The sequence below is a fragment of the Falco biarmicus genome, chromosome 5, assembly GCF_023638135.1.
Source record: "Falco biarmicus isolate bFalBia1 chromosome 5, bFalBia1.pri, whole genome shotgun sequence".
In the NCBI taxonomy this organism is placed as follows: Eukaryota; Metazoa; Chordata; class Aves; order Falconiformes; family Falconidae; genus Falco; species Falco biarmicus.
Window position 1 is genome coordinate 83389073 of NC_079292.1, and position 65227 is coordinate 83454299.

Here is a 65227-nt window from a genome sequence, read left to right on the forward strand (position 1 = left end):
TTGCTCTATCAGTCACCCTTGGACTCCCTCCCTTTGCAGCTTTCTGTGTACATGTAGTGTGTGTCCTCAGCACCTGGTCCTGAACACTACTTTCAGAAGAAGCAGTTGAAGGAGAGTGTCTGTGTGCAATTATCACTGATGGGCATGCCAGTTGCTTGTGCTGCCTGAAAGCTGCTTATCTCAAGTCAAACCTTTCCTTTAACAATAAAAATGATCCCTGTGAACTGCCAACACGGAGAAGGCCTTTGGTAACAGAAAACAGCTTAGTGCAGCCTCGACAAACACAAAACAAAATCTGGATTTGTACGGAAATTCCATTTATTCAAGACAGTTCTTGGTTACCTTTTTCTCTCAGGATCCCATAGTCAAGTTTTACAACAGTGAAAAGCCCCAAACTGTCCTACGCCTCCTATTCCACCTCCCCTCTCCAACAGCCCCTTTCCAGAAACTCAGTCCAGGAGCTTCCCACATTGCAAGTACTTTGAATTGTTGATACAATTCAATACAATTGAATAATTGCTCATTACATTCCTCTTAGTATTCCATTTGTAGCAAAATATTCCGAGTTATGACAGGTAGCAGCTTTTGAAATGCAGAGTACGAGTTCTGACTTCATTTGCACCAGTTTTCAAGGGATAACCTTAGTGCAGGTGGCTCTGGAAGCACCCGGGTGTGAAACTGGCATCAGTGGAACCTGATTCAGGATTAGCATCTCTACACACAGCACCCCAAAAAGTAATTCAGTGACACACCCTGCCACCTTCAGCACCATTATATAATGCTCTTTTTACAGGAATTTCTTACCAGGCTGCCGCATCATTCACAGCTGGACTTGAAGACCGTAAGGCCATTCCAACCTAAATGCTTCTATGATTCCATGACTAACATCATTAGCAGGCAAGATGTGAGAGGCAGAGAAACATACAACCCTCTGCTGACGTACCTTCAGTAACCAGCCAACTGAAGGCTCCAACAGAACTTCTGGCAGATGTTGCCGAGGCAAGTGAAGTTACCGCCCCCAATTATGGGCTCTACCCTTCTGCTGGAGGTTTCTGCAACACAGCACAACTGAGAGAAGATAACGTAGACTCTTCACACGCCCCCCAGGAATGCAGCAGCCGAGGGCTTGTGCTGACAATGCCTAAGAAGCTTCAGCAAAGGGACACTAGCAAATGGTAAACAGAGCAAGGTCTTAAAAAGATCGGTCAGGATGAGTTTGGTGCAATGCTCTGGGTGATGCTCTGTGTTGAGAAAGGAATGTAATTAGAAAAGGTTCCACTGATGATGTTAAAGGAATGTCCTCTGAATAATTAGAAAAGATATGGTGGGCGCCTGAAGGAGATAAGGAGACCATGAGTCAGGAAATCGTTGAACAGAGAAAGTTGAAAGGTTTACTCCACCTAGATCCCGTCTATTATGAATAGAATGATTAGATGTCACGACCAAATGAATATGTATATAAAGATGTTGTAACCTCTCACGAAAACTTTTCACTGAAAACTTTGGAGCTAGTTTGGCTTGTGCTAGTGTAGTGTAGTTAGTGTAGTGGAATGAAGCTGGGTTAATCAGCATTGATAACATACAGCTGTGGCAGGTTGGCCCATGTGGATAAGGTACAGCTGTGGCTGCTTAAGCAAAGTGGTTGAGAGCCAATGAAGAGAGAGCAGCCGGGGAAGAAGCAAGAGGAGAGAGAACACAGGCCCTGGATGAGGTGGCAGCAGAGGGACTGTATGAAGAGTATGCTGGTATGAGGTGGTGAAAGACCTTGTTGCAGCTGGATGGTTTTGAGTGCTGCAACAGGCTAGCTCCCCAATGCTGCATGAAATACATACCTCTGCTGCTCAAAGACAAAATTAGTCTCTGAGCAGTTACTCTGCCCGTTTTGGCACCAATGGTGGCGGCTCTCATGTCCCAGTCTGCTACAGCTGTCTGCTTAGAACCTTTTTTTCCTGCACTTTGTGTGTAAACACTGCAGTCTCCAGCGTCAGGAGATTTTGGGCACGTAGTGCTTGCAGGGGGTACAAAAAACCCCTGAATATGCCCTTTTCCTCAGTATTGTGCACTAGACTGGTCACAAATAACCCCGCTGCATTGGGGTGGGGGTGCTTTTGGCTTTTTTGCACAAGCTCAAATTTTAGCACGGACAAACCTGGTAAATATTAATTTGAAAGCCCCCACAAAAAAAGGCGGCATACGAAAGACTTTGTAGCCGCTTCCTTTGGTAAATATGGAACTTCTCATCATTCAGACATAGGAAGTGTTGACAGCAACGATGGCCACGGACCGGCATGGGTGCAAACTGAGGACATTAGCTTCATTAAAAGAACACAATTTCAACTGAAAGTCTTTCTATATAAGCATGCATAAGTCTATGCAGATAGTGATACAGCATAAAGTTCAGCAAAGTATAAAACACGTTTCCAGAGAATCAGAGGTGTCCTGGCTGGCTGGTGTCTCTGGCTGCTGTGTATCCCCAAGGCCACGTTCTAAGAGGAAGCAGGATACGAAAGAGATCCTTACTTATCAGAAGATTAGCAACAATCCCACTCAACCCTGAGCTTTGTCAGCCAGCACTGGTAAATATTGTAGGTGATCTGTAAACTGGACTAGCACACTCCTGTCCTAGGAAAGGCCACCTAGAAGCACGTTTTGGAAGCTCGGACAAATCCTCTTCTCTCCGATTTAGGTCTGATGGTCTGAGACAGCATAGGTGCAGCACGTGTACCATCACTAGGCTGTATCAATGGATAGTTAAGTCATCGCTTTAGGGAAGCCTGACGCAGATGAAGTACCTAGGCAAAGAGCATGCTGATGTAGAAATAACGGAGTCATACAAGTAGGCACAGTCGGAGTGATTCTGTATATGGAACCTGAAAAAAACACAGAAGAAAACAGCCAGTTTCTACTACCGAGTCAAATATTTTAGCCTGCGCTAAAACAAAAGCTCTGCTGAAGTAGTTCCCAGTTGATTTTGGTCCCTTGCAATATGGTCCCTTGCTGCAAAAAGCAAGGCGAGTGACAAGTCATGTTAGAAAAGCCTGTTTAGCTCATGCAGTGTTACATGAATCTCTGTTTCTATGAACAGTCCATAGCAGGTATCATACAATAACAGGAGGAAAGACAAAACACAGCTCATGATATATCCTGCCTAGAATTACTGAGGTCATAAACAGTCTGGTGACAAAGACAAGGGGAACTGCTGTTTGATGAGCCTGACACAGAGCTGTTGTAGTCCACACATTCTCTAACGTAAATGGGGAAATCTGGGTTGTCTACAGGTTGTGACAAACTTACTGAAGCAGACAGGATTTTTCTTACAAAGCTGCTTAACCCATCTGAAGATGATTACTCCCTCATACCTGTCACTTCATCCTCTTTCATCCCTAAAAAATGTATGCATATTTGCTAGATACTGTGTATTTCAGGAAGACAAGCACAAAGGATCACAATGGAAACCAAAAATTCTGAAGATCTGAAAAACAACTGAGAAGTCTATATTATGTACTGAAAAATATGTATAAATTAAGGTAAATAGGGATGTTCAATAACTTTATCTTGATGTGCTGAGCTACCAAAAAAAAAAACCCTTTTGAACCAGGGACCTCCCTACACTGGTGCTGTTGGGAGTCAGATCGACAATAACTGCAAAAAGTTAATTTGCAAAGTCACAGTTATAAATCACAGGAAAAAGAAAAATCCTGATAAAAATAACATTATGCTGTAAACCCTAATACTACATTTGCTTAAGTACGTATTAAACAATCACAAGGAACTTACTTGTCCATCTCCAAGGCAATACCGTTCTCCCAGTAGTATCTTTCACCTATCTTGTGCAACCCAATCCAGGCCTCTTCAAATTTCAAAAGCTTAGTGAAAGCCTGCTTTAAAAAAAAAGGCATTTTTTATTTTTGTCATCATGAAGTCTCACAATGAGAAGCAAATTCTTCCTGTGAGTTTTGAGGAGGACTAGTTCATCACTTTGTCATCTAGAACACTCCCATAAGCATTTCACTGAGAGTTAAGAGCCTAATTCTGCCTTTAAATTGACCATTACAGTATAAACTTCAGTTAAGTTACTCAGTTCTATACCCTAGAAAATTATTACTGCTCACTACATGCAAAAATACCCCCCCACCATGTATTAGTTGTCTATATATGTTTATCAACCTCTATATATGCAGCTTGGTCTAAATAGGCTGGTACGTACATGTGTTTCTTGCCTTTCAGATGGGCCTGTGGGAACGCCTCTCCTTCCCAATTAGTGTTTTAAGTAACTTACTTTTAAAGGTTTACTATCTGTGGATTTACAGATAAAGAATAAAAGACAGTTCACTGCTCCAGAAGCCTGCAACTTATATCAAACACAGCAAAGAATGATGGAGGACAACAGGAACAGCACTTGCAATGGGTTAATATTACAGAACTCCCTGCAACAAGCTATCTATCATTAGGCTCAGTGAACTTAAAAATTAGGTAAATATTAGTTGTCAGTCTGGACTCTAATGGATGTGGAAAGAGTGCACCGTTATGCGCTTCCACTCTCCTCTAGCAATTGCAATTCAATACAGTTCAGAAGAAACTGCCTCAGGAGGGTCCCAGTGCCATTTCTGTAGGTTTTGGTGTATCTTCTTCTGATACGGCTCATGCTATCCAGCGCTGGAGACCAGACAACACATACCATAGAGCACTGATCTGGCCCAGTAAGCCAATGTCAGTGTTCCTGTGCTTTTCTTTCATAAGTTGTGTTTACAGTTTGTAGCTGTAAGCTTTTTAAGCAGCAGTTTAAATAACACCAATTTCTGCCTAGCCGGTTATCAGCTGTGTATCACAGGCACTGAATTAGAAGTGAAGCTTTTAGATGTGTAAGGAAGAGAGGCATTTACAAATTTGCTAAGAGGTGATCGCTCACAGGGCAGCAATGCAGAACGGGCTTGTTGTAAGACGACAATCTGTCAAATGTGGTTGGAATTACTGTAGAAGAAAGGGGCCTCACGACGGGATAAAATGAGAGACCACGTTCAGTAAGGGACTCATACATGAAGAAAGAGCTAGGCCCTGCACCCTTCTCATTGTTGAAATTCTTATTGGTGCAAAAATATTTATTAGCTCAAGTAAAATTCAGATGCGACTTAATCTGTGTAACTTCACTAAGGTTTCCTCCATTTCCGTACCTGCTACACCACTAGTATGTACCAGCCAACCGGAAAAGTAGCCTTTTGACCTCTATTCAACAATCACAGTAACAAGAAAGCTCAAACATCAATTTATCCAAAAACTTTTTGATGAAAGTAATTTCTCATTGACAATACTCAAAAGGCAGCAGATCTCCAAAAGCACACTACAGTTTTAGTAGCATGCAGTAGCAAGATGACACTAGCACTCACAGACTCAGTGCAACTTGGTCCACAATACAGGCAAATCAAAATATTTTTTAAAACTTAACAGCATGAGAAAATGTTAAAACCAGCTTCAGAAGAGGTATATTCCCACCACTGGTATAAGCATGTGTCTCTAAGAGACATTACGGCGTATCTAAAAAAAGAAGCAAGCATATAAAGACGGGTAATTTCCACTATACTGAGAAACGGTTTTAAATGTTCAGTTTCTTATAGAAACCAAAGTATCCATTTATTTGTCTGTACTGGATGTCGGACAGACTCATACCTGCTTTGAAGGTGAAGGTCCATAGGACAGAAAAGTAAAACTAGGCAAACTCTTCATAACACAAGAGCTTTTCATAGTCGCTCAAGTCAAATGCGGGCACCAAGCAGTGCGGAGTGTTTAGGCACTGCTGCTGCACCTGCTGCAGTCAGCTAGCCACTTACAGTAACAAAGCAGTACTTCCCACTACCTGAATTCACACAGCTTACTTATTTTACAAAGACTTACAGGATAAGCATTGCCTGCCAAAAAAAAAAAGCTTTGTCAAGGAAAGAGGGAGATACAGAAGTTGTAGTCTGTATTGTTGTTGGGTTCTTGCCTCATTACCATTTCATCCGGGCTTTCAAAAACAGCTAGCGAGGATCCATGCTCAGTACAGAAGGTCTGACTAGACGTCCAGTTTTTTTGCTCCTCTGGGAAGAAATAACATTTCTCTCTGTAACCTATCCAGTCCCTGGGGCACATCCCAGGTTTTGCACCTACAAAGGCAAAGAGAGAACAAAATTTCTACCTGTTAAGATATTAGCATTCATTAGCATAATTCAACCTAAAATGTAGATTTTTCTGAAAGCAAATGCCACACTAGATGCCAGAAAAGAAGCCAAAGGAAGGGCAAGGGTCCTAAACTTCCCTGCCTTCCAGGCACTGTCTTCAGCTGAGAAACGTTAGGAGTTGGGGGATACAGCCTAATCCTAATGATTACAATCAGTAGAAAGTGTAGGGTTTGGAAAACACTCCTGAATTTCGGAGAATCAGAGGTATTGATAATTGACAATTTATACTTGACACATTTTAAAGCTGACAATAGGGTAATCAACCTCACACGGTTAATTTATTGATCAAATTAATTTTAAGAAATGAAGTTGTCTGAACATCTAAGACTGGTGAGGTATTTCATGAAGAAAAGTTGCTCAGATTTTGCATCAGACCTTAAGCATTTGACAGATCTATGTGAAGGTAAGTAAATCAGGTGTTGATATGATGCTAATGAAAATTGTCTGTTAATGAAGAGGTGAAAGTTATTACCACTTTGGAAATAATGGTTTGGAGAATGGTTCATTGGAGTTGTTCAACAGCGCATTTTGATGCCCTCTCCATCTTCTTTCTGTCACAGCTCTGTAGGGCTGACAGGATTCACTGGCATGTTTTGTTTCGGTGACGTTTAATTTCTTGCAATGAAGATAATCAATTTCCATCTACTTTGGTTTCTATTTTCCAGACAAAAATAACCTGCCCCGATTGTTACTGAATGGTTACAGTGACCTTTTCTGTGCAGCATGGTGTCTTTTATCATACACCCAGGCTCATGCAGTGTATAAAGCGTATTTCCCCGAGTCATCCTGCTGGGATTGAATTCAGACCTTCTGCACCCAAAGGGCAACTATCCACTGCTTAACCCTGGAGATGGCCAATACTGAAATGAAAGTGACTGGCTGTTACACAAGTAGAGAGGCTTACAGAAAGTGAACTGCTCTCTTCTTTTCTCATCAATTACATGTAGCAAAGAGAGTAGCTGGAGACCCCTTAGCAAATCACCTGTGAGCACTGCCCTCAACCCCTGAAAGAAAATGTGACTGATTCCATTTAAGTAAAAGCCTAAAAAAGCAAAGAAAAATCAACAGGGACAGATGTCACCATCATCCTCCACCCGCTTCCATGTATGTGCGGAGGACCTCACTACTACACCCATGTTGCAGGGGGCAGCCCACAGATATATTTAATGCAGAGATTCAAGAGCTCCCTTGCAGACGAGGCTGTGGAGGCTGCATCGAGATACTCGTGCACGCCGTGACTTGGATACCTCAGGTAGTACCGCAGGCAGCACAGCCTTTGCTCCTACAGAAGGGTTCTGCACAGGACAGCAAGTGCACATCTGGCCTCTACTGTGCCAGCGGGAGGTAGGGCTGACTTCTTAAAGCTACAGCATGTAACACAAATGAATTTTTTAAAAAGAAAGAGGCAGAACGATCCCCAAAGACTATTTCTGAAGAAGATCAGGCAACTGCTATTACCTAGTCATCTGCCAAGTGTGACAATAAAGGAGCCCTCAAGCCCACATATATGAGCAGCCCACACAATAAGCTTGGAATCTATGTCTGAAGATGTGATGTCAGCTTTAGTGCATGCACTAGCTGGTATAATCAGCTAAGTTTCTGGTGACAAGCACAGGCAAGACATGCGTACACCACGGCCAGGCAAGAAACTACACTCTTATGACCAGTAACAATGCAGGGAAAAGAAACAGTTTACCGCTGTATCATCTGGATTTTATCTGCAGGGAGAATCCTCTCTCCTTTTGTATTCTGCCTGGAGGCGTGGAGGTTATTCCATCTTATACCAACATCAAAACAACTGAAATAGTGATGGAAGTCCCAGGTTTTGTCACGCTGCAGGCACGGCAGAGTACTAGTATCAGTGTGTTTGACCGCTGTGATCCTGGACCAGTCAGCAGTCAGAGGAAATCTCTCTCATATGGAAGATGTTCCAAAAGCTTACCAGATGGAAGTCTGCATTTAGTGATGAAGGAAAGCACCAGCACCAGCACAACTAGCAGAAAAACTGGCAACAGACAGAAAAAAAGAATCATTAAAGGTTTTGTATATATGAGCATTTAGGCTCAGTCTGTATTTCAGTATTAAATGAGACAGCAGCAGGATAACCGTTCATTTAAGCTCCAAGTATGTAAATCAAAGCACTGTTAAAGTCAACCAAGGCACCCTGAATTGACATTTATGTACCGGACAGTTTGATAAAATGATCAGCTATCAACTAAGTCACTTTTTTTTTTATTTGTATACAACCTAAAGTTTTCCACAGATGTGCAGATCCCTGTACAGCAAATTTAAGTCTTCCAGTCCCAAGTTTATCACCTCCTCTATGTTCTGCAAACCATTTAGCAAGAACCTCTCAGGAGGCTGAGAACTCACAGGTCACGCTAACTCCAATCAAGCTACACCCACATTTGGAAAACAGGATTCTCACACAATTCACACATTAAAAGTTAATGTTTGTAGCATGGCTGCAGTCTTGAATCAAATGTCTTTTTTCTTTGTCACAAGCAGTCCTTCATGCACAAATTTCAGTGCAGATGTGCAAGCTCATCTGTTGCAAACTACTTTCTCTAATGAGGCTTGGCTTCACTTTCTACATCTTGTCCAGGAGTATTTCATACAGACATTACTACATGGGAAAATGTCCTTTTTGACACAAAAGGATCAAACATGAACAGTTGACACTTGGATCAAACAGAACAGTAATCTTAATTTTTGTGACCACAGCTTTGACCAGAAGTAAACTCCCAGGGACCCGAAACTAGACTTGGAACTAGACTTCAGGCTTCCTGCAGGAAGCTGTCTTACCACACACGCAATATTTGTGCTTCTTGAACCACTCTTCAAAGCATCTCCTTGTCCTCCACACGCATGAACTAGCTTCCACGCCTTGACTGGCATCTTGTTTGGCATTACTGGATTTTTGCATCCTCCAGAAATGCTTGTGTCATCTGGGCGATCTCAGTGTCCACCTACAGCTGGGAAACAAAAAAGAAGCTATGTTTAGTGAGTTCTTCCCCTGCTGTCCATAGATGAGTGGAAACAGTAGAAATCCCAAAGCTGCCTTAGTCATTGCCTGTACCTGAGGGGATGAGGGCAGGGTGGACGGAGAAATGAGAAAACAAATCGAAAATGAGGAGCTTGTGCACCACATCTGAGGCCCACCAAAAGGAGAAGGTGGGCCTCAGATACACTGTACATACCCTCCTCCCCAGGGAGGGGAGTAATGGGGAGTGAGGACTGCAACAGAACAAAGGGAAGGACAGAGCAGAGGGGAACAGGGTGACAGGGAAGGGATGGGGCATATCAAGGCAGGAGGGAAAGGCCACAAAGCACAGAGCTTTCAACTTCACCACTACCTAGCTTAAAGTAGTTTCATCTGCATGTGAAAAGCTAGGGCAACCTCCCAGGCAAGACTGAACCTGGTCTGCAGAGGGAAGGTCACTGTACCCTTTTGTGCTCGCTCCAGGGAGTGATGTTTTCCTCAGTTTTTCTGAAATCCCACTTTCAATCACATCAATTTAACAGGAAGAAGTCACCCAGAGAAGAATACGCAGCTATAAACATGACTGCATCAGTGCAAACCCATCAATTCATCTTCATGAATTAGGTTATAAAGATCATAATGATGGGGGGGCGGGGGGAACCAAAAACCTCTTTAAAGGTTGTAAACCTCAAAAGCCTCTTTGGAGGCTTCGACATCTTTACTTTCACTACTGTTATTATTTATCTTAATTAGCGTACGCCTAAGAGGTCGCTTCAACTCCATAAATTCGTAACTGTAATTTGATGCCTGATTCCTAAGAATCAGCTTCCACTTGCGCTCGGTCCGTCCTACAGGAAGAGAAAGAAACTAAGGCTTGGAATTCCATCCCCAGCCAGCTGCTCTTCCCCCAGCGCCTCTGCCGACCGCCCCGAGCACGTCCCCAGGGCGCCTCGTCCGTCTCGCTGCCCGGACGGCCCCGTCCGGCCGCGCAGGCGCGTTCGCCCTGACGCTGCAGCGGGCTGGCGCCGGGGGGGGGCTCACAGGCGGGACAACGCCCACGAGCCGCCACGGCTTTCCGCGGGGCGCAGCGAGGCGGCCGGGGGGGCGTCGGGCGAGCCACCCCCACCCCCCCCAAAACGCTGCTTGAAGGCAGAGGCTCCGCGGCCTGACGTCTGGGAGGCCGTTAAACTTAAAAACTAACGGCTGCGACTTCTCAGTGAGCCACAAAGCACCACACTGACTGTCCGCGACTAAGTTTCGCCCCCAGGCCGCGGGCACCCCGGCCCCGCCCGCCCCGCACGGGTACATCGCCCCCCCCCCTCGGCCCCACCGGCCCGAGCCGCCGCGGGAGCCGGCCCGCCCCTTCCCCGGCGCTGCGAACGGGGTCTCCGCCTGCCGGCCGCCGCCCCGTGGGCACGGAGGTGCCGCCGCAGCCCGACCCGTTGCGGCTGCCGCGCCCGCCGACCCCTTCCCCGCCGCGCGGCCCCGCCCGCCCCCTACTCACGCCGTGCCGGGACCGCCGCGCGCGCCCCGACCCTTCCTCCAGCCGGCGGGAAGCGAGGAGCCCGTTGACCCCTGCGATGACCGTGGCCGGTGAATAGCGAATGCTGTGCCGCTTATCTACAGGGTGACGCACCTGCGTTTAGTTAAAAGTCGGGAAATGTCCAGGGACCCTTACTGCCGCATGGCGGATGCGCACGCGGCCAAGTCCTTGGGTCGGTTGTCGCTAGATGGGACGTTTCGTCTCAGATTCCCGTTGCACGTGCAACGCAGCGAAGATGGAGGCTTTAAACGTGACGCCAAGGGACGGAGCCTGCGCAGAGACCACGCCCAGGGACACTGCGCAGGCGCGAGATGTGTCAATGATTTCTCAGAATTGTAACGAATATGTAAATGATTTCCCGGACAAATAACGGATAGCTATGAGTAAAGCAGGGACTGAAAAGACCCCTCGGCGTGCAAGACTTTGGTGAAGCGATCCCCCGTGCACCCAGCGCTGCCGAATAAAGACACCCTCCGCTCGCTCGGATGTTGGTGACGGATTCTTTCATCCCCCGGCGAGAGGCGCCGCTCGGCCCTACTGGCGCAGCGATGCGCTGCGGCGGCTGCGGCGCCTCCGACCCGCTGCTGCCCCGGTTGCCGCCTGGCGACGGCTGCCCCGCGGCCTGCAGCTCGGCGGGGCTGGCGGCGGCGATACGGAAGGAACAGCCGCTCGGGACAGCGGCAGCTCCCCGGCGGCAGGACTGGCCGGGTGAGCCGGGCGCGACGGGACGGCGGCTGCGAGCGTGGCCGGGAGGAGCGGGGCGGGCTGGGCGGGCTGGGCGCGGAGCCCCCCGCCTGCCCTGCTCCGGGCGGGCGCCTCGGGGGCTGCTTCTGGGGGATCCGGTAGCTTCATCCCTCTGCTGACCTGGGGGGTTTTAAGTGCTGGAGCCCAGCTGTACGCGGGGGTCTCGGGGTAACCTTAACGGACATCGTGCATCTATCTCTGCATGGGTTGTTTTTTTGACCGGACTCTTCTGTTTCTTACACGTGCTTTACTCCCTAACGTGCACTTCTTTCGCTTTTTAGATACATGCGTACCGCTCTCTTTTTGGAGAACAGTTGCAGGAACTGTCATCGTTGTTTCTGTGATTCTGCTGTGCATGAGGGTTACCTTAAGTGAGTGCGTCTATTTGTATAAAAAACAAGCCCTGGAAATAGAAATTCAGTGCTGCTCGCCGTCACTATGCGCTCATTGTTGCCGCGATCTTTCAGCGTTCCTGTCAGGGCCACTCCCGTCCGTTACGGCCCCCTAGAAAAGGAAATTGAAACTAATTGCACGACAGTTTGTTCTTGGGCAGTTGTTCCCGATAGCATTAAACTGACTTTAATTTTTCAGTTTTGCAGCAGGATTTCATTGTACTGCAGCACAGCAAAATGCTGATGCGTGACAGAGTTCAGCAGGCAGTACTGGCTTCTTGACCTGGCTCTGGCCTGTTATTTTTAGAGCTGAGTATATTGAGCTGCCCCCTGTTTAGGGTTACATTTTAGCTGCTTCAGGGTAGGTAACTAGTGTCTAGGTTTGTACTCTGTCAAAGACAGCCTTCTGCCCTGCTGTGCCCACCCCTGACGTCTCCAGTGTAGCTGGAGCTTTGCACTTGCTCCTGTCGGAGGCTGTTTGCTGGCACATGCCCAGCATGGGATCAGGGATTACTGCACCCACATAAGCTGGGTATCACTGGAGAAAACTGAAGACTGAGCACAATCCTTCAGTTGCATTATGTTCACGCACCTCCTGCTTAATTCAGTGCAAGTCACAGATATTTTTAAGCTAGAGGAAGCAGGTCTAGAATGTGTAAACTTGTATACAATTGTATTTTAAATAGGTAACGATGAGTAAATAACATTATTTTCATTTATTCGTTTGAACAGAAGGTCCACAGCTGGAGACGTGCCCTGATGACTGGCTGTACTACCAGAAGAAGTGTTACTATCATTCAGAAGCTGTAGCAAGTTGGAATTCCAGTCAGGAGTCCTGCTCTCGCTATGGCGCTTTCCTTGCAGTGATTGACAGCCACCAAGAGTTGGTAAGGTGTCCAGCATTCAGTGTTATGTCTGTTGCCCTAACAGCTTCTGTAACTCCATCACTTGTTCCCTTGCATAGCTTGAAACCCAGCATATATATGTGTGCCAGACTTCTTTGCCACCAGTCGGTACAACCTGCGGACTTTTTTCAGTGCGATGTGGTCTGTTCACTAAAATCCACTGAGAAATTCTGCTGCTACCTTAGAATGCATTGCAGAAATTTAAAAGGCAAACAATGTATAAATGTAAAGTCAAGTCTGAAAGAATATAAAAATGGAGTTGTGACTCCACATTACTAATAAAGGAGGATTTAAATTTAACTGGCAGTTTACGTGTCCATTTGAAGTCAGGCAATTTCACCTGTTCTCTCCTCTCATATCCTCTTAATGTTCATTCCTTCTCCAGGTACCCAAAAGTACAGTCAACAGCAATTTCCACACTAAATACAGCTCTAAACTAATTTTGAGCTTACAGACCACTAGTGGACATTAATGTGTTTTATCTTCTCGATAACCCTTTAAGTACACACTTCTTTAAAAAGGAGCTTTCATTAGCATAACAAATGGTTTAGTGGCCCACTAGGGAACAGAAATGTGCTGTTGGTTCAGTGCAAAGTAGCCAATCCCTCTGTTTCCACAAAAGGCGGAGACTGGCTGTAGTTATACGATGCAGGGACCCATGGTATTGAAAATACCTGCTTTGTGCAGTAGGTTCTACCTGTGGGTTTTTGTTGTTTTCAAACCATTTTTTTTACTATGTTCTTTAAGTCTTCTCTGGTGTCCTACCAATTCAGGGTGTTCTTTATGGCTGAGAAAAACAAAAGAAAATAGCACTATAGCAAATGTGTTTTCAGAGACGAATATAGGATCGTAAGGAAAGAATAGAGAAAGACTTCGTTTTATTCGTACTGCAGACAGTAAACTGTGTATGTGCCCTTGAATGCCCTGGAGTTTGGGTTTAGGTAGTCCCAACTGACATTATGGTCACAAATATAGGGAACAGGAAAACAGAATGAACTCACACACTTTAGAATACAACTAGTGTCAAGAGTGAAAGTGCGAAAATTGGGAAGTTGGGGGATTTTAAATGTGTGACTTGATTTTGATGGAGACATGACATCCAAGGAATTATGGTGACATAAGAGTCAAGGCAACCTGTGCTACATCAGGCATTGTGTCCCTGCTAAATATACGTCCTTGTACTGAAATGCCATTCTCATGGTGATACAGTGAAACCATTGTACTGGCTGGCTATTGTGTAAGTATGGTATTTCTGGTGACATATGTGGATGTTTTTAATTACAGGGTGGGGCAGGGTATAGGTGGATGGTCAGTAACACTCCGCATGACTACCAGCTAAATAGCTGGGACCTCATTGACTATTAGTAATGGATCTAGGGATTCCTTTAGTATTTCATCTCATTAAATTTAGCGGTAAAACCTCAGTGACCTGTGAAAAAAAATAGTCCACCACTGTGTATTCTGTGATGCAGTTTTTATATAAGAAGCTATATAATCATAAAAAAAAAATCTAATAGCCATGTCATTTTATTCTGTATTTTGTCTAGAACTTTATAATGTACCGACTACGCATAACAGACTTCTGGATTGGGCTGCGCAGGAAAGGAGGCAAATTCTTCTGGGAGAATGGAGAGTCATTTGATACAAAGTTGTGAGTTTTCTTTCAAATTTACTATGTGGGAGGAGAGTCAGTAGCTTTTTTGTCCAAGTAAAAAAGTTATTCTGTGTTACTATTCTACTGTCGATAAACCGGCATATCTTACCAAATGAGGGCTGTCCTATGGCTGTAAAAATGCTAATAGTATGCTATAAAACTAAGTTATGTCCCCATAGAAGTGGAGAAGGGGCATCATTGCCTGCTTTTTCTTGTGTTTGCGTAGCAGCTGTTTGGTTGTGCCTAGAGTAACTTGTTTTCGTGCAGTGGAGTGGATAACATTTGCCTTATTAGGAAGAATTACCAACATTAGATATTGTAAATTGTTTGAATTCCCTTGCCCTGTTGGTCTTGCAGGATTGATTCAACACTCAGCCAGCACAGACAGGGCTTCTTAAGACCAACTGAGGTGCTCGGGACCACGTTGCAAGGTCACTGGGCTGGGGGGTTGTGTCTCAGAAGGCATTGCTTTTGCCCACTTTGTATCCCGGAGATTGGCTCTCTTTGCAGAGACTCAGCAAAATCGGTGGGAAGTGGTGGCCGGGCCCCAGTCTGGCCTGGAGTACTGCTGCCATGGGTCCCGCAGGGATCCTCACTCTCTCCTGCTCAGGAGAATCGTGCCTTTTGTACTTACAACACATTGCAGACTGTGAAGTACAAGTACCTGTGGTGCATCTCTGTGGGGATCAAAGCAGCTTACTTTAATAGAAGCTGAATCAGAGCATCACGATGTCTTCCATGTGCACCTGAATTCTCATCCTTCCAATGAGAAGTGAGGCTCATTTTTAATAGTTCTGTGCTTCATTCTCCACCGTCTTAAAGACACCGTTTTACAAAGAATAAGAAATAAGTCTTCTAATTTTTAGACCAGAGTTCTGCTCTAATTTTTATTTTTCTCTTGGCTTTTTAGATTTCATGTCAATACAACAAATGACGGAAACTGTGTCTGTATAGATTCACCCTTCATCTCTACGAGAAGGTGCTCCTCGCTCAGGGACTCGCTTTGCACCATTGATCTGTTTAATGCCTAGACAAACTCTTAACAGGGAACAGCTGGCTGTGCAAATACAGAGCCTTTCTCTACAAGAAGTCGGAATTCAGAATATTGAAAGTTCATCATTTCAGAAAACGGACGTCTGGTTGCTGTAGGAGGTCCATGAGGGCAAGAGGTGCTGTGGCAAGGATCATACCTAAACTTCTCCAGGAGAAGCATACAGGGAGTAATAGTGACTCCATGTGAAAGAGGCAATTAGTTAAGAAGTGGCAGTACCGAGAGGAAACAAAGATACAATGGCTGTGGCAAAGAACAAAAGTTGCATCTTGGTAATACAGTTTCATTGTTGAAACTACTGAAGAACACAGCAATGTATACTTTCATTGAGAACTCTCCACTTAATAAATGATAATAATCATTATATCTAATTATCACTTAAATAATGCAAAGCCTTATTTTTTAAAGCAGCTAAAAGCATTGTTGGATGGACATGAAGGTCTTACTGAAAACACAGTTCATAGTGAACGCAGTGATGTTTTATCTGGTCCTCTGGAGCTCTGTAAATCTTTTTCTGAGAACTTCCAGTTTGTCTTTGTGGTAACTGTGTGAAATTTCATAAGGTGTTTTGACTTCCCTCCCCTTCTTTTCCCATGGGTGCGGGAGGGGGCCTGGAAATCAGGACCGTAGGTGGCAATCAGTTAGCTGAGGGGAATGTGCTCGAGCTTGTAGGTCATGAACCCTGGGAGGACAAGGAGTGTGAACAGATAACAATTAACAGGATGAGTGGGAACAGGTAACAATTAACAGGATGAGTCCTGCCGAGGGAGGATAGGGGAGTGAGAGTGAGGAAGGGATGGGCCAAGGAGAGGTAACACTTTGCTGTTAATTGATGACTGTAAACACTTACTTAAAGTGTCCTTTGTTTGTAGTTAACCACCAATCAGGGGTTGCCTAGTATGTAATGGAATCACTCTGTTTAAAGCGCGCAGCTTCTGAAAACATATAAACTCGTGGTTGTGTACGATAAATCGACATTTGCTTGCATCAAGCAGCGTCCCAGCTCTCCATCGCAGCTCATGGGGTTTTCAAATGTGATTGGTCTCATAGAATCATTGAGGTTGGAAAGAACTTTGAGATCATCAGGTCCAGCCATTAACCAAGGACTGTATGTGATATCCAAGGATATAAGCGTGAGCTTTGTAAGCCAGGAAGGCAGATAATAACTACATCTTCTAGCAAATGGCACTGGTCTTACAAGTCATATAGAGTGGAGCAGATTACACGTACTTATTCTCTATCACTCTGGCCTGATCTGGAAACATGACTGCCACTACCCAAAACTTCCCTGAATATGTGACTGTCATTTTGGGAGAGCTGAGGAAGTCAACTGCATTTAGAAGGGGAGAGACATGATACGTCGCATGGAAGGTGTTCTAGGGCACCTTAAAGTGAGGTGCTGTGGTGTTTATCTGTTTGCTTGCGCGGGGGGGAAAAAAAGGCTTTTATTGACTCCAGCACCGCTGTTTTATCGAGTGACTTGTGTGGGCAAGGATAGTTTTAACAGTCCATGGGAGGACCCTGGATTAATCTGTTTAAATTCTTGGTATGGTGTCCTGAAAATGGGTAGTGAGGGCATGAGAGGCTCACCTGGAAGATAGGTGGTTGGCTCCTGCCTGGTCACTCTCAGATTCAGCAGATACCTGCTTCCCAAAGTACGTGAATTAGAAAGGGTGGTTACTGGGTTTAAAAGTGTGAACAAGAATAAAGGCATTTTAAGCTAGGAAAACATTCTAGTCAGAAACAGGACACCATGTTAAGCTCACAGGGAAGATGAAGAGTCTGGCATACTGATCTTCAAAGAAATGGGAAGAAGAAAGCGTATTACTATAAATGCACTTGGTATTTATCCAGAAGACGTACTCCTTTGGAGGGAAAGAAATAGGCGAGAGGAGAAACTGGAACAGAGTAATCAATATATCTTTGCTTCCCATGGTCATTCTCCAAGAAAGCAAGTAAGGAATTGTGGACAGGATTCAAACTCCAGGGCAGGGGCCTACTTCCCACCACAGCTCGAAAGTTCAGTTGAAAGAGTCACATGAAGTGCCAGCCATGGTGAGAAGTCCATTTTGTGGTCTCTGTAAATTGCCTTGTAAATATGCCAGTAAATACTTCGGATAGTTACTCGGTATGATGCTTTGGGTCTCTGCTTTTTGTTGAGCTTCTTCCTCAGCTTTTGGTTTGTGGTGGTCCAAGACTGCTTTGTTTAGCTTATTATACCTGCTTCCTTACGGATGTTTAATTACTGTCTGTAGGTGGGCACAGAACATTTTTTAACAGTGAAATTCACAAACCCCGTGTAGGACCATGACAGAGTCTGTGAATTCATTATAAGCCTGACTGACTCTGAAGCGTCACCCTTCAGGTGACCCCTTCTCCCATGGTCCAGCCCAGGGGCTCAAGACCCAATTTCATCTCAACTGATACATTGCTTTCCCAGCTTGACCTTAGACTTGCCCTTGATGATCGGACACTTGGCTGAGCAAAGTTACTGACTGCACCTTCCCTGCTCCCATTAAAAAGTCTCACATGGCAGCTAAATTACAGCTAATTTCTAATAGCTAGTTGAAATAGCTTTAAGAAAATTAAAACCCATATAAACTTCCCTTCATTTTAAGCTTTTTTTGTCAAGGAAAACTTGCACAGTATGCATCGGTGTTGTGAGCTTCCCACACAAAGTTAGTTGAGGAGCAGAGTCACTTCTCAGTGATTTTGTAATTGCAATTCCAACAGGTGGATTGCTGAACAGAGTCTCCTTTTAAGCTTTCAGTCAGAGTAGCAGCCCATAAAAACAGAAGTTGAAAATAATACTTGGGTAAATATAATTGCTATGTATATTTCCTGGTAAAATTTAAATGGGGTCAATGGGTACATTATTTCTTGGTCTTCTAGGTTATAAAGTTTTTGTGTAGTAACCTCTTTGGCAGGCAGATCAGTTTTCCCTGCAGGATCTGCACAGAATCCAACATATTGTCTGTGATCACTTAATACAATCATAATTAGATTTGTTATAACAATTAAATTACATGTCTTTTCAGAAGTAGTTTCCTCATTCACCAAATAACATTTTCCATCTCCCAAAGTATGAAATTCCCCTGTGATTCCCCTGCGCTTCCTTACCACACTTGGACATGCTGTGAAGGTTGTCAATTCCCAATGGATTCATGCTATCCCTAATTCTGTAACCGATGGAAAAGTGATGATTTTCATTCAAAAGAACTGACTGGTACAGACAAACAAACCCAACTGGTAAGAAATAATCAGCAGCTGGAAGTTTTGCACAATGCTGAACTCCAGGAGAAGAGCAGGAGTCTGTGGGAACTTTTGCTCGTGTTTTTCTAAATATCACAGGAAATATATCTGTCTAGGCCAGCATTAGCAAAGGAAGGAAATTACAGGGAGTGAACGGTAGGAGCACTTGTCTTTCTCAGCAGTTTCACTTTTGCTTGCTGGTATTTATGGAATACCTATCATTCTTAAGTGCTTTCTTCTAAGCTATTGAAGCCATTCAGGCTTTGATTGAAATAAATGGACAGCAATCCCTGAAACAATAGGGGGGTTTATTCATTTTAGAATTACAAATTTTATCTTTTTTAATTCCTTAATATGCAAATAATACTTGTCCAAAACTATACAGTAAAAAATAAGTTATCCAAGCTTGCAAATGATACTTTAAGTGAGCAGAGCAGGGGACAGATCAGAATTCAACAGTATTCCTTTTTAAGCCCATATCCAAACTAAGACAGCATGTAATAAGAACAAGAGTAAGAATAAGAATAAACTGCTATGATGTTTCCTGCAAGAATAACACAGCAGTATTAGAGCTTTCAGTTTGTCTATTCAAAATTTCATCAACATATTTTCCTAGGAATTTTATCTGAAATACCACTGCTTCTAGTGGGATTTCACAACAGTTCTGAGTTTTTTTAATGCATCATAAAACCTTTAAAATCAAGGCTTTTATAAACACTGTGCATAAAATACTGTGTCACATTTTGGCAGAAGGCAGCTGATTATTAATTCAACCCAGTGTCACGTCCTTGTTATTAGTGCTGTTCATGATATGCACTGTGCAATACATGCAAAGTACTCTACTCACTTAGGAAGATTTTTAGACGTTTGAAAAGGTTGTCACAGGATATCTTGCCTGAAGCTTTCTCCCGATAACTACAGAAGGAAACAGTACCGTGTCTCTAGTCTCCCAAGCAGAGTGGGCATCCACTCAAAACACACTCTCCACACCTGGGCTGTTGTTATCCTTACTAAAAATCAACAGGAGCTGATGAGGCAGTAAAGAGTGAAAGGTCCATGCATGAACACTTCTCTTGCCTCTGATTATTGAAATCAAAACTGAACTGAAAACAATAACTTTTACCTGAATGTGTTGCAGTACAGCATCATACTTGGTCTTAGTCTTTTCACTGAGTATGTGTGTGAGGCAAAAATCAAGTTGCAGACAGCCTAAAAAACTTTCCAGTACTTTTCAATGCATTCTTAAGAGATATATTGGTCAGAATCAGTAACAGAAGTATTTTCCTGTTCTCCTTCTAGGAAAACATGTAATTCTTAAGGGAAATTATGGCTAATTATCAGATGGCAGGGCCTGCAACTTCCTGAAAATATAGGATTTATTTCCCAGGCATACTAAGTTTGCATCTGCCACCTCACACAGACTGCTTAAAAGAAAAAAAGGGGGGGAAAAATTACTATTTTAAATCTTTCTCAGTGGCTGTTGTTTTGCTTGTTCAGCTCTAGTCAGCTCTCCAGTTTATGCTCAAAAGTTGAAAACTTAAAGTCATACTGTGGCTTATATCCGTGGAGATGTATATACATAAGCTATGTACTTGTTTTGGATGTAAATGATAGGAATTTATTCTCCATGGCAAAGATTCAAAACCATAGGAAAAAAAAAATCTAAAAAACTATGTAAAGGTTAAGAAAGTTTTTCCATAGATTATCCAGTTCCTACTCTGCCCCACAGCAGGAACATCCTGCTGTTACCTGTTTTGGGGGGGGGGGGGGGGGGGGCGGGGATGGGGGAAAGCTGTTTCTTTTAGCCTAAGCCAGGGGATTTACTTTAACTATGAGTTATAGCAGAGCTTTAGGTCCTAGGAAAGAGCAGGCTTATACTCAGAAACCCAAGAAATTAAACAGCTCAGTCTGGTCTGGATGGATGGTTGCTGCCCCTGGGAGAGCTGCCTGGCTCTACATGTCTCTTCCCTCTGAATTTTCCCAGCACACTGCTTGCTGTGCACCACTGAAGTCATATCACGCGACACCACCTCATGGTTAGTTTAGCCAGAGATCTTGAGATAACTACTTTGGACTTTAACACCCTCCTACAACTTTGCCACCATCATCGCTAATCATAGGCAGTGGCTCTTGCACATCTGCCCACAATACTGACTCCCCATTTCCCCCCGCCACTCCTGTGCACCCCATCAGGGTTGGTTTAAACTGCTTGAGCTTATAGCTCAGTTAGAGGGGTGCAGTTATATGCCAGGATCTCCACGAGACTTTACTGTGTTGGTCTCGGTTAGGAAAAACTTACTAAGTTCTCTGGGCTTTGTGAATTTGTAGCCAATACCCGGCTTATTCACTCCTTTTTTATCTCCCAGGCTTCTTCTTCACGCTCTAGCTATCTCTGACAAGTTATTGTATGCAACTCATACTTTTTCTTTAAAAAAAAAAAAAGGCTATATAAGCATATAAAATTTTCTTCAGTTTCCATGGAATATACGGTCTGATATATTTTATGGTGCAGTAGAGACATCTAGTGACTATTTTGTGCTATTAAGATGCAAAGGGTTAATGTAGGAGGGCAAACGACCTCTTCCAAACCTTGAAATACCCTTCTAGTGACAGGTACATCCTTAAATGCTCTCCCCAAATCCACTGACAAAATAATTTTATCAGTTCTGTGCAACTAGTAGTACACAGGATGGAACGCAGTGATCAAACATCACCGGCCTCTCTGCCTCCAGAGCCTCCTCTCCTTTCCCCACGTGTCTTCAAAAGCCTTGGATGCTACAATAAATAAATTTAGTCTAGCTTTACATCGCTGTCACCGAGGGCACAGTTTAGTGCCTAAGTGCCAGTATAAATCCCTTCCTCATGTTATTTTGATGAAGCTAACATGCCTCAGAATATCTTGCCTACAAAGTCACAGAGCAAATGTCTTTTTCAACTGAATAGTCACCTGGCTGCTAAGAGAAGGGGAGGGTGTTGGAACTAGGAGGGGAAGGATGGTGGGGCTCGACAGGGCTTGGAAATAGATGATCATTAAGGTCCCTTCCTACCCAAACCATTCTATTATTCTATGTTCCTTAGGACAGAAATGCTTTCATCCTGAGATCTTCTGCTCACTTGTTTAGGTGCCTAAGGGTATGTGTCTAAATCTAAGCTGTTCACTTACTTTTACTTCCCAGTTAGAGAAATCAGTACCTACACAGTATTATCTTCTCATGAAAGGTCAGAGGAATTGGCCCTGAATGTCTCCCAACAGGACAGACTAGGTGAAGGAGGCACCAGAGGGAGGTATGTCCTCCTATCCTGAGCTGCTGCTGAAGGACCTGGCTCCAGGCTAGGTGCTTTGAGTGTGACCGCTCCACCACTTGTTTTCCCAGGTATGTAAAATAATGCAGGTCAATGAAACTGAAAAATAATGCTGGTGGTGCTTGTCTCCCTTTCCAGAAACCTCCTCTCTACGGGGGAAGATTGTCCTGAATCATTAATATGAACTAGGCTGCTCATGATGGGTCAGAGCTGCTAAAAATGCCCTTAGCAAGCAACTTCTTCCATTCCCTACAGACTGCTCAAGGATGGCACAATGTCAAATGCAAACTCACCTGCGATCATCCTATTGCGTGAATCCCATGTTGCAACAGTGCTAGGCTATTACATAGCAGAGGTCACGTATTTGCTGTGAGCGCTGAGCAGAGCTTGGGGTCTCGTGCAGTGCGTAGCACCCCGATAAGGAGCATGGTGGCACAGCGGTGTTTGTGCATGGCACGGGTGAGTTGGTAGTGCCGGAGTTGCTTGTGGGCTGCAGTTATACCAAGATACAGCGTGCATACACACGGGTATGCCTCCGGAGTGGTTGTGCTTGGATGGTGAAGGCCTGCCTACAGTGCCAGCAGGCAGTTGGAGGCTTGGCCTGGGGGTGAGGGCTCCTTCTCCACCACTATTAATAAAGATGTCAAAAAGGTACTCTGTGTTACCATGGCATTAAACAGGAATATGTGTTTAATTTACACATATATTAAATGCATATATATCTACTAAGGCACATGTACAACAGTTTCCTAAAGATCCTTCAAACAAAAAGTAGTTTCATTATGTCCCAGTGCTGTTGTTATGCTGGCCCCATAACATACGTACATCTCATGTAGGGATGTTCAGTTCCTTCTTTTTTTTTCTGAAATGGCTGCTTTTCTGCCTTTTTTTCTTTCTTGCTTTCTCTCTTTCTGGGAAATCATCTCTAGAGTTATTGTTGTTTTTCTGGTTTGAGTTTGACAGTTTTCAGCAAGTATTTCGGTATGGGTGAGTAGTTTATACATACTCCAAGTCACTGCAGTAGAAGAAAAAGATCAATATGCTTTGCCTTAACTTTTCCTCTTTTCTGTTCAAATTATATGGTTTGCCAGGCTGCATAAAGAGCTTGGCCTTAGCAGCTAAGACACCAAAAGAACACCAAGCCTCAACTCAAACCTTTCCCTGGAAGAAGAGGGCATTATACAGAGCCTTTCAGTTAGGATTGTGGCAGCCCATTCTTGAAAGTTTAATGATTTAAGCTGAAAAAGACAAAGTGGTGTTCATCCCTTCTCCATGGCTGGTCCCAAGAGGGCAAAATATTGTACTTCTTGAATCACCACCATAATGACTCCATTGACTTCATCTTGAACTAACACCCCTACTATATGGAAAAAAATGAACCATGTTGTCTACCTTTAATAAGAATATTTGATGACCAACATGCAGAGCAGTAACAGGTCAGACTGTTTAATTCTGAGTTTAATAATGCCTCTGGGATATAAGGATTAGGGTGTGGTCTAGAGCTGGCTGAAGGGCAGAAATTCCTCTGAGAGAAGAATTCAAAGTTTTGGCATCATTTTGAGGTACCATTAAACAACAACAACAAAAATTTTAAAATTTCTGTCTAGGAAAATCTGAAGAAGAAAGAGTTAGACTAATAGCAACATTTTGTTTCAAATCTAACTTTAAAAATTAATTTTATTCAGTGTGAAATAAATTAAAAAATAATAAATAATACAGAAAAAATCTCTCAAAAGTCTTGAAATCAGGTGTTTCAGCACTGCCAGATGTTTCCTCTGTTCCTCCCCTCACCATTGCTTTCTGGTTTCAACTATGAATTAATGAAGTTTAAGAGGAAGTGATCTGATAATCACAAACCAAAGCAATCTAGTTTTCTGTTGAAATACTTTTTAATGTCCAGTTGGTTTGAGGTGGATATGTACATACGCAGCATGTTACCAGCTTGGGTTCAAAATGAAAATTATGTGTGGTCACAGTTCATGAGAAAGTTGATAAAAATAGCAGCTATACAATTTCTAAAAGAACATACACCTCCAGAAGGGGCTAAGAATTCAGAAGTGTTTATGAAAAGCTACAAGGTGAGAATTTACATTTCAAAACTCAAAAAAAAGTATCTAGTTTCCTTCCGTTTTACAGACATCTAAATAACCCTTTTGATTTAATGTGGTACGACGGGAGGCGGGAGGTCAGAGAGGATGTAGTATGGGGTACTCCTTCTTCAATGAGTCCATTTTGGTTGCAGATCTGAGAGCATCTTTTCAAAATGGCAAGTGAGGTTGTTTATGCAGAGGTATCAGCCAAGGAAAGAGTGCATTTCACTTCTCAAACTTCAGATACAGGTAAAAAATGGTCATTTTAATATTACTTACCTTTCCTTTGCTCAGTAACACATTCTGAAAACTTCCATTCTTTCTTAAATTGAAGTAATCATAAGAAGGTGAAGTCATGTTCAAAGCATTTTTATAACTATTAATATCCACCTCTGTTCATTATATATCTATTTGCTTGGCAAATTTATGTTTATTAATAGAAGGAATATTGAATTCTAGCAAAAGTAAAGAACTACCTGTAAAATCTCATTCTGGATTTCAGTAATACGGCTGAGATGTGCTGTTTCTGAAACACATTAATGATCAGACATCGAGAGTATTAATAAATATTACTGGAAACTCATTGGCAGGTACAGCACTGATGACACTGAATGGACTTCTCTCTCCCACAGTACATTTAAATTTTATATTTTATTTTCATTCATTTTCTTAGACACCAGAAGTTTTTTTAAATTGTAAAATTACAGGTCTGTTTATCTTTTCTTTCTCTCTTGCTCTCTTTCTCTTTTCTTGCTTTCTCTTTCTTTCTCTCTCATTCTTTCTCTTCTAAAACTTCTATGTTGAGAAAAATACAAGTAAAGCACCATTACAGGTTTTTATAATTTTGAGAAGTGTTAGTCCTACAATTTGTGTATGATCCACTGATGTCTTCAACTATAAAACTGCATCACTTTAAAAATTTGTTTTCAAGAAATGAAGCACAAAAAATAGCCATTAATGGCTGTAAGTAGGAAGTAATGCATGTTTTTAAAACAAAAGTATCAAGTTTTATTTTTTAGGTTCTGATCAAAAGACAGATCTGTGTTCTTCATTAGACAATTAAGCATGGAAAATTTATTTTAAATCATAATGTTGAGAGGTCAGAGTATGAAAGAAAAATGTGTCCTGAATACGCTAGCAAAGCAACTTTATTCTATAAAAGTAAGTTTTGTAGATTCGCTCCTTGGGACACTGCTAAAAACATCTGTATAGATATGATGTCTTTGTCTTTCATGTATTAACTCAGTTCACGCCTTAGATTGTGTGATCAGGTCACAGTAGAAGAGCTGTATTGCCAGGACAATCTTTGGTACCCCAGCGTAGAACTACCCCATAAGTATTTATTGGAGATGCACACATGTGGCCAGTACAACCATCTGTACAAAATGTTTCAAACTTTGAGAGCATAGAAGTCTGTTCCATCTAATTTTTTTTCTTTCCTCACCTGAGACTATCCTTTAAATTTCCCGTTGTATTTTAGAATTTTAAATGCTTTCACACAGCTTTTAATACACTTCAGTGAGTTATGCTTAGAAATTGCTGTTGTAAGTTATCCTGAGAGCCCTCTAACCCAGTAACATACTGCTGAAATTGCCAGTATGAGGTGCTTGGAAAGAGAGTATCTAAAAAATGTTCATGGCCAATTATGAGGCTAATTAAGTAATCAAATTTCAGGCAAAATATTTTTCACATGCTTTGGAGTATGACAGCATAGTGTTCACCCTTTCAATAATCTTTTTGAAAAGCCTCTTCAGTTGCAGTTCTCATATTCTTGTCACTTCTGTAAATCCTGCTTCTCTTTTGGTGTCCTAATAAATGCTTTAACAACATCCTAAAACAATGAGTTCTACAGACCAATTGCAATATTTATCATGAAGAAATACTTTAAATCAGTCTTGAATTTGCCACCTGTTAATAGTGTCAGTGTGTCCTAATGAGATTTAGTGAGAAAGCCACCTATCTATATAATTTTTTTCGTGTTCTTATATATATAAATTTGTGCTATATATTCTTATAATCTCTATCTTTGATTGCTGTATGTGCTCCATTGCTTTCATAGTTAAGAGCAGGAGTGCAGGAAACGGTAGTCCTCATCTGCCAAATGCTGTTAACTGCCCTGACTCTGGCTGCTGCATGAGAAAGATGCTGCATTCAACACGACAGGCATTTAATAATGCTTGGTTCTAAAAATGGTTTAAATTTGATGTTTTTTGTAAGTCTAAGGCAGATCTCAGCAGCTCTGGCACCCTTAGAAGATTGCTTTTCTTCAGGCAAAAGCTTGGTATTTGCCACGCTACAGTGAGTTCAGAGCAGTTGACTATCACCCACCTGCCTGAAAAAGCTCAAAGCAAGCAGTTGCTGTTGCTCCATGCATGTTTTCCATTAGATCATTGATACAGCAAGATTTGGAAAGGGTAAAGTTGCTCCTGTGAGACAGGAATAGCCTAGGCTAGCAAAGAAAAGCTGTTTCATACTGCCCTGCCTCTAAGCATTTATTTGAGCTACAGACATTTTGTGCTGTCTAATCTGATTACACAGCTCTAAGTTTGGTCTGCTTCCCCATGGCCACTATGCCTGTCCCCTGGCTCGTCTGTACCCCACTTCTCCTCTCCCTTCGGCCCCTTCTGCTTCCTTGAGTTTTTGCATGTGGTGGATAGAGCTTTTAATCTCCACATTGCTGGACTTGTCCTACATTTTGCACTGCTGAAGTTTGCATTTACTTGTCTTCCCCATGGCACTTCAGAGAAAAAACTGGTTTCTCTCCTAAGAAAAAACCCACCCTATTTCATACGCTACCAGTGAGCAAGTTTGCTGTAAGTAGCTCCTGGGAAATGAGGCAAAACATGCAAAGCAGGCAACCTACAAGGCGGTGTGTTACAGATGATCTAAAAATACTTCTTCCTTTCTTCCTTCTGCTGCCACACCTACTGAAAACTGTTGGGGTCAGTCAGGTATGTCCCATCACTCACTTTCCCTCTCCCTCCTTCTCTGACAGTTCATTTATGAATTTAATATCACAAGATGGAGGATTAACTGCGTCATAGAGTAGTTCACCACCTCACTAAACCTGCAGTCAGCTTCCTACTAATACTTCTTCCCCTGAGCTTTTCTGATTGTACAATAATGATGATTTGGCCCATAGTCCTGTAGACACCCTTTGGGTAGTGAGACGTTTTCTGAGTGTACCTTTCTTTAAGTGTATGAATTCGAAAGCATTGCCTAAGTCATGCAGCTCAACTGCATAATAGAGGTCAGGTACCTGAACATCATCTTTGCCCTCCTTGACCTTTACCTCTAGCCACTGAACTAAACAGCCAAAATACGTGCTGCTTTTACAGTGTTAGCAAAACAGTTCTCTTCTGTCATGCAGATGGCCAGTGTAAGCATCCATGCATAATAACAGACAAGTGCAGACAAGGCCTCCAAAGATAAGGGGAGCAGTACTTAGCTCTTGGTGTTAAAGCAAGGCAATCTCAGCAAACCACCCACTTTCTTGGGAAAATGAATGGTTGCTATTAAATACCCTGTTGCCAGTTCCTTTCCCAGCCCAGGCTGCATTATGGTGATCAAGCACTCCTGATAGTCCAGCAGACTGGGAGTTCTTCTCCATTGAGGCGGGGAAGGCAGGGAGCATGCAGTTTGCCAGGCAATCCCACACCTTTGGGGATACCCACCTTGGCAACATTTTTTACGCTCTCCATTAGTTGTAAAAACCTTGTAACAAGCAATGAAAACTATTTTATTAATGGTTGCAACTATGACTGTCATAACCATGCTGGTGGCTACCAGGGCATATGAGAGTTTTCTGCTCACTGACCACCAGAGATGGAATGGAGAGACCTCCAGCAGCCCCCGGTCTCTTCCATGTCACATTTGAAAGCCTAATGTGAGACAGTGCTATAGAAGGTACTGGTGTGCTTGCCACGGGCTCCATGCATAGCAAGAGGCAATCCTTTTGCACTTGGAAGGCAAGTAGTTTTCAGAGGGAACAGGTGCATGTTCTGAGGCAGAAGCATCTGATGAAGATTTCTTCCTTATGTGTGTAAAGGCAGTCAGATCAAGTGTAAGGATAGAGGAGCCTTTTTTGCAAAATAAAACCTAAAAACAGGTATCTGAGAACAAGGATGGCCTAGGAAGATCTTTATCCTGATGAACAGCTGACAAATGGGGAAAAAAGTCAGGAAGGAGCACAATCAGTAACACTTGGAAGAAACAGACAAGAAAGCAATGACTGGAGTAAGATCAGTTGTTCCCTGTGGTTTCTAGACCTCATTACAACAGTGTAAATGTTCACAGTGAGAAAAAGACCTGCTCCATTGCCTTGGTTTGTGATATGGGGATTTCTGAGCCCAGAGGAGTGGGTGCCTGGACTCAGTGGAGATGAAGGCTGCTGCAGTTTGAGCGGTCGTGCCAGCTCTGCATTGAATATGGAAAGCTTCACTTGCAAATGATTCTTAGTCATGGAAAGCATGTGTCCAGGGCACTGATGTAAGAGAGGAGAGCACCTAGTCTGCTGGCAAGTGAAAATGGCCATAAATTAGCAAGGCGATAATATAGATTCAAATAAATCTTGTCTTCAGTTCAGTGTTCTCTCCCCAGGTCTCTGTCTCCTGTGACTAACGGTGGGGTGGACACCCAAAAACCTGCTTTTCGATTATTCTGGTTGAGAATTAACTACAGACATGCTTCCCTTTCCCCTTTCTGTAGAGAAAGTTAATTTCATCGTTTGTACTGAAAATCTGTGCTGTCTGTAGTGGTGCTTACCAACCATTAATTAAAACTTCATTTAAATACTTGGAAGAATGAACTTGAGGAAGAAAAATCTGTGGATGAAATTAAAATAGTATGTTTACATTTTGTGTAATGTTTTACTTTTGGTGGTTTACTCTGAGTTGTTAAAAATTATGTTTAATTCATAAGTGACTGAAAAATAGCTTGTCTCTGCTTTATGCTCATGCATAGCTTTGTTCCGATAGGGACTGTGCTCCTCTTTGTGAAAGAAGAAACAGCAGAAAACGGGCATGGTTTGTACCCAAGTATAAGATCTGAATTCACTAGGAGGAAAAAAATTATTGAGAAGTAAATAGAAATAAATTAATTTAGCCAAAAAAAGTTGCCATTGATTAACTTCTACTTAAAGATTGACAGACTGTATACATGTGTGTAGAAGATATGGAATAATAAGAAGAAAATAGAATTAATAATAAAATAGTTCACTGTGTGATAACCTACCAAAAAAATCCTAGAGAGTTTTTTCCAAATTTTCTAAAATTGAATAACTGCCTAACATTTTTTATATTTATTTGGAACACTGCACAGCAGGACAATTATTTACATGAACTCTTCTAGTAATTTCTTTTTGGCACATGCATTCAGCGACATGCAGGTCTTATCAGAAAACCAAAAATGAAAACAACCTCTCTTGCATGTTGTTGCTCTTCCCATTTTCTGAGACAGTCTGATGCTGCAGGGTACTGGACCCAATAAGAATGGCAAGGGTCGGCCTTGGGCAGGTTCTCTAATTGTAGCGCTTTTTGTAATTACAGGTGATCCAACCATATACACAGAGCTGAAGGTGAATCGGCAATCTGACAGACCTGACAGCACACCCAAGACTACACATACAGGTAGTATCTTACCTACTGTAAGTACTACTTACCTACTTAAAAGTATGCAATATTGCAGGATACTTTGCATTTTCCTATTATATTTTATCTTCTATTGTGGAAGAGTTGCTTAGAACTAGGTGCCCAAAGAGATGTTGATACGATCTAAGCAAATTAAAAGACCTTCAAAATCTTTCCCTGGTGCTGGTTTTCCCTGGGGGTGCCTGAAGGCTGCTGGTGATGGTGTTTTTAAGGTCAGCAGGTAAAGTCACAGGCCCCCAGCTCTGCATTAGGCTGAACTTCTTGTGTCTCAGCCTCAGTTAGGCCTCTGAGGATTCACAGTGTCAGTGTCCCTGCCTCTGGGGCTCAGCCTAGTGAGCCTTTGGCATGTGTTTGTGCTACCAGTACAGCTTGCACCTGGGATAAAGGGTAGCCCCAGGGCCCACTGGTGTGGACACAGCATTTGTGTCCACCCTCCCCAGAGCAAGCTACGCTGGAGCAAACCAGCTGCTTCTGTACAGAGTAACCCTGGCCGCTTACCTCCCGTTTGGTTGTGGAGTTCTGGTTCAGAAATGCTTGAATTTAAAGGCTGTGTTGCATGTTTCCAGAGTGCCTTTTGTTTTTTAAAGTATGGCATAGGAAACATTGCAATACGCTTCTGGGAACACAGCAGGGGGTCTCACATAGATCATGGGAATGTCCACTGGGGCTGCACCTGGAGATCAGTTCTAGGCCGAGGAAGTAAAATTTGGCACTGTCCATACCTGCACCATGGGAAAGGAATGATTCTCTGAAATACAACCAGCTTTCTTCTGAGAAGGGACCAGATAGTTCGTCCCAGAAGGATCACAGAAGAAAATGAACACACACCATGCAGGCAGTGTGGTCCATTGGAGGACCAGGACAAACCGCCATTCCGTGCCTCTAGTGAGTTAGACCTACACAAAACACAGCAACTTCCCACTGTTCAGCAGCCAAATAGCACACTTTTCCAGGGTATGAGACAGTATCACGTTCTGTCTTTGCTGCAGGTGATTTCAGTACATTTCTCCCTGCTGCCCACTCCAGAGGGATGCTCAGAACGTGGTTAAAATTCATTTTGCAGTGGAGGCACTTGCAAACTCTTCCATTCTTTTTAGCAACAATTTCCATGTATTGTTTTTCATTTCTAAATGCATTTAGGGTGAATGAATGACAATAGTCAGCAATAGCATTTCAGGCACAGAAACTAAGTTACTTTTAGAAAGTGATAGCTAGAAAGTAAAGATTATGTTTTGAATAGCTTTTTGACAAGTTCAGATAAATGGTGTCTGTCTTTTCTTAAGTGAAAATTTCAAGAAACATTAAACTGTTTTCTCAAACTGTGTAACCAACCCTGAAAGTAAATTTTGTTCTGCAAAGTGAAATAATATATTGGATATGAGTTTTAACTTTCCTGTGTGAGAAGGAAAGCAAATGTTGCATTCATGTGATACGTAAGAACTAAGATATTTTTATATATACATATATTTAACATAAGAATTAAGATATTTATAGAAAGAATGCTAGTTGCAGAAAATGCTAGTGAGAACAAATGTTTCCACTGGTGGGTTACTTTGGCTTTACCACCACAAGGAAAAAGAAACTGAAAGCTTCAGACAGTCCTTCTGATTAAAAGTGGCAGTCAGGCAGACAAGAGGCTAAGTGGAGATCTTGGTCCTGCTATTGAAAAGGTAAAACCAATTTACTGGCTTCATTTAAATACCCTCTGACTTTATGCCAGTGAAACTGGGATTGGACCAGATCATGAAAAGTATTGTCAGTAATGCAGTTTTGATATATCACCATTTGCCTACCTGTTTGTTGGCTGCCTTTTTATACCCCAGTCCTCACTTGCTCCATTCCTTTCTCTGATTCTCCTACACTGTCCATATGTCCAGATTTTCAGAATTTTATTCAAGGAATATCAAAATCTATATACGCTATACATACGGATAAATGCTCTAGGTGAGTTCTTTCCCTTCACATTTTTCACTGAAACCTCTTTAAAAACACAGAAGTTGGCATTTTTTCTAATTCTGGTTTAGCTGGGGTATGTGTGGTGGTGTTTACCATACAGATCAGCCTGGAAAGTATTAAGAAATAGGGGATCAAAAGAACACAATGATCCTAGACAGGATTACAGTTGTAGCAGAAAATGATGGAGGCAGGGATTTAACAAATAATTAACCATGTTTCTTTGTTATGCTTAAAAAGGATGATAATCTGGAAAAAAGAGTGTCTACTCTAGCATATAAACATACAAAACCTTTTTTTAAAGCCTGAATGTGAACTTCAAGATTACCTTAGGGGTCTTCAGTTGTGTAACCTCAGAAAAATAACCCATGATAGCACGACGATTGCAAGCCATTCTCCAAGGGAAAAGCAGGGTATATTCCAGAGCAAGAAGCACTGGCAGCACTGTGCGGGCACCACAGGCAAACTGCATGGCGGAGTGTTGACACAGCAGTGTTGGTAAAAGTTGTGCACTGCCATAGGAGCTGAGAGGTCACATTTTCAGGCATCTTCTCAACAGCTATGATGATAAAAACTAGGACTGGTCAGGGAAAGGGCTCTTCTGACCCTGAAAATGTGATTTTATATGAAAACATACATAGATACAGGTTTATACACATATAAACCTATATACAAATATAAATCTATACTTTTTTTTTTCACTTAATAAGTAAAATTCTAGGACCCACAGTTTTCCAGTTTTCAGGCATTTGGGTTTTAGTTAAGAAAAGAATTTCCAAAGCAAGATGTAGCTTCTACAGGTACATTTAGCTGAAAAAACTTCAAAAAGCTTTTGGTTCCAAATGCAGCACACAGTGTTAACAGATTCCTGCTGAAGGCCTAGCTACAATGATTTTGCATATTCTTGTTACTTGGAACAAAAGTTGACTTGTTTCTGCCTGTGGTGAGACCCCTATCCCTTGTCCCTTTGGCAGTGACCTGCTTGCAGAACCCACACTGGTGTTACATTGCTGCCACCCTGTACTTCACTGCACTGATTCTGCTTATCACTGTCATCATCTTGGCGACGAAATGTCAATACCTCTGAGGGAGACCCTGCTGTCGTGCTGATTTACAGGGTAAGCCATTTTTAGCTGTGTTTGTGTTTTTGTACAATACATTTGCATTTATCAGAGGACCTGCAAGGAAGCATCCCAAAGCAAATGCTAAAGTCGCCATCACAAATTCAACCAGTCAGCAGTTCACAGTCACAAGAGATAACATCCAGCTCCCTGCCACCAATGCATGCTGCACTTAATGGAGCATGTTTGGCTTAATGGAGCATACAGCAGCTTTGGCAGAACCACCTGCCAGAGCAGATATTGGTTCTGCTGCTTTTATTCCAAGAAAATGTCTCCCATCTGTGGAGTGAAATAACGCCACAAGCCTGCCATGACATGGAACAAGGACATGTCTGGGTGCAGCTAGAGGTGATTCCCATAACCACTATCCAGGCCAGGACTGACAGTGACCTGGTGAAGTGACAGGAGACAGGCCAGCTGTGGTGTTCAGTCTAGGATTTAAAGGAAACCAAAAGAGTTGTCCGATTTGGACTAGGAACCTCCAGAGAAAATCTTCCCATCCACACCCAATGCTTCTTGTAGAGCTACAGATTGTGTTTAATCACTCTTCCAGGTTGCTCTCCCTGGAAGCTGTCACTGACCCTGCTAAAGACACCATGTCCCATCCTGTGCCAGAAACAGTGCCCCTATCACTAAGTGGTTCCCTAATCATATCTGCATGACCATGCCTCCATCCTGCGGCACATCACATCTTGCCATGGTCCTCATGGCATATGGGAGCCTTCTCTTTACTCATAGGACACTCACAGCAGGTTGAACTTCAGTGAGATACTCCTGTTAGCTTTTATCTCTTTTATTTCCAGATAACTCAGCACAGGAAGGCTCTGCTTCTTCAACAAAACAAGACATAATGCTTATTTACTTTTGCATTATTTTTTTCTGAAGAAACTTTTATGAAAGAAAAGATACCATCAGTCTGACCACCCTTCAGTTCTGTCTTTCAGGATCTCCATTAAACCTTTAACCTCTCCATATGTGGACAAAACATATTTTATTACTTTTATTTGGAATTTGCTTAATCCTATAATACCAGCAACCATGCAATTATATCAGTGTATGCACCAAGGCATGGGCTTAAGCTGCTGCATCAAAAGTTGGAACTGGATCTTGTCCAGACAACACATCACCAGGTGGCTCAGTTTGAGACATTACTTTTAATTCACACCTGACTTGATTTTGCAATAATTTGCAGCATAGGTAGGCTTTTAGATTCCATATGTGCAAGTGCAAAAAATTGTGGGTAAAACAGAGAATGTGAAAGGTTGCACTGAACTTTTTTTGAAGCCCACGGTTGGATGTGATTTTTCTTCTGACAGCCTTCAGTGGGATTTGTATGAAACGAGTATTGAAGGTGAAAGAAACTACTTGTTTAGTAGAAAAGTCTCAGCCCCATCACCTGCATTGGCTTGAATAAAATTATTCTGTTCTACTTGTCCAGAAGAGCATCTCACAGAGATACAATATGTTTCTTCTGTCTCAGGTCATATTTGTATTTGTTTTGTTTTTTCCCAAAATGCTGTAGCTTCATTTAAATCAGAGTCCTCCACTGGAACTGAGCCACCTCAGGTTCAAATGCATTTGTCCGTAATTACTATTTTGCTGTCTGTTTTTATATTATTTTCAGTTCCCATCAGTTATAATTTCTTTGGAACAGGCTGATATCAATGATTTATAGACCCTGAGTAACAAGGGTCTGTATAGCAAATATTTCTAGAATTGTTCCCTGTACCTAAGCATATCTGTACTTAAGCCATGTTGCTGCTGTTGATAATATACCACATTTTTATAGTGTATGCACCAGAAATCAATAAAGAGATTTAGTAAAGCACTTGACATGCTGGTGTTTGTTCTTATGTCAGTCAGACTAGAAGGAAAAATAACATGTATTGTATTAGCTGTTGTCACAAAGCATGATGCTGCTCTGGTAAGTACCGTCTGAAGACAGAATCCCTGCCCCACAGAGTCAGGTACCAAATGAATAGTAGACAAAAATGGTTATGTTTTTCTTGAGATCATCCTTTTGTTTGCCAGGTGCTCTGGTATAAATCCAGGTATTCAAATGCCATGGAGAAAGAAATGTTTCAAAACCAGAGATAATAAAAAAAGAGGTGGCAGGTGACATTTTGACCTGAAATGGACCTGCATGTTGTTGTCATTCACTAACCTGACCTGATTTTAGCTGCAAGATTCTTAAGACAGCTGTCTCTCACATCAGACTCTCAGATAACCCCTACAACCAAATGAAGATGCCAGTCCAAATTAATTAGCTCCAGCTTTCTTTAGAAGCAAGAAAACCCCCAGTCTTCGAGAGCTAATGTGATGTGGGTTTGCATATATAACCTGTTCAATAATAGCAGATTGCTGAAAAGGGATGTGTAGCACCAGCACTCATTAGTTCCTGGCTTACAGGCTTTACCAAGTAGAAAGTCTTCATTTCAAAACAAGGAGCTGAAAGGAACACACAGATGCAAGCACGGCAAAGAGAAAGGCATTTCAGGACCAATTAGAAACCATCACTGATTATAAGCCCAACAGGACTCACTCAGATAACCAGGTCTCCAGTTGCTGCAGGCAGATCTCCAGGAATTTCAGTGGCAGGTCCTAGCATCTGAAAGGCAACCATCTGCATTGTGTAGACAACTGGGTAAGAAGTATGCATACTGCCTGGTAACTCGGGGGGAGGAAGGAAAGTACTCTGAAATGAGAAGCTGTTAACTAAAAATGAAGTGACTGTCCTTTCTGTGGTTACTGAGAATTTGGGGCACTGGCCTGTGGTTTTGGCAGTCCACTATAGCCTTTAAACCAAGTTTAACAAACTTCAATTTGAGCTTCATATTCCACAGGCAGAGAATGTAATTGTGTTCACTGAATTTGGGGAGTTTGTCAATGTTTATAATAATCTATTTAGCATCTCTGAAGTGGGAAATATTTCCCAGCTGATGGCTCTTGGCAGGTAGAAAGCTACGGATGGGAAGGTGTGCAGCAGCTTCGTGCAGATACCTGCTGAGCTCTAGTTACTTGGTTACTTGTTGGCTGGCGGAGTGCTGCCAGCCGGTCAGCTCTGTGCTGAGTCAGCCTGGTTGCTCTCAGGGACAGCTTGTGATGGTTTCTCATCCTAACAATACCAAGGATATGGGCAAACGAAATCACTCTCTCCTTGCACCTGTTTCATTCTCACACCCTCCTGCTCTCAAACATAAAGGCAAACTCCTTTTTAAACACAAGCTTGAGAGCAAAATGCCCTACTTGATACTGAATTCTTAAAACCAGGTTGCATGGTCATTGGTTATATATATGACATTATACATATAACACATGATATCTAAAAAATCGTATGTGACTGTAAATCCAGCACTAGGGAGTTGTCTCTCTCCTTCGTTTCTTGCCCCTTTGCTTTTCCCTGGAGCTTAGCCAATTCCTCTCCCTCTGGCTTCAGGCACATAGCTATGAGTGATACTGATTCCTGCTGTTCTGGCTTGGCCTTTCAGACATTCTTTCAGCCCTAGCTGATAAGCACCATCCCTTTTATTCACGGCTATAGTAATGCATACGTAAAGAGTGAAGGAGATAATTAAAAGAACACAAACAAACCATTAAAAGGATGGCCTTGATTAAATTGCATAGGCTAGAGAGAAAATCTCAGAACCTTGATGAAGGCAAATATAAAAATGTAAAAAGAATAACTAAGATCCTAAACTAGGTGTAGCCTCAAACCATTTTCTTTGGAAATTCAGCACACTGTTTTTGAAGGCTGCAGTGTAGTAATAGGAGGGACAGGAGCTCATCAGGACAGGAGATACAATCATTCATCTTTTCAACCCTGTACATCTTCTTTCCTAATAGCCAAATTCTGAGCTAGCAGAACACTCAATATCCAGTCTCTGCCTAGCAACTCTCACCATTGCATCAATTTCTGAGAGAAATTGTAACAAAGTTGATTTACAAGGAAAGCAACAGAAATGCTGTTGTGGCTACTGCCTGGCATCAAGTCACCAAGTGAGAAGTTCATTAGAAAAAGCTCCCTACCTACCTATGTAGAAAATCATCCCAGAGTAATGTCATCTTTACAGGCAGGAGGATTTCAAGGTGGGAGGTGTTATCTCATTTGTGTCCTGCCTCCATACGGGTAGAAGATAAGAGACAACAGTGCTTTGCCAGCAAGGGAGCCATCGTGCATCCCAGCAGGTCTTCCAGCAGAAATGCTTGGGAGACCGATGATCTGGTTAGGACCTGAGCTGTGAACATGGAGGAACTTCTGTGAGCTGTACTGGTTAATTCTGTACCTTTTCATAGGGCTGGCTTGCCTGCAACGGCGTGTTTGGTGTGCATATGCTGGAAATGTGTTGCTGTTCCTCAATAAGGCAAAGACTCCATCATTTCCTGGACTTCAAGTGCCTTGCAATGGTAAAACTCCTCCTAAATAGCTCCTCCTAAATGACAGAATATACCGTAACCCACCATCTTTGAAACAAACCACTAACCACCTACCTGCACAGCTGGACTCTCCAGTCTATACAGGCAATCTTCCTGTGAGGTAGGAGACTTGAGCAGTTCATTCTGAAATTATTTTTTGTTTTGTTACTGTAAGGTTCACTACGGAGGAGAATTTTCTTCAAACACATCCAGAGCTCTTCCTTTCTACTCTCTGCCTGCCCATGGGGGCTTCATTCGAGATAGCAGTAACAGTGGAAAAGGCGATGATACTGTTGGGTTTTGTTACAACTTCTCTGATATAAACACAAGGTAACCTTAGTGGACTTTGAAGTTCATTGATATTGCAGGGGTGAGATTCCACCTGGAACCCTTTTTACTTCAAAGCTGCCAAGAATGTCTTGTCTGCATTCCTGATCAGAGCAGCAAATTCAGTGACTACAATATGGTCATTTGTTGTTAGCATGACCAGGCTGTTGAGATACCAGATGCTCAATGATGGACAAGAATCAGAAGGCCCTAGATTCCTTACTCATCAAACAGGTTTTCTTTCTGAATGAGTTGGTAGCATTACATTATTGCAGAAGTCTCAAATGCATCTTGCTCTGCATTTCTTCTTGCTGATTCTGGTGAACCTAAGTCACCCTCTCTCTGTACTGAACACAAAACTACCTCTGGCTTCTGAGGTCTGGACTGGCCCTGAATGCAAAGGAAATTTTCTGACTTCTGTCATCACAGTGTTACAGTTCTGGTCCATTCAGATAAGCTTCCTTTGTTTTCACAGAGGATGAGCTGGGGACTGGTTCTGTAAGTGTATATGTCCCTCAACAGTCCATCTGATTACTTTTTTCTTTTTTCCTAATTCTAGTAAGTTGGTCCTACACGGAAATTCAAGATGATCCTTATTTGCAAATAAAGCATGTACTGTTACTGTGTGTCACTGTACTCCTCAAGGGTGGGGGGTGGGAAAAGGTCTCCTAGTGGTTTAATTCCAATTCTTCCAAATGTAAATTTACACAAAGGTGAGGAAAACCAACACATGCCCCTGGATTCCATGGATATGCTACAGGATGATGAAGTAAACGATAATGCCATACCATTTTGATACACTTCATTCTGTAATCCCAAATGAATTAGGCGCTGAATGGGGCATCCAAGAGAACAATGTTATAGGGGATAAATATCACCTCATTTTGTATGTTGTAGGCACTTATGCATGAATGTTTACATTCCTCTCTGTTTCTCATGGGGAATCTGGTGTCTCAGAATCTGGAAAACCAAATGGGGACCTTAGTGGAGAAGCAAGCAGGGAATCTGTTTTACAAACAAATGGTCAACTAGGCTGGCAGCCACATGGGCAACCATCTAGTAAGTGAAACCTGCTTCTTCCTATTCCTTTCTTACAGCTTTTCTCTAGTTATCTACCAAAAGGTAGACAGGGAGGACCAAAATATCCTCTGCTCAACTTTTTTTTTCTTTTTTTTTTTTTTTTTTTTTTCCCAGTAGACCCATTAGGATATTTGGAACTTAGAGAAGGACTGGGTGCTTTCCATAGCCAGCCACTCCTCAGCCATACATACCCTACCCCAGAGATTTCATGACAGTGTAAGATAAGAGCTATTCAGGAGAGAAATTGTGCTTTGGGGGAAATTCCATTATTACAGTCCTTAGTTTTGCTTCAGGGAGAATGAAGCACTGAATGATTAAATTTTATGTTACAGAGCATTTGGGGTAAAAATTCTTTAGTGTTCCTCAAAATATTTACTTTCACTACAAATTAAGATGTGCTTTTATTTTAACTTTCCTCTACTTTTTCAGTACTCCAGTAGAGAAAATAAAAGGCAAGACCACAAGGGACCCTATAAAAACCACTCAAGAGAGTCCAGCCCTCTCGTGTACTAAAGGGAGCTCTGCCTGAATGTGCATAAGCAGCTTAAGCTCCGTAGTGCTTTGCATTTTTTCTGGTAATAAGAAAATACATTTTGAAATGAAAACTTGAAATCCACTGAAGTTAAGACAGCATGATTTTCATTCTTTATGACTCAGTAATTCTTCGATATGAGTATTGGGAGGGTTTTTTTCATCAGTCAATATTTAAATACAGAAAACTGTTTAATTAGAAAATTTCTAACCAGCACAACCTAGAAAAACTCCTTACACTGGCGTTACACCTTATTAAAATAATTACATGTTTAATTGTGTAGTTACTGAGTTCAGCCTCTGCTTTTGTTCTTTGCAAATACATCCAGAATCTCTGAAGAAGATAATGAAAGTAGATCAGAGAACAATATCTGAATTATTTTCTTGGCATCCTACTTTTCTCAAAAAAAAAAATAAAAAATCAGTCTTAACCCCTGATGATTGTTCTTTATATTAAATACAGGAGCTTTAGATGGTTAATGTATTCAAGCTGAACTGTCCCTGTATGCAGCTCAGTTATTCAACATTAAATGAGACAAAAGTTAATGATTAGAGGTTTTACTTTCTTTTTTCTTTCAATTGTCTGAGTGGAGATTTCTTTGGTAAAATGAAGACCAGCTTAGATCTAGGTCCCTTTACCTCAAGTCTGGATGGGAGGTGGACCCATCTGACCTCATCCCACTACTCAATGGTATGGCAACACAGTGAACTACATCCCATGGACTGTTATTTTTCATAGCTGATATTTGTTGTCTGTCCACCCTGGAATTTGGGATACGAGGAGTCACGCCACAGATCACTGCTGGCACCAGCCATTTGCCTCTCTATCCTGCAACTTGATTCAGTGGCATAATTTATCTCCTAAACATCAAGTACTATTTGTATTGCAGTTATACATCCAATCTATTTATCAAGGTTACCTCTAAAATATATACTTAAACTTCACTGCAGAATAACATTTTTCACTCATTGTACCTTTCCTCCTTCCCTCTGTAGTGTATTACCCAAATACACCACAGTAGTAGACAGGCATTTTGCAAAAAAATCATTTATATGAAAGGAAAATTCAAGCCTCAACATGAAAAATATTTCCCCTGATGAACAGAGGTACATAAAGCATTAGCAAAAGAGCGCTGTGGAGTCTGCTCATAGCTGTGATTATTTTCTTCGCCATTTCTCATGTGAAAATGGTCATGGAGAATGAGCATATAGTAATACACCTATTTTTCAGCTTTCCTCTGTGTGTCAGAATGACACTTTAGAGTGATTAATCATCAACAGCTTTTCATCTGTGCTCACCCTACAGATTCTGCAAAGCTGCAATAGGGTGAGCTGGAGGCTACTATTTTTTGTGCATAATCTAGAGGATGGTTTACAGAATGACAGTCAACCTTGTGGTCACATCCCGATGATGGTGAAACATTCCACTGAGGGCAGAAATTTGGACAGTGGGACTTCTGTTAGTGGTGAAAACCAATGCAAGTAACAATTACTCAGCCCAGTTCTTTGGTTTTGCAGGGGAAGCAGCTGAAGCTCGTATGTTTTATTTGCAGTTTAATCTGCAGTAACTCAAGAAGCCTGGAGCTTTTCTGTAGTGTGGAAGGACTATCAAGAGTAGGAATCTTCTTCCACCTGAGACAAAGTGGATGGGTCCACTGAGAGATAATGTACAATAATTACAGTATTTTAAGAATGTCCATGCTATTAGTCATTCTCCAAAATAAACTCTACTGCTAGATGATGTAATAAACACAAAGTTGGGAAGAGACTAAAACAGCTGTTGAAGCCTTCTCTTGTCCAGAGCATTTTTGCCCAAACCTCCTTCACTTTCTGGCATAAAAATCACACACACACAAAAAAAGAGAGAATTATTATTAAAATGTAACAATGTAGCTGCAACAATGAAGCAATCCCTTCATTACGAAATCTCAGAGGGGTTCCTGAACATGTGCTTCTGAACATGACTCATAGAGTCTGGGACTGCATCAGTTGCATGACAGAAAAGCTGAGGTCAAGGACACCATGTCAGCTCAAAGTTTCATCTAGAAACACTAGATTGCTCATCTTTTAATGCTCTGCAAGCACACATGGGCTGAAGCCCCCGCCCCCTCTTATACAGGCTGTGCTTATACAGGCTTATACAGGAACACCCTTTGGTATTCCACAATGGAGTTTGCGTAGGGTCTATCAAATTCCATTTTGAAACCATGTTCTTCTGCAGATACCGTTGCTTACTAGTGACTCCTTATTTTGGATTTCCATCAAAACACTTCAGAATTTCTGTGTGGCTAATCCAGCATCTGGGTTTTGGGGGTTTCTTTCTTTTCCTAAGAGTTGAACAAATAGGCCTTGTAGTCTGTTACAGAGCATGAAGAAGAGACATTTTCTGGTAAGCAAAGAAACTGAGACCAGGCTTTGGCATCATGGTAAATCTGCCCTGAGGTTTTCTAGTGTCACAAGAAAACATCTTTGTGCTGTTTGAAACCTCTTACAATACTGAAGGCCCAATGTTGTACCTCTAGACTTGATGCCAGATCAGTCATTATCTGACCTTTCATAGCTGGAAAAACTTACTGGCTTAAATGCTGTCCCAGACTGATTCATCAGAAATATGACCTTGTGCACAACCCTGTACTGCTCCTTAACCCTCCAGGGCCCAGGTCTGGTATTAATGATCACACAGCTATCACCTCACCCTGTCTAGACAAGTAAAAGGTGTCTTCTAAAGAATAACTAGCCTTTAATTAAGACGTTTTAATCACCTTTAGTGTCTCATGCAGGCAAGGTCTGCCATGTTTAAAAGCATATTATGCTGTTAATTAAGATAAGTCACTGGATTTCTAGCAGTTGCTTTTCCCAAGGTAGAGAGGCAACTCCTTCTTGATCAGGAGAATTAGAAGGTAGCTCTCTGAAGGTGCTCACCTGTGTGGATTCATAGATATCTAATAGAGGATCTAGTCACACCACAGCTGATTACTGTGCTCACAGTTTGGGAAGGCAGCCATAGAATATCTATGAGCAATTCCCTCGAATTTGATGGGCCTTCTTGTAAACGTAAAGGCAGAAGGATCAAATTAGATGATCTAGACAGACTCTTTAAAAGCAATGAGGAGGAAGTCTGGAATCGTGGTGTAATGAAGGCCGACTTCCTTTTCTTCTAGAAAATAAGCTAGGTTTATTTCAGGCCAGTGTAATAATGGCAAAAGAATTACTAAAAATAAAGAACAATCCAGAAAAGGTCACACGTCCTCCCAAGCTGGGGTTATCAGGCGGCATATTATATTCTGTTAGATGAGCTTACAGCATGTAAAAAAAGCCCTATCTGTGCTTTCAGGGATGCCGGTCCTTCTCTGGGCCTGGCACAGAAGCTGGAAGCACCAAGGGCATGGCCATGGCCACGGGGAGAGCTGCTGAATCGAGCTGAGCTAAGCCACCCCCGCAGGGTGGTCCCCTCCCCCTGCTTCAGAAGGGCCAAGCCCCTCGCCCTGCCCCAGGCTAGGTTTTTGCAGACCAGCGAACGGCTAAATGGGAATTTGCACTGCCCGTAAAATGCGGGAATAGGTTCCCGGCCGGCCCCGGTGTGCCCAGCCTGTCCCCTCCCCGTCCCACCCCCATGGCTGCTCCTCAAGTAGCGGCGGGGCCGTGCTCCGCCGGTGGTCTCTCGCAGCCGGTGAGCCTCGAGCCATGCTGAGAGAAGCCATGCTGAGAGAAGCCCTGCTGCTCCTGGCCTGGCTGGCCCCGCTACTGGCCTTCCCCACCGCCGTACCAGGTAACCCGGCACCGTCCCTGCGGGGTGGGTTGAGTGGCACGACCGCTCTGTGGGGCCTCGGGCAGCGCGCCTGAGGGGGGCACAGGGCGCCTGAGGGGGGCACAGGGCGCCTGAGGGGGGCACAGGGCGCCTGAGGGAGGACAGCTGCGCCTGAGGCGGGCAGCGCGCCTAAGGGGGTCAGCTGCGCCTAAGGCGGGACAGCGCGCCTGCGGGGGGGAAGCGCGCCTGAGGGGGGACAGTGCGCCTGCGGGGGACACCGCGCCTGAGGCTATCGGGGTGCCTGCGGGCGGGACAGCGCGCCTGAGGAGGACTGCGCGCCTGAGGGGGACAGCGCACCTGAGCGGGGCACCAAGCCTGCCGTTTGGGCAGGCGCAGGCTGGCGTGATCCCAGCGGCCCTGCTGGTGTGCGTGCCAGCAAGGGCGTACAGCCCATCCTGCGAGCTGGGGTTTGTTTGGGTAGAGCAGCTTTCCCCAGACAACTTATTTGGAGGGGGGTGTGTGTGTGTGTGTGTGTGTGTGTGTGTGTGTGTGTGTGTTTTTTCTAGGGGCCCTTCCCTGGCATGCCCATCGTCACGGGTTTGCTTGCAGGTTGTTGCCTGCTGTGCGTCATTTCCTCCTCAGTTGAGATAAATCTTGCAATAGCTGAATCCTTTTTCCTTTCTAAGACAAAATCTTCACAGGAGCTTTTCTTAGCACATGTACCAGGTGCTGAACACAGCTCTGAGTAAAGTCAGGCTAGACAGTGCTCTGAGCTACCTGATCTGGTGCAAGATGTCCCTGCTAGATGGCCTTTAAAGGTCCCTTCCAGCCCAAACCATTCCATGATAACACAGGTGCTGTGTGGAGACCCAAGATGCTGTTGAGAAGCAATGATTCGGCTGGTCTCATAACTGTTTGTGCCTGCAACTTCTAGAGATCAAAATAGCTCTTAGGGACTCACAGTTGAAGGCCTTTCAAGACAGCGGAGACTGCTGTTTGCTGTGGATGCTAAAACTTTAGGCAAGTATTTCATGTCCTCTGCGTGTACAGGAGATAATTAATTATTTCTCATAATTATTTTCCTCAGATATTACAGCTTCTCACCTGGAGGGCACAACCACAGAAGTTACTGGTGAGTTTTTTTTCCCCACATAACAAACTACAAAATGAGTGGACACCCAGACCAGGAGCTCCTATTCAGCCATGCAGAGTTTTATAAGTTTATGTATGGCATTGCAGTCTGGCTCACATCTCAAGCTTCCTGCTATGAAAATCAACCCTAAAAATGGGGAAAACTGATTACTATAATGCTTTCCAGCATATGTCAGCCCCTAGGGCATATATTTCAATGTGTTTGAATGGATATTGTTGACTGAAACTTCAGAACAGATTCTCACAGAAGAAAATAGACAACACCAGGTTGGGCAGGAGTGTTTATCTGCTTCAGGGTAGGAAGGCTCCAGAGGGATCTGGACAGCCTGGATTGATGGGCCAAGGCCAATTGTATGAGCTTCAACAGGGAGAAGTGCCAGGTCCTGCACTTGAGTTGCAACAACTCCATGCAACACTACAGGCTTGGGGAAGGGTGGCTGGAAAGCTGCCTGGGGGAAAAGGACCTGGGAGTGTTCATTGGCAGGTGGCTGAATGTGTGCCAGCAGTGTGACCAGGAAGGCCAAGCACCCTGGCTTGTATCCGAAACAATGTGGCCAGTAGGACAAGGGAACTGTACTTGCCCCTGTATTTGGCACTAGTGAGGCCACACCTTGAACACTGTGTTCAGTTTTGGGACCCTCACTACAAGAAAGACATTGAGTTGCTGGAGCATGTCCAAAGAAAGGCAAGGAAGCTGGTGAAGCATCTAGAGGACAAGACTTGTGAGGAGCAGGTGAGGGAACTGGGTTGTTCAGTGTGCAAAGAAGGAGGCTCAGGGGAGGTTTTATCACTTCTACAACTACCTGAAAGGAGGTTGTAATGAAGTAGATGTCAGTCTCTTCTCCCAAGTAACAAGTGATAGGCCAGGAGGAGACAGCCTCAAGATGCACTGGGGACGTTTAGATTAGATATTAGGAAAAAATTCTGTCAGGGCTGTCAGGCATTGGAACAGGCTGCCCAGAGAAGTGGTTGACTCGCCATCCCTGGAGGTATTTGAAAGACGTGTAGTTGTGCTTAGGGACACGGTTTAGTGGTGAACTTGGTGGTGGTAGGTTAATAGTTGGACTCTAATCTTAAAGGTCTTTCCCAACCTAATAAAAAAAAAAGATGCAGCTCTGTCTCTGAGCCCTCCTCACTTTTAATCCAGGCTCCTCGCATGCCTTCCATCACTGGCTAACAATTTTTAATGTATTTATCAACACTAATTTTGCACATCAATACGGACACACACAAAGGCTTCATGTCCTGCCAAAAATCAGACAGGAGTTCAGTAACAAAACAAGCACTGGAACACTTCTCCCTGATTCTGCACCAGGGCTCTAATAAATGGCTGTCTGCTCTGTAAAGGCAATAGAACAGGGGCCCTCAAACTACGGCCTGTGGGCTGGATACGGCCCCCCAGGGTCCTCAGTCCGGCCCCCAGTGTTTACAGAACCCCCCCGTTGGGGGGGGGGGGAACCAAGCAGCCACCGATTACTTCCTGCCACTTAATCCATGCGCTGGCCCCTGGTTTAAAAGGTTTGAGGACCCCTGCAATAGAAGTTGAGACAAATATTAATTACTGAAGTCAGCAGATAAAACTGTGACTGCGGAGAAGGAGCTGGGTTGCTGAGGAAAATGAAAATAATGCTATATGTCCTGGTTTCAGCTGGGATAGAGTTAATTTTCTTCTTAGTAGTTAGCAGAGCGCTGTGTTTTGGCTGTGATGTCAGAATAATGTTGATAAGACACTGATGTCTTTAGTTTTTAGTTGTTGCTGGGTGATCTTTATACTGGATCAAGGACTTATCGGTTCCTTGGGCCCTGCCAGCGAGAGGGTATGGGGGCACAGGAAATTGGGAGGGGACACAGCCAGGACAGGTGACCCAAGCTAGCCAAAGAGGTATTCCATACCACATGATGTCATGCTGAGTATATAAACTGGGGGAAGAAGAAGGAAGGGAGGGGGGACATCTGGCATTATGGTGTTTGTCTTCCCGAGTAACCGTTACACGTGACGGAGCCCGGCTTTCCTGGGGATGGCTGAACCTGCCTGCCCATGGGAATTGGTGAATGAATTCCCTGCTTTGCTTTGCTTGCGTGCACAGTTTTTGCTTTACCTATTAAATTGTTCTTATCTCAACCCTGGAGTTTTACATTCCTTTCTGATTCTCCTCTCTATCCCTCTGGGTGAGGGGGAGTGAGTGAGCGGCTGCGTGGTGCTTGTTGCCCCGCTGGGGTTAAAGCACGACACTATATCATCATACATAAGGAAATACAGTTTTACTTTTCTAATATATGGAGAAATATTCCAGGTACATTAGAGTCTGTATGTTAATTGTGGCCCCAAACAGAGTACCTGAAGCCAACAACCATTTTTCTTTTAAATGTTGGCCTTAATGTTTTTCCAGTACTATGTTAGCATTTGCGAATAACTTCTGACAGAAGCCAGCTGGGCAGGACAGGCACGGATGCACAGAAATCTTGGTTCTGCAGCAACCTTGTTCTTTATGTCTAGATCTACCCAAGGAGTCTCTTGATGCCTTTTCCTTTCTAGACCCTGCTTGGGCTTCACTAGCTTTTATTTCACATTGAAATTGGCTCCATGTCTCAACTGCATCTCAAGAGGGTAGTGGGCAGCTCTCTGGATTTCTTCTTACATAGTGAAAGTAACATACTAGACGTGTTGAGTCTTGTTTTACTTTATGTCTTAAATTAGCTCAGATTAGTATCCAGTGTAGTTAAAAGGCTTTTAAAATGTCCAAGAGAAGCAATACAATATTCCAGAAACTGGATATGTAAGAGGTTTGATTACATATGGTTCGATCCTGCTGTGGTCTTTTCAGGATTGATTCATACAATGTATGCTGTCGCTTAGTCTAAATCGAGAGACTCAGGTAATGTAAATCACACCACTTCCCAGAGGAATGCTGTCACAAGAAACTTAACTCTTTAAGAATATGTTCATAGGCAAAAATTCCCTTTGTTAATTTAATTTTGTTTAGTATTTGCTACACATGATAACTATGAAAGATCTGACAGATGCAATTAAGATGAAATCAGTTAGTAACTGTTTTTTCTAAAATGTTTCCAACAGTTTTTGAGTCTTTTTATTTGTCTCACCAGGTTTCACCCAGTCTTTTACTGAAGAAGAAATAACAAAGATACTTGGTGAGTTTGCACCTAAATTACTTATTTACTTTCCTAGAAACATGGGATCCCATGGAAGCATGCTAATGCCTCCAAAATATTGCAGTTAGTGATACTAAAGGAAAAGAAAAGCACAGCTATGAAATGATGGATCTTGTTCTTTCCCTCTTTGGAAAAAGGACATAAAAATCTTGTATTTAGGAATAACAAATTTCCACTATCAAAAAAATAAGTTTTTGAATAAAAGACTTTTCTTCCAGTTTTCCAACATGTGGTTTTAATGAAAGCTAGTTTTGTTTATCCTGCACTTCAGCTCTTCTGTAGAAGAAACAAGTACAGAATAAAAGGAGTAAGTCCATATCTGAGCAGTCCTAATTCTTCTCTAAAAATGCAGTAGTTAAATTCGTAACCAGTAACATATTCATTAATAGCAATATGCATTTTTCTGGTAGTGCTGCTTCTACTTTTTTCCTAAGAAAATATGCTGTTACCCTCTGGTGGTTTGCTATAGGAAATGATATTACTTTTTCCTTTGGTTTAAGCTGCCTGTACTCTGCATATTTCATGCTGTCAGGAAATCTGTTCTTTTAGAGATGACTTTGTTATGGTTTAGCTGTCCACCTGGACATTGCTCATTTTTCTTGAAATGAGCAATTTTTATAAAGATGTTCTCTAAATCTACACAGGAAAAGAAAAAGACCTTCCTGTAGCTGTGTCTGTTATGTATTATGTTTGTTGTCAATGACTACATTAGAGAAATTGTGAGGACAAAATAAAGTATAAGGAAATATACAATAATACTTGCAAGCATTTCAAAATAATCCTTAGAACAATAGGGAGAAGTCTTTTTGTCAAGTCTGGGTCTCTTTCTTTCATACTTTGCCCTTCAACCAACACTGGCAAGTGCACAAGACTAGAAAGAAACTAATTTGTCTGCTTTGATTACCTTTCCTAAAAATCACTTCTCACAACAAAGACTCAGCTCGAAAGGCAGCAGGTGAATTAAGTGTCATCCTTTTTTTCTTCAAAACCCTTCTTAACCTTGATATTTGTTACCTCTACCTGATAATTGCTAGAAGTAAAAAAAAAAACTGATTTTTTTTTTCTTTACTAATGGTCTAAGGAATAAAATAAAATTACTTTGAAGCATGTTAGTTCAGTTTTAAACTGTGGTATTAAAGAGTGAAGAATATATGCATCATTGAGTCCAGTGGTCCTAAATTAAGACATAGTTTCTATTTTAATTTTGTTTCCACATCATTCTGCCAGGGCTTTGCACTCCTGCCCTGAAGCCTCCCTGCTAGCTCAGCCCAGGGGAGCCCCCGTAGCTTTATTTGTATGTTTCAGTATGTCCCAGGGCCGTTTTAGGGTTTTTTTAAATCCTTTGCATTGCTGTGCTGACACACTTCAGTTCCACCCTGCAGTAGTTGTTCCATTCTGGCTTTTGGTGTGATTGCAGGTTAATCTGAGATGGCATGTTAACACTGAAATGCCTCCTTAACAGATAGTTTAAAACATTTTATAGGAAAAGGTAGCCTACATAAAAGAATAGCAGTAACTGACAGTTATTCCTGGCCATATGTATTTGCAACGTTGTTCTTTTTTTTTGTCTAGCTGAACTCACCTTTCACTGGAATGGAGCTAAGCTCAGTGAATATCCTGCAGCTTAAATGTTTTCTTCGTGTTATGTTTTGGTTTTTGCTGTGCTGCACAAGACCCTTGTGTTTCCTTGTGTTTTCGGAACACCCTGTTAACCACAGTCTGTGACTGATTCTTTAAAGCTCTTGGTTGATTATTCAAGCATTAGCTGCAACTCCAGCTTTTCTTTTTGCATTTTCCCCTTATTTGGATCAGTTCTCTGGCCTAGGCTCACAGTGTAGTGTCTCAGATAATTCAGTCATCACAACAGAAAGCTGAGTATTTTCTGGTACAGAACAAGAAGGAGCAAATGCTTATTGCAGAGGTAACAGCTTGCACAAACTGGCATCTCTACTGCAATACCACTGATACTGATGCAGTGGAGCATGTCTTAGATATCGTATTTTCCCAGTAGCCCAGATGTTCTTGTTCCTTTGGTACATAGACACAGCAGCTGGCCCCATGTACCTGAGGGTTTGCAGGTGTTGGAGAGCATCTAGTAGAGCATGACTGGCCTAAATATACTCTCTTATATTCATTGCTGCAGATGAAGTGACCACTGGTGGAAGCAGAGGCAGGAGAAGTGAGTACGGTAAGTTAGTCTTGCTACTTTTGAAGCATCTAACTCTTGTTACTGTGAGGTGTATCTTTGTGATTCCTGCATGAAAGGCTGTAGCTCCCATTGTATGGCAGGTTGCAGCGGCCACAGACAAAGACTCAAACTATTAAAATTGTGTGGGTTTTGCTTTGGGACCCCAAGCTGCGTTTTCATACTAGAAAACCATGGGAAAGACAACTTCAACTCAAGTCACTGATTGATGTTCTTCAGAGCTTAATTTTGAAGGCCTTATTCCTATTAAATCTTTAATAGTACTGCCAGTATCCCTCCAGTCTTGACCTACACTCCTGCTGCCATGCCAGCTGTGTCCTCCCTTCACAACTCCCTCAGTGCCTGCAGTGTCCTTACTGCGTTGTCCTTTGCCATTGGTTATCTTTCTTTTCAATATCTAATTAAAAAAGCACTCCAAGAAGGCACAATATTCCACATGAAACAGGTCAGATGTATTATTAAACTTGGCAAATTGCCATGCCAACAGAAATAGCTCTGAATTCAGCTTTTCCATGGTCTTGATGCTCCAGTGGTTGCTCTTCTGCTTTGCAGAAGTGATGTTTATCTGCATTTTCATGCAGTCTGTACAGACCTTGCTCATATGGCCCTTTACTATGGCTTTCCTGCCCTTGCTCATGCGTTTGTCCTTGAGTAGCACAAACCCAAAACTTCTTTTATGTCCTGGATCCCCAAACCCAGGAGAAATGCAACACATTCACAGTTAGTCAGAGTGCTCGCAGCTTCTTTTGCACACAGTGGGAAGCAAGCAAGCTGGTGGGATGTGTGCCTGGAGGAGACTGGCTGGAGCACAGCTTCCCTGTCTCATCATGCAACACTTGTACACAGGGCCAAACATGCTGAGAAATCTGAGGGGTTTAGCTCCCACCAGCAATATTAGTTTTCAGTCTGCTCAGTAGCAAGTGAAATATTTGTTACTCTTTCCTTGGTAGTATGGCTTTCAAGAGGGGTTGGGGTGATGGGGAGAAGAGGTGGGTGGATCCAGGATCCTGTTGCCTTCCTCTTTCTCTTCTGCATTTGGCTTGAGTGCTTCTTCCACAGAATGAAACTAGAACCTTGGTGCTTTTCTCATGGGATGAGTTTTCTTCTAAAGCCTTTAGAAAATTTTGCCTTTTAAAACATGCCAATATTTTTTTTTTTTTTTAAATAGTTGAACATGACTCTATCGCAGAGGAAGACTACTTGACTGGTATGTCCAGGGAGCTCCTTTGGCCTGCAAATGCCTTCAGCCAAGACCCTCACAGTTACCCTCTCTCACACACACCTTGGATTCCGACAGTGTGTGATAGCCTGTAGAGAGAAAAAGGAAAATTTTGTGGTCACTGCCTGGATATTGGTTTCTTAGCCTGTTCCTTTGTGAATTATAGTAAGAGGCAGAAGGACTGGGGTTTTTATTCTTTATGGACTTTTTGCTCATCCTAAAAATATTAAAAATTTCATGTCTGTTCTAGTTTAGTCAGAAAATTTCTTGGAGGCCTCAGAGAGGAGGTAGTTATTTTTAGTATGCTGCATCACGCTGTTAAGTAGGAGAAATAGCTAAGTGTTTATCCATTTCCTTTCTGCATCTGTAAATAAAGTATGGAAATAAAATAAATGTTAGAACCCCAAAGCCCTCTGTAACAGTATCCAAATATCCTTCTTATTTGGCGCGTTTTTAATTTTTGTCTGTTGTATTGCCACTATTTTACTAATTTTTATTGTTGTTGTAAACTCTTCAAGCCTGCAGCAGATAGAAGTTATGTATATAAACCTAAGCAAAGGGAAAAAATATCTGTGAGTACTTATTTCAAGAAGGCAAAAATAGCACTGTCCGTTTTATGTACGTAATAAACAGCCAGCTTTGCATGAAAAACTAACCAGTTACTGATATTGCTAGGAGGCGATGCAGGAAATTCAGCTAGCTTGCTACTTCCGCTTCCTCTGCCTAGTGCAGCCAACCCTACACTGCTCCACAGTGGCAATTTACAAAGAGTTTTGCTGAAAAGGATGTGAAATGTACATTTCCATAGAGTACTGATTTTTCTGTTTCTGTAGGTGAACCCAGCATCATCTCCCCTGAGCAATATGTGCAGAAGAGAACATGTAAGAAGTTTCCACTCCAGTTTTATTTAGCTTATAAATAGTAGTGTTTCTGTCTTTATTACAGTGTGAAAAAAAATATAATTTCAGGCACATTACAAAGAACTATAAGCATGAAAATGCTGGAGAGAGGGCTGCTGACTGTAGGGGCTTTTTTAAATCCACAGAGATGTCTTCACACTGAGGGAGCATCAAGCAGTAGGTTTTGCCTGAATAACTTGATAAAGAAATGCAGGAAGCCTGTAACTCTTGGCTGAGGAAAACAGGGCAAGGATAGGTATTTTTGCTGTGGTATGAAACAATAATGCCTAATAAAGTAGTCCCATGGCTCATAATGAGTGTACCCAGATATTCTGGTAATATAAATAATAAGCAGTTGTCTTAGTATCACATATGGAAGCCTCCTGGCTGTGCTAGGATTCTGATCTAAATTCAGGACAAGGGAAACCATCCATAAACCATGAACAACTAAGATATGGGTTATCTCCAGAGAAGAAATGTACATTGCAAGGGATACAACCAATGCATAGCAATTCCAGCATTCCTGGTTTTACCGTCATAGGACATTATAGCTACATTGTCTTCTCTGCAACAGTGCAGTTGGAGAAGCGTCATGCCAGTGCCAGGTGGTCCATGCAGTTATGCCAGTTACTAATGCTGCCTGGCTTCTGGATCACTTTTTTCGGGTGCCTCATACCCAGTTTGGAAGCAGAAAGCCTAGTGGATTTGTTATAATAGAGTGATCTGTTGCAAAGAACTGGCCTTACTGGTTTCTGGATTTTGCTTGTCTTTTGTTTTTTAACATCTTTTCCTTATGCCAGCAGTTGAGCACAGCATCAGTTTGAATGAAGGATCTGTGACTGGGGAGCCATGTGAGTATTCCTATCTGTTCCTTTTTTTTTTTTTAATTTTCTTTTCTTTTCTGGTCCTCTAAGCGAAAGTACTGCTCTTTTTTTTTTTTTAACAGATGTTATCTGTGTTCTTCATGGTCTCTATCAGTTTGGAGATCCAGATCTTCATGATATAGAGACAATGCTCTGTTGCCTAATTAAAAAAAAACAAAACAACAAATTTTCTCCTACCACTAGAAGTTTATGAATTTGTGCGTGGATGAGGAAGGGCAGAAGTTGTTACCTCTAGTTTGTATTTGCATCCTGGCTCACTAGTGACTGGGCTGAGTCTGCCACATCTGATCAGACATGTCTAGATCTGGAGCTCTGGATCTAGATCTTCATTTTAAAAGTAGGGTTATGTCTGCTTCTGAAGGTGATTTGTTTGGATGGAAAGAAAAGCATCAGGTGTCTTTGGGTAGATTGAAATTATCTAGGATTGCTTGTTGCATGGCTGTTTTTTAAGGTAATAAACCCTTTTAGTTGAAAAGGCAGCCTGGGCTCTTCCAGAGCATCCTATTTTTATGCTTCCCCTTTGGAGTTTTCTTGTGACTACCCTGATCTGTACCAACCCCCCCTCTGGGATCACTATGCCCTGCCTGGCAGATGAAGGCATGGGGCTGTATTGTTATCTTCACTGCATGTGTGTAAGGGGGTAACATTCAGCAGTGTGACCCTTCTGATGTCTTGTTACAGAGGCATCCATCTACAGTGAGGATAATGGTGGAGAAAAAGATCAGCTTTGTAAGTGAATGCCTTTTGTAGGCATCTAAACTCAGATAACTGCATTTTACCTGTACATCTTTTAAAGAACCGTTGTGAGATAGTAAGGAAAAGGGGATCACAAGCAGATGGATCAGTTCCTTAGTGTTATGTCATGCTGGGACAGTTGAGAGCCACCTCAGGATTTGATACCTCTTTTCTTCTCTTCCTGTATAGGAAGAGATGCACAAAGTGAAGAAACCTGGTCATCAGCTGGTGATTTCAGCTCCATCACAGGAACATTTGATTGCTAAAGTTACTAAATCAGTTTTGTAGGGTAGGAATTGTTTTGTAAAATTTGCTTTGAATCCTCTTTGTGTTTTGATGCTATTAGAATCTGGATTACAATAAATCAGCATCAACGTTTGCCCTGCCCTGTTGTAGTGCCTTGATTTTATTTTTGGTGAGAGGACCAAAAGGTAGAGAACCCTGGCTGATCGGCTGGACTTTAGAGGTCAGGTTCCCTGCAAGGAGGAAAAGATGCTCTGTTCACATCCTTGCTAGGCGTACTAACAGTGTGCTGTGGTCTGGAAATATTTCTGCTAAGTCTTGGAGTGACACAATGAACCATACAAAGCTCCAAATTTGAAGTAAAGCAGCAAAATAAAAAATCACTTTTGAAAGCTCTGTGGAAAGCCTTCAGAAAACCGCTTCAGTTTTTCAGTCTGTCTCATTCTTTTTCTGGCCAGCTTTGCAAGTCAGAGATGAATGGGCATAGAGAGCTACAGCTTTGATTGATGCAGCACAAGTGGCTTCTTGTATACCACCAAAACCAGCGATTGCTTCAGCTCCCTGGGCACAGATTAAATGTGCTGGGCCCCTGAAGAGCATTGCCTGACCTGTCTTCCTCAGTGCCCTATCTGACTTGGTTTTCTAGTATGGCTTATTTTTCTTTGCTACCAATTCCAAGCTGCTATTCCAGGATGAAAGCTATGTGAGGAGGAACAGAACTGTGGTTCTAGATAGCAAAAAGGACCAGAAGAGATTACACACAAGAGAAAGCCTTTGGGGCTGTAGGCTGCAAAAGTAGGTGTTTTCAAGCTGTAAGAGCAGGAATGGCAACAGAAGAGGAATGGGTAGGCAGGCAGAGTACAGAAGGAGATAGTAAAATCTTTTAAGACGCCAAGATGCTGCTACACTGCGTGGTGGTCTGGTGGCTGTGAGTAAAGGCTATTGCAGGTTTTGTGACAGATCTGTCTGCTTTGCTTTCAAATGTGCAACTCACCAAAAATGCCCCCTGAATCTGTAATGTAAGCGTTTCTAAAACTCAGACTTTCACATGCTCTGAGTCTCACTGTCCCCTGTAAAATGAATGGCAAACTACTTCACAAATTCAGTCATCAACTTGGATAGGCTTTAATTAGAAAGTCTCTTGCATGGGGCTCTTCGCTGGTCTGAGCTGGTGATGACACTTCTTTAGGGCTGCATCGTCACTCAGCTGGTCCATGTCTATCAGCAGTAATGTACTTTTGCTATACAGGAGGCTGTGTACAAGGGCAGATGTATCATCTGCCCACCCTGTTGGTAATGCTCTCATTTAGTGGCCAAAGGCAGATCTGGAGGGAAGAAAATAAGGATGGGGCAATTATGCACTGATACTGCCTCTGGTCCTGCCTCCGGTCCTGCCTCCCACCTCGGCAATCTATTAATTAGTGACTTTCCATGTCAAGATTAGTGTCTACTAATCCTGCAAGGAATTTCAGGAATTTATCTAAATCTCTTGTGTAAATTTAAGTTTTGTGGTTGTACATCATCCTGTAACCACGTTTGACAATTTAATTTAACAACACTGAAAAAGTTCCTGCTGTTGTTTATTTTGGCCCTGCCAACTGAATAATTAACATATGCTAGAATTGCTGACCAGAAAGGTCCTATACTGTTGTTACAAGAGAAGCGTGTCCAGCTGACCACTGCTAGTTCAGACTGTGCTCATCAGTCTGTATGTGTATGGTTGTTTTTCCCAATGTGCATCTCTGCGTTTTCAATAAAGAATGAATGAATGCTGGTTTATTGGCTAGTGACTTAGTATTTCTTAAGTCTTCATAGTCTGCTTTTTTTATTATGGTTCTAAGCAATTCAGTTTTGGTATATTTTACGCCCTCCTCTGTACCCATTTTTCAAAATCATTCATGAGTCCTTAAGATACAACAGGCTACAATAAAGTTCCTTTTAGGACATAGTCACCTTCATTGTTTGTGACAGTGAACTATTTATTTCTCCATTTCTTGTTCTTAACTAGACAATAATACAGAAATTTACCTTTTCTAATTTCATTTTTCTTTGGGACACTCCAATGGATTTCCTTGTAAACATTTAAAAAATCCAAGTGTAAATCAGATCACCCTTGCCTATATACAGAGTTCCAGCACATTGATGAGTGATGAGTGCCCTTGTTAAAAGCCATGTTTGCTCTTTACCTTACATATTATTAAAATCTGATCAGCTAATAGGGCTTTTGTTGCATCCTTCGTTAAGAAAAGTTCTGATGTAGGAACCTCCTTAACAATACAGACCAAGAGTTTCTTTGGATTTTTTGGGTTGGGTTGTTTTTTCGCCATACTTCTTTTTTTGACTGTTTTCTTTAAAAAAGCATAAGCAATTGGCCATACAGATCCTCAGGTAGGATTCCTGACTCAAGCTTGAACAAAAATCATGAGGTAACTTCTATGCCATGGGGAAGGTTTTTCCAAATTTTCCTGTCTCCATATTTTACCTGTGTTTTTGTATCCTGCTTGCCAAAGTATATATTTTTTTTTAACTTTGCTTGGGCAGGTTTTAAGCTTTTTGCAAGATTACTTATTGCTGTAATTATTATTACTACTTTTTGCTTATTTCCACTTCACTGGGGTGCTTGGCCTTTAATAGCTTGGGAAGGAAAAAATTAGAAGAGAGTCTTTTTGAACTACTTTCCTTAAGCCTTGCCTGCTTTTCAACAGTGTCCATACTGCTTTTGAAGTATTTAATCACTTTAGTTGATTGTATTAATTTCATTGTACCTCTGTACTCTTGCTCCTGAAAGTTAACACCAATGTAATGGATTTTGTAGGGATGCTGAAACTGAGTACGCTTATGGTCATTATTCCAGAGCAGCTTTTCAGTGGTGGTAGTTTGTTTGAACCATGTCCCAAGCATTTCTCAAAATTAGTGAAGTCCTTTCCATCTTGCAGTTTCCATGATGCATTGCAAAAAGCAGCCATTAGGATGTCTGAAACATCAGTCCCAGCTTTGTGTTCCACACCTGACATGGTAGTGTTACCCACCTGGCACAGGAGTACTTGAAGAATAACGTTTTACTGCAGCTACGTCAAAGGCTGCTCAGAATGTGTATGTTTTTTTCACCGATGTGACCTTGGGTCTGTTCTCCCAAGGCTGATGGCATTACTGACATTTATCATTGTAATTGCAAATCCCACTTTCTGTCAGGTGCCAGAAATTACTTGCTAGGGTGATCTTTCTCTTAACTTGAAATCCGTTACAATTATTTTTGTTAATAAATTAGAAACTTAAACATATTTTTAAAAAAATCATTGACTGATTGACCGTACTAATCTATTTCCCAGTGTTTTGAGGGCAAACAGCAAATTCTAAAGATTTTTCGTCCAATTTCCAAATAGCTATTGCTGTGTTACGGTACAGCTGCTGCTGCCCTCCAGTGGTTGAAATCTCTCTGTACTTGGGCTCCTTACCGTGGCTGCAGAGAAACTGAAGGCACCAGCCAGTGCAAAGTGAAGGCGTTTTTCAGAGACAGCCCGTAGATGTTTTCCTTGTCTCTTATTTAGCTAGATGTCTGCAACCAGATCCTGAAAAAGAGTGCGTTTAGGTGTAACAAACCCTTTTCCTCATTGCTAACGTGAGCTGAGAATTATAGTTAATGTAAATAAGGATGTATTTGAGCTGGAAGACCACTAAAGGCTTGTTATTACAGGGCAGTAATTTTTTTTTTTTAAAAAAGAAATTTTGGAAGTTTTCAGCTCGTGGTGTTCAATTCCTGTCTGGTGTTCCTTTGGCTGTGAAGCAGTTACTTTTGATTAAATAGGTGTCTAAATTACAGAACAGAACCACTATATGCTGTATCTTTGCTGGTAAAAAAACCCCAAAACACCACAACAAAAAAACTGCAGTGAAAAAACAGGTCAGATCCCCCTCAGTCCCTGAGAGAAGTGGCTGAGTAGCAAATGTTTCTGTAATCATTTGGGGCATCTTGTTGCCAGCATTGTGCTAGTTCATTCACAACATCATGTAAACGTACAGTTTGGAAAGTGTTCATTAAAAATCAGAGCTTTTTAATAGTTTGTGGATTTTTCCATCTACAGCTTTATTTAAATCAGCATCTTATTAGACCTCCGTAAAGCTCAAGAGGACAAGCTGATCTCTAGATCATTCTCATATAAGTCCATCTGGACTACACAACTATACATTGGAAGTAAGGTTTCACACACTGCACAGCAAGTACTTACACAGCGTTTGTGGTCTCCTCATTCTGTGTCATCTCCACAGGACATGGTTGAACACTTAAGAGAGGAAGGAAGAGGAGGACACTGTGGAAGAACCAGGGATGGGAAGCTGGGTGTTGGACCTCCCCAGTGTTGAGGACAGATTCCCAGGGTGGGAAGCCTTTCAGATGCTACATGTGGTTTTGTCACCTGGAGGAATTCATTTGGGAGACCTGTGAGGAAGGCCACGTGGGTGTCCTCCGTGGGGCCATAAAGAAGAGCAAAACACAGGCTTTGCTGTTGCAGCCAGGAGACCTGTTTTTAAAATGATCACAAGGTGAAGACCGTTACAAAATGCTGGTGGCCTGGACTGAACCTCTGTCGCAGCACTCTCAAAACTAGCCAGCTGCAACAAGGCTTTCACCATCACATACCAGGTTAACTTCAATAAGTAGTTAGCACGCCTTGCCCTGGCACGTTCACCACCACCCCCTACAAGGTCTCAAGGGTCCATCTACTGTTTGTACCATTTCTTCGCACTCTTCAGACCAATCCCTCTACTTCTCACCTCTGCTGCCTTCTCCTGGTCTCCTCTCATCCAAGACACTCTCTCTTCTCCAGATCTCTCTTCATTAGTTGCTCCCCTTAGAGCTATTTAACCACTTCACAGAACCAGCCACAGCTGCACATTATCCACACCAGCCAACCCACCGCCCCTGAAGCCAGCCCACAGCTGTATATTATCAATGTTAATTAACCCAGCTTCATCCCTCTACAATTCCCCCCTTTTTTTCTTTCCCTTTTTAACATTTCATACCTTAGGTATTTAACAATCCTCACAACCTTTTTACAAATAAACTTTTCATACAGTCCAGACAATTTGTCCCTGAACTCATACACATATCCTTTCCTCACTTTTATCTTGGGCTTTTCAGTTTCTGGGGGCTGATCACCTTCTCATCTGCTTTCCTGAAATCTGGGATTTTTTTTTCTTCAGAGGGAAATTCTAATGAGGTTATAGTATGTCGTCCTTTCACCTCCTGGGTCACAGCAGACAGTAACCTGAACGACCTTTTAACAGCAGTGGATCTAGAATACAGCACTAATACATTACTCTGTGTCCCAACAAGCTTCTCAACATCCTTGTGGCTGCTCTTTCTTCGACGACTGGAGACACCTTCAGCGAGCACATAAACACTGGCAAGAATACCACCAGGCCGAGCAGCAGCAGCAACAACGGGAGCCACCCGCGGCACCGCACTGCTCCTGCACCCTCCCCTGGTATAGCCATCACCGCTGTCTGGCCAGACCCGCTCTGGACCCGCCGCTGCTGCGGGCTGCTGCCACTTCAGGCCGTGTACTCTGCCGCTATCGCCAGTTACCCTCGGTCTCCACGGCAGTCAGGCTTCCTTCTCTTTGATCCCAACGGCTCACCTTTACCGGTGTCTGATCCAGATCCCTAGGCTCTTCTCGCCTATCCCAATGTGATCTGGATTGCACGCTGTCCCCGCCTGTCTCCACTATGTTGGGCACCGCCGTCACTGTTCAAAACTTCAAATGTCCACTGACACAGCCATTATTGCTGTCACCACTCATTACACTCAGTCTCCTCATCTGAAGGTCCCGAGGTTGAGCCTCACACGGGGCACCGGTTGTCGCAGCACTCTCAAAACTAGCCAGCTGCAACAAGGTCTTTTACCATCCCATACCAGGGTAACTCCAATAAGTAGTTAGCACGCCTTGCCCCGGCACAGCCACCAGTCCCCCACAAGGTCTCAAAGGTCCATCTACTGTTCGTGCCATTTCTTCATACTCTTCAGACCAGTCCCTCTACTAACGTCGTCTAAAACCAGTAATTCATGTTTCTGCTTCCCAAAAGATGATCATTTCAGAACTTTCAGAATAAGGGTAAACAAAGGGAAACAGATGCTTGCTGGTTGATTTTGCATCCGCTCATTGATGCCGCTATCTCAGGAAAGAAAGCATGTGGTGCAGAACACACGTCTGGTTATTTGGAATTTTAAGCAGACTATTTCTAGCCGGCCTCAACAGTCAAATGTCCAGATGGCTTCTCAGTGATAAGAGGTACAGCTGCATCCACCGAGTCTCTTTATTTCCAGGGAAAAAATGTTAAAACTGAAAATGATATGGCGAATCTTTCCCAAGGAGGTGACTCCTAATGTGACCATCTCATAAGATCAACACTTCTCATTTCAATTCATGCCTCTGATTTGGACTACCAGGTGGAATTGATATTTGGCAGTCTTCTGTCTGAGAAGCACCATTTTACAAAGGTAGGTCTGATCTTGCTTAAGCCAATGGCCCTTGTATATGTCAGGACTGCAGCATGTGAAGTCGAAAGGATGGTAAGCAGTGTGTTTGACCGATCCAGACTGTAGTTTCTACATTTTTCACATGTTCTAAGAAGTGGGAGTCAGTGAAAAGAAAGAGGCTGAGCCATAACAGATTAGGGGGAAAAATAGAAGTGAAAAAGACCTACTAATTACACTTGATTCTTCAGCTGTCACAGTGGTGTAGTCAGCCTGATCTCTAAACACAACAAACATGAGTCATGAGAAAAACTGATTATACACCTGGGAGTAGGGTTTTACTGAGACCATAATTAAATTTATTAGGTTGCTCTCAAGCTCTGCAGGAATCAAGTACTAATCTCGTTGGATTGTCTCTGAAGTATTCCCAGGCAAAGATTTATGAACAGAGGCTGAAGTATATATGTAAGAGAAAATTTTCTGGAGACTCACAGGACTCATGCAAGTCCAGGAGTTTGGATGGACTAGATTGTAGGGTGTGAGCAGTTGAGAGGGTTTAATCTAGGATGTGGAAGGTTTGGTAGCTAGGAAAGTAGACTGGCAGGATGACAAGGGATAGAAGCCATTCCTTTTCTTCTGGGTGCATCATTTAATGCATCCCAGACTCCCAATTTCTTCATTTTACTAGTAACTGTCACCTGCCTGTTGCAGAAGGATCTAACTGATTTTGTTTGTTTCTTCCTTTACCTGAGAGGAAAAAAACATCTTGTGTCATCCAAAATCCTAGCATGTAAGTGCCACCAAACCAGAAAGTTAGTAGAAGTATGACTCAGCACAGAGAGATTGGAGGTGCTAGAGAATGTATGAAATGGGATATAGTGAAAGGCAAAGATGGAAAGTGGGGGGTGTAGAAGATCCCTCTTGGCTGGGGTGTTCACTGAAGAAGATGGTCTATCACACAGAAGATGAGTAGGGAGTAAACTAGTCGATTTTTTCTTGTCTATATCTGGAGGCTGTAGTTGCAGGAAGAGAATATTTCTGGTGACCACATAAAACAAGCTATGTAACAGTGATAGGTATTAGCAGCTAACAGTGATAGAAAAAAATCAGAGTCAAAAGGGTTATCAGCAGAAGCAATTCTGTAGCAGTTTCTTTGGTGACAGAAAGAATGCTGTCATACAAAGAAACCAAATATAATTAAGAAGCAAAATTGTATCTCAGAGAATATGATTCCATTGAACCAACTCTGATTAATTCTGACACTCGGACACATCAGGCTGGGCAATGTACAGTGTATGAACTGTGGTAGGAAGCCCACTACTGCTGGTGGCCTTCCTAAATGTGAGTGAATCAGGCCCAGGAGGAGCAGCTCGGCACTGACAGCTGGCAGAGGGAAGACGGTTCAAGTATGATTTTACTGAATGTGAGATAATTTTGCCAAATCACTTTCAGGCTCTGTGATGTATTTTCTATTTCTTCTCAGCCCAAATGCTGTTCCTAACATTTAAGGTGCAGCCAGAGCAGACCTTCAGTACCCAAATCGGAATTTACTGCTATGATCTGTTGTTGCTGATCTCTGGTTTAAGGACATATTGGTTGTGCTACAAAAGTCCACCTCTTCCAGATAATAACAGTATCATTCACACTGACGGTAATTTTAAGAACATTTGGGCATGTCGTAATCATCGAAGGATCTGGCGGATAATGCCACTGTGCTGTGATGACGGGGTATATGCAGGTCATTGGGTCTTGTTAAAAAGAAAGCTTGTTATGCTCCTTACATGCTTTAAAGTGTTATAGGCAGATCAGTGGGTTTGGAGTTAAAGCATGAGTATGGGTGTGTATTTTGCCTGGTGGTTCATAGGCATGTGTCAGAAGCTGAGTACTGGGATGAGTCAGCACAGAAGCGTCATCAGATAAAAATAGCTCTAGGACACAGCAGGGTGTGGTAGTTACTAAGCAGATCGTTGCATGGTACATGGAGGAAAGTTCTGCTGTTCCTTCTCTCCCCATCCCCTCCCCTGTTCCCAGCCATTTCATCTTCCCTCTAGCTCCTACCTGCCTGGGTCACCGAGAGCTTACCCGCTTCAGCTCGGGTACAAGGGTCTGGGTCATGGCTGCAGCAAAGGGTCAGATGGCCCAGAGCAGCTAGTGGGGTTCCTGTAGATACCTCAAGTACTGAGCCCAGGCTCACAGCCCAGCTCTCTTCTCAGTCTTCTCAGTCTTCCAGGTGGCCATCAGAACTTCACTGCCCCGTGGTGGCCAGAGAGGCAGTGCAATGGTCAGGTGGCTGGCTGCAACGTACTGCCTGGGCTGAAGCCAACAGAGGCTAGAAGCAGCAACAGAGTGGCACAAAGCCTTCTGGGGACTGAATTGCTGCCAGATTGTTCATTTCTGAAATAAGCTAACTGATTCTTGAAGGCTTACTCCTGACAGAATGGAAAAGCCATTCATTCAGCACAGAGAGTTTAATGGTGGGATGCCTAAATGTGAACATCTTACATTGCCTAAGTCTTCCTTCTAGCCTCCAGGTGCCCCCTCAGACAGAAGAAGACCTTCTGTAGATGCTGTGTAGTGTTTGCCAATCCCTTGGAGTTGTATCAGAAGTAGTAGGTCATCCCAGACAAAAGTACATGCCCTTGTGCAAGCAATTGAACCCATCCACACTGCCTTTTTCAGAGATCAACAATATGGTTCTTCACGGGATCCTTGTGTCTTCTTTTCAAAGAGAATATTTAGATAACACTTTTTCTAAGTGAAAGCCTAAATCTTGATGAAAATACAATGACACAATAATTCATATGGAGAGTTGCACCCTCAGGGGAGCAGCAACCTTCCCAGAGGTCCCTGGGATTTGTGCTCTCTGAAGGACAGCCAGGGAGCATCTGGCTAAAGCTGACCATCAAGGGCTCCCCACATTCACCAGCTCTCACCCTGCCTGCTGGAGCTCACTGGAGGAACACCCTTGCTACCCACGATTTCTGTACTGGGAAGGCTGGATGCTGAGGAGGTGGTTCTGTACCCCTGTGTAGAGATTTCCCCTACCCACAGGTATGCAATGCCTTGCTGCTCACCAGTCGCTCCGAAATCTTCCCTTACAGCAGACAAGCACTAAAGTGAAAATAAGGAAAGAAGCATTTACTATGATGCTAACAACACATTTATTGTGTGCACAGAGCAGCAATAGCCAAGGCCCTTACCCCTGCTGCAGCATGGGAAGACCAGGCTTGCTGCTGTTGTGCTTGAGGGAGGGCTTGGGAGCTGCTTCCCGCAGGAGCGTGTCAGCGGGGAGCAGATGCCATCCTTCTCAGGGAACAGCAGGATGAGGAAGCACAGCCCTGCCGGGGCTCCTTTCCCCACTCTCTCCGTTCCAGGTCTGCTCCTTGCCCTCCCCATTCCACTTCCCAAGTCAGGAACAGTCTGGCTCTTGCACCTTATTGCGGGACCACAAAACCAGCTTTGCCTGCCGAGCTCAGAAGACTTAAATGGCTCTGCATGTACAGAAATTGAAGAAGTATGTTTACTCAGCTTTGTAGATCGAAACCAGAAGGTTTCATCATCTGTTCCCTGCAGCTGTCCAGCCACTCACAGAACCTTAAGGCTAGGATTTCCCATTCAATCAAAATCCTTGTCCCAGCACTGTCAAGTTATCCCCAGACAGATCCAATTCAAATGCAAACCTTGTAGACCAGCCCCAGAAAGGTTTCCCATGATTCACACCTTAATCTGGTATTCACTTTTAACACTCCTCCAGAGGACTGCTGATCCCCGAAGTTAACTTCAGAAAGCACCTGGCAAGGTAAAGCGACCTCCCCACCAGACAGCAACTAGAACCTGGTAACAGCCGTCGTGGCATTAAACAGTAGACAAGTCACTACTGGCATTAGATACCTGCCTGGGTATCTCAGTGCATTACTGCTTTATACGCTGCAACTTATGTTTTATATAAGCATGATGGAAAGTGATAGTCATGCTTGATACATATCGCCTGTGCAGTTTATACTGTATATTCTTTACAGAGTCTGGAACAGGGACCGCAGAACTCTGTGTTAACAACGGTGTGTCAGCGAACGCCTTCAGCCCTCGCTTAAAGATACGCCATGACAAAGAGTTTCCTTGCCATTCAACGAGCTTTTTGGTTGTCCTAGTTACAGGATTTTATTAGATTTTTCAGCTCTACAAGAAAATCTGAGCAACTTTATCAAACTTTGAAGTTATCCCTGCTCTAAGCAGGGAGCGGGACTAGATGACCTTCTTCCCACGTAAATTTTTCTGTGATTCTAAAATGGTGACAGGTGTGAAAAGGAAAGGAAAAGGAACAATGGTACATTTCAAGGATAAATTGAAACAAATTGGGACTTACCAAAGGGTCTTGTTGAAGTGTCTTCAGAGAACACATATCCCTCTGGGGTATCAGGCAGAAGCCATTAAATTAAATTCAGCCTCACACAGTGTGTGTGAGGTTGGTTTAATTTAAACCCTCCTAGGGCTGTGACATGAGGGATCTCTCACTCTCAGCAGGGACAGGCCCAGAATATAAAATCCAGGAGTCTTTGTGGTTGCTGGTGACTCAGCTAAGGATGCTATTTCCTCTAGGTGTTACATATACCTTGTGATTAAGCAGCTTTCCCCTGAGAAAACTTTTCAGTGGAATTAATGCTTCTATTTTCATTGAAAAACTTTCTTTGAATAGTTTTACCTGCTGAAAAAGTTCCAGATTTTTAGGAACTTGGAATTAATTTTTCACTTGGCAGAAGCCATTTTCTGTGAAAAATGTCAACCTGCTTCCAATGTGAAATGGAAATTTTATTATTTATATTTAGACTTTTCAATGTATTTTAATTGCACTAATTATATTGATTCTGTATTGTATATGTTATATAATAACAATTTGTTTATGTTCATTGCAGTTTATAGAATTATGGTATATGTCACAGCTGGAACAGAGTGCAGCCTATGGGATACTACAGGTGATAATCAGAGGGCATTTATTGGGGGGGAGGAGGAGGAGAAGAAACTAGTTTTGGGATGGAGCTTAATACATTTCCTACGGATATAATGTGATGACAATACATGCAAAGCTAGGGTCTGATGGCTCTGCAGTCTTGCGCTCCCGTGCCGTGTTTCATCCCTCTCAGCATGACAGGTGAGAGCCATGTCCCTTAGAGCCCAGGTGGGAAGCACTCAGTTGTTGCAGGATGGAATCACAACTAACGCAGACCACAATGCCGAGCATTTCATTCAGCTCACACAATGCAGGACTACACGGTATTCTGCTGTACAAGGTTTTGCT

At 42.8% G+C, this 65227-nt stretch overlaps 2 protein-coding genes across 7 annotated transcripts; one reads left to right on the forward strand and one right to left on the reverse strand.

Annotated features, from left to right (window-relative positions):
* Positions 1-296: 296 nt before the first annotated feature.
* LOC130150039 (C-type lectin domain family 2 member L-like) lies at positions 297-11010 on the reverse strand. 5 transcript variants are annotated; one of them, XR_008822097.1, is made up of 6 exons: positions 10703-11010; positions 9021-9190; positions 8158-8220; positions 5989-8013; positions 3778-3881; positions 297-2870 (listed from the first exon to the last, which is right to left on the reverse strand). XR_008822097.1 is itself a non-coding variant. In XM_056340542.1 (6 exons), the coding sequence occupies exons 2-6, from the start codon at positions 9139-9141 to the stop codon at positions 2765-2767; spliced, it is 543 nt and encodes a 180-aa protein (XP_056196517.1). In that variant the 5' UTR covers positions 9142-9190; positions 10703-10988; the 3' UTR covers positions 297-2764. The 5 variants fall into 5 exon arrangements, 3 of the variants coding, with proteins under 3 accessions (XP_056196517.1, XP_056196516.1, XP_056196515.1); XR_008822098.1 differs by having other exon boundaries at positions 5989-6140; positions 7912-8220; positions 10703-10997; XM_056340542.1 differs by having other exon boundaries at positions 3778-3878; positions 5989-6140; positions 10703-10988.
* A 70-nt stretch (positions 11011-11080) lies between these two features.
* On the forward strand, positions 11081-16474 carry LOC130150038 (C-type lectin domain family 2 member L-like). Of its 2 annotated transcripts, XM_056340538.1 has the most exons (6): positions 11081-11449; positions 11767-11856; positions 12610-12764; positions 14330-14433; positions 14794-14867; positions 15347-16474. In XM_056340538.1, the coding sequence occupies exons 1-6, from the start codon at positions 11227-11229 to the stop codon at positions 15388-15390; spliced, it is 690 nt and encodes a 229-aa protein (XP_056196513.1). In that variant the 5' UTR covers positions 11081-11226; the 3' UTR covers positions 15391-16474. The 2 variants fall into 2 exon arrangements, with proteins under 2 accessions (XP_056196513.1, XP_056196512.1); XM_056340537.1 differs by lacking the exon at positions 14794-14867.
* The last annotated feature ends 48753 nt before the right edge of the window (positions 16475-65227 follow it).

Excerpts from the sequence above, each read along its gene's own strand:
- LOC130150038 (XM_056340537.1), top strand. The coding sequence starts at position 11,227 with ATGTTGGTGACGGATTCTTTCATCCCCCGGCGAGAGGCGCCGCTCGGC. Across the intron at positions 11,450-11,766 it reads CCGGCGGCAGGACTGGCCGG|ATACATGCGTACCGCTCTCT; the intron begins GTGAGCCGGGCG and ends TTCGCTTTTTAG. Across the intron at positions 11,857-12,609 it reads GTGCATGAGGGTTACCTTAA|AAGGTCCACAGCTGGAGACG; the intron begins GTGAGTGCGTCT and ends TCGTTTGAACAG.
- LOC130150039 (XM_056340541.1), bottom strand. The coding sequence starts at position 9,141 with ATGCAAAAATCCAGTAATGCCAAACAAGATGCCAGTCAAGGCGTGGAA. Across the intron at positions 6,141-8,157 it reads TAAATGCAGACTTCCATCTG|GTGCAAAACCTGGGATGTGC; the intron begins GTAAGCTTTTGG and ends TTGCCTTTGTAG. Across the intron at positions 3,882-5,988 it reads TTGAAAGCCCGGATGAAATG|CAGGCTTTCACTAAGCTTTT; the intron begins GTAATGAGGCAA and ends TTTTTTTTAAAG.